This window comes from Pleurodeles waltl, chromosome 12 (genome assembly GCF_031143425.1).
Source record: "Pleurodeles waltl isolate 20211129_DDA chromosome 12, aPleWal1.hap1.20221129, whole genome shotgun sequence".
Lineage (NCBI taxonomy): Eukaryota > Metazoa > Chordata > Amphibia > Caudata > Salamandridae > Pleurodeles > Pleurodeles waltl.
The window spans coordinates 223811519-223872466 of NC_090451.1; the positions used below are offsets into that span (position 1 = coordinate 223811519).

The 60948-nt window shown below is 45.0% G+C and overlaps 1 long non-coding RNA gene across 1 annotated transcript; it reads left to right on the plus strand.

Moving 5' to 3' along the window:
* Positions 1 to 7680: 7680 nt before the first annotated feature.
* On the plus strand, positions 7681 to 59224 carry LOC138267697 (uncharacterized). The gene is made up of 3 exons (XR_011199850.1): positions 7681 to 7938; positions 53456 to 53615; positions 58820 to 59224. It is a non-coding gene; the product is annotated as an uncharacterized lncRNA (long non-coding RNA).
* The last annotated feature ends 1724 nt before the right edge of the window (positions 59225 to 60948 follow it).

Genomic DNA, 60948 nt, shown 5'->3' on the forward strand with positions numbered 1-60948 from the left:
TGCCCATGCCAAGTGCAGAGGCCCCCAGCGCTTCCCCACCTCCTCCCCCAAGTCCCCATTGCGCAAGCCTTTCCATGCCAGTTTAAACCGCCATGGACAGGCTGGTGGATGGGGACTCGTAATCCACAAGGCAGCGGTGCTTGCAATGCTGCCCTGTCAGATTACAACTGCCGGGACTGCCAGGCTGCAGGCAGCCTGGCGGTGTCAGCGGTTGGACCGTGGCGGCTCCTCCACTGTCATAATGTCATGGTTGGACTGCCACTTTGGCGGCCGGTCGACCATGACCCTGGTGGTCTGGTGACCGCCAGGGTCATAATGAGGCCCTAAGTGTGTGAAATGCCTTGTGCAGAGCAGATTTGGATAGGAGATGTGATGAGTGCATGTAAAGAGCCCAGGGCATAGTCGATGCTAAGATTGGATATGGAGAGCTCCTAAGAAGAGCTTAACTGAAGATCAGATCTGAAGTGGGGACCAGCAGCTGTTCAGCAGTTTCAAGAGATAAATAGAGAGTGACATTGGAAGCTATAGATGAGCAGAAGTGGAGTGTCAATGGATGTTTAGTGGAAATGGAAAGCTCATATTATGGGAAACAAGTGGATGTAGAGGAGGAATTTAAAGGCTAGAAAGTTCACAAAGAGGGAACTTAAATGGTATTACTAGCAGTTGTAATGGGGCGAGAGAATGAAAAGGGCTGGGAGTCGGTGAGTACAGTATTCAGCAGATAAGGTGGTGCAGAGGTGGATGTATTGCTACCAGGAGAGAGGTGGTGTTTGGGGTGGCTCGTCGAGAACAGATTACAGGGTTCAGAGTGGATATGAAACTTGGAGAGTGGATGCAGAAGGCTTAGCTCAGATGTGTGAGGTGAACAACAGATATAGATGGTGGCTACAGTGGGTGAACAATGTAGATACACTAGAAGTGCAAGTGCTGGGTAGAATACAAGTGTGGATAGTCGAGATCAAACATACAAACAAAAAGGGAATGTGGGGAGCGTAAGTGCAGAGTGTAGCATGCATGTGGAGGAGAGATATGTGGAGATGCCTGATGGAGAGTGGATGAGCAGATGTGAAAGCTGATATACAGTGTGTAGTGAGGGAGTGTGATGTGCAGATATGAACAGTGGCAGTTGAACATGGAAAGACGACCCGGGCTGTAGAGTGCAAATGGATTGCCTTAAAAATGGATGTAAAGTCTGCACAGCTGATATAGAGAGAAGGATGTGACCCATGGACAGTAGATATAGAAGGAAGAGCGTACATGGGCAGAGCAGAGACAACATGAGGAGGGTGACGTGGGAACTATTGGGTGGAGAGAATGTAAATGGTCCAGATAGGAAGTAATTGGTGGAAAGAGAACAAGGAGGGTAGAAAACTTATTTGAAAGGTAAGGAGTATGTACAGGGTGGCGAGCACAATTGGAGGTTGGAGAGAGCATGTGCAGAGTACTATACAAGAGCAAACATAGGGGTTGAATGTGCTGGGTGAAGAGTATATATGGCAGGCAAAGCATTTATGTATGACAAGGGTGGAGAGCCAATGTAGGACAAAGATAAACAGTGTGGTTGTAGGAAGTAGAGGGCCAAGAGCCTGTGTATTGCGCTGAGAGAAGATATGGTGTGCAGAGAGAAGATGAGGAAAATAGATCATGCGCATGGCAAGCCAAAGTACATGACGGACAGCAGAGGCGGGGCTTGGGGAATGAAAAGAGAGGGGTTACAGTAGATGTGTAGAATGTAGAACACATTTACAGTGTGAAAATAGAGAGTTATGATGATGGAGAGCTGATATACAGTGTGGTAAGTGGGTTTGGAAAGTGGAGTTGGACAGAGAGGCAGGACTCGTATTGCAGGTGTATGGGTTGGACAGAGATGGTAAAGCCTACATTGTATGGAAAATGGTTATGGAGAATGCATGTGGAACATAGTAGATGTATAGGATGGAGAGTGAATCTTATAACTGGAGAGCATATGGACAGGATGGAAAGGGCATGTGCAGGTTGTAGAGTGCATGTAGATTGTTTAGAGTGCATGTACGGGGCAGAAAGTGGTTGTACAGAGCAGAGAGCTAAATTTGACAAGAGGGAAAATGTGAACTTGAGGAACATGGTGAACGTATACACAGATCGGCATGCAGATGTTGGAGGGAAGAATACAGAATGTGGAGGGCAGAGAGCAAGTACTGGATGATGAGCATATTTAGAGGGCAGAGGGTACAGCGACAAGAGTATATATGGACGGGGAAACCAATGTAAGAAGCAAATGTATAGGGTGGAGAGTTAATTTGGTGCATGAGGAGAGGAGAGATTGGATGTAAATAGCAGATCTACGTGGAGAGTTGAGGTGGGACTTGGAGAGTGGATGCAGAGGGCTTGAATGGATGTGAAGGGTAAAGATCACACAAGGCAGTGAAGAGAAAGTTCAGAAAGTGGATATTCAGCATACAGAGCATAGGTATAGGGCTGACACCCCAGAGTATAAGGTGAAGCAGACAATGGGAAAAAAAGCAGCTATACTGCGTGATGAGAGAGTTAGGAGACTGGATGTGTAATGTTAAGAGAGGACACGGACCACTGACAGTGGATGTACAGGGTAAAGCCTGCTCTGCATTTGTTGTATGGGGTGTGAAGAACACGAGTGTGGACAATAGAGAGTGGATATACAGAGTGTGCATGGATAGGGTAGAGAGTGCATCTTGTGGATGGAGAGTAGACAAAAGGTGTATAATTCATGTGAAAGTCGTGGAGTTTATGTATATTTGAAGAGTGGATGTGGAGGACGTATGTACAGGGTAGAGAGCGGATACACACAGTGGACAGCTATTGTGAACGGTGTAGTGCATATGTATTGTAGATATGAATAGAGAGGAAATTACTTCATGGACTGTGCACTTGGAGGGAAAATGTGTTGAGTGGTGCACACTTGGAGTGTAATAGTACACTTAGTATACGGAGACTGTATATGGTGGATGAACAGCTTTTCCAGGAAGCAGACATAGAGAGTGGACAAAGGATGTAGAGGAAAAATTGGATGTAGTACACAGACAGGTGGATGTGATGTGCAGACAGTATAGAGAAAATGCAAAAAGTGGATGTGGAAATCAGAGGTATATCGTCTACAGTGCAGGTGAGACTTGGAGGGGAACAATAGATGTACACTGGGAGGAGCATATGGCAAACTCAGATCACACTTGGAAGGTGAATTCAGCACAGGTTGAAGTGGATCATCCATGCTAAAAGCAAGTATACAGGCTGATGACAGGGAATGGAGAGTGGATGTGCAATGGAAACAGAATGCGAGAGACAGTAGAATGTGGAATTGTGGATTACATGGGTGAGAGAGGAGCTACAGCATCCACAGCTGATGTGTTGAGTTGGATTGATGAACTGATATTGATAGCGGTTGAGGACCATGAATATACAGGGTTGCGGGTTCTTGTGCAGGGAGTAGAACCCATTTGGCAAAGGATTGAAGACGTACAGGTTGTAAACCACAAGTGGAGTTTGAAGAATCATATATTTTGGAAGGTGAATGTATGGTATGTATGTGCAGGGTAGACAGCTGATTAGCAGGGTGGAGAGAGAGTGTGCAAGTTCACAATGCATTAGGGCCAGGCAACATTTTGCTTACTCCAGCTTAATCAAGTGTAATTTCAAGCATTTCAAGTTGCTATGCAAATGCCTAAGATTAAGTCATTGCTCATCATTCCATAGTTGAGATTTTGTTTTGGTGAGGGCATTGGAACAACACAAACAGAAAGCGAGAGGATGTTGTTCACTTTGAATGTAATGACCCACTCATTTATTAGCACCAAATGTGTCCCCACATCAAATAAGTATTGGCAAAGCCAATAGGTCTTGCCTACGCAAGAGCTATTGGCTCTGCTTATGTGTTGTGTTTTATCCATGTTGTACAGCAGCCTTGCTGCTGTACAACATGGCTAAAAGGCAGTGGAATAAAGGAGAGTTCTGCAGAGTGGAGGGGCGTGTTGTAGAGAAAAGTGTTGCAGAATGGCAAACACTGTCATGGAATGGCATAGGGTGTTGTGAAGTGGCATAGAGGGAGAAGAGCTGAAGGGTAAAGATTGGAGCACTGTAGAGTATCATAGAGCAGTGTTTTCCAAACTGTGGGTTGCAAGACGATTTTTGGTGGGTTGCCATAGTCTATGCAATAAAAAGGCTATGTTTTCTGTTGCTTATTTTGTAATGCAACGGCTGCTACTTAAAAACTGTTCTCACAGTCAGAGAAAGAAAAATAAAGTAATTATATGACAATCCTCCTGGGCAGTGGTTTAACGAACTGGAGGGGCCCCCTGCAAAGAAATAGAGGGCCCTGTTGTAGCTCACTCAGGAGCTCTCAGGCCAGGGTGCTGGCTGAGGGGGCCCCCTGGAGATTTGGGACAACCCACGCCACAGGGACTGCGGGGGCCTTTGTTACACCTCTGCTCTTGGTGTGCATAAAGTGTGAAAGGGAAGCTGGAGGATGTCCTTTTGACCTAACACAGAACAACATGTAAATATGTGTCAATGAAATGTGAAATGTACACATTCACCAGTTAGGGAAGCAAACTGTAGCGCTTTTTTGGTAATTCTGAAGTGTGATAGAAACAAAGATTTTAGTTGGTTCAGAACAAATTAGGACACTACTAGCTGATGCACAAATAAATATTCCCTGAACTTGATTTCCACACATTATCATTTGTGTGCAATTTAGTGTCATGTGTAAAACTGTATGCTTGTGTACATTTAGAGACCATTTCAATGGAAAATGTGTTGCCTGCAAATAATGTGCTGCCACACGATGCAGTAGTTTCATTAATACAATTTTTTTTAAATCGCCCTTCTCATGTTCATTAAAGTTAGTTTGGTCACGGATGTTTGCTGTATTAAAAAAGTGGGATGTGGTTCTAAAAAGACTGAGAACCAGTGTTGTAGAGTGGAGTGGCATACAGTGGAGTAAAGTGGAGTGGCATAGAGGGAGTTGTGTAGAGCGGAGTACAGTGTTGTGGTGTAGAGTGAAGTAGATTATCAGAGTGGAGTGACAGTATGTCGTGGAGGGGAGTAGAGTGCTGTGGAGTGGCATAGCGTGTCTTAAGAGTGGCGTGGCTTAGAGTGGTGGAGAGGGAGTTGAGTAGAGTGTTGTAGAGTAAAGTTGCATACAGTAGAGTAGATTGTTGTAGAGTGCAGTGGCATAAAGTGGTGTGGCATATAGTGGAGTGGCACAGAGTGGAGTAGTGTGTCAGTAGAGTGGAGTAAAGAGTGGCATAGAGGTAGTTATGTAGTGTCAGAGTGGAGCAGAATGTCATAGAGTGGAGTGGCGTAGAATAGGGTGGAGTGGTATTGAGTGGAGGGCGTAGCGTATAGTGGAGTGAAGTGTCATAGATTGGGGTGTCAGTAGAGGGCTGTAGCGAAGAGGAGAGGAGTGAAGACTGGAGGGGCATGTCATACAGTGTCAGAGTGGAGCAGCATGGACTGGAGTGGCTTGTCATGGAGCAGAAGGGATTGGAGTGGAGAGGAGTGCTATAGAGTGAAGAGGTGTAGAGTAGAGTATATATGGTGTGGTGCACTGGGTTTACAGACAACACATTTTGAATTGAAATAACAATTACATTTGCTCTGGCACACAATTTTAGTGATTAAATGTATACAGTGCACAAACAATAATGTGTGGAAATGTAATCTCCTAGTGTACTGATTTTGTTCTGATCATATTTAAAAAATGTTTCCACCACAATTCAGAATTACAAAAAATGTGCTTCATCTGTGCTTTCGTAATTCTGATATATTCAGAAATATTTGCACAGTTCATTTACAGACAGTAAGGATATTCAAGGATACGGTGATATGAAAGGATGTGGTGTGCAGACATAGGATAGAACAAGGAGATTCAGAAAGCAGATTTGCATGGCAGAAAGTGAATGTGGGACTTGTAGAGTGGATGCAAAGGGCTTAGAAAAGGTGTGTGAGGTGGAGAACAGATGAAGATTGAGGATACAGAGGTTGGAACAATGGGAGTGGAGAGTGGATACTGCACATGGATAGTGGCACATGTTCCATATGCCCCAATGCATACAAAGGCTGCTTGGCCTCTCTTTAGTTAGTGGAATTCAACCATATTCAGAGGGCATAGGTACCATCAGGCCCTGCTACCACTGCAACTGCTGCACTAGTAAAAGTTATTGCCTTTTACAAAGTGCACTAGATATGGATCACAAGTGTGAGTGGCAGGGGCATGTATTAATGGTAGAAAGGAATGGTGGACTGTAGCAGATGGTGGAAAAAGGTATGTGGAGGGAAAGACGTTAAGCTCAGGCAATGGACAAATTAGGTTGAAAGAGAAAGAACAAGATAGAGAGCCAAAGTACACAATGGGGAAATTGACTGATCGGCTTTAGAGAACAGATTTAGACCATGGAGTTCCAAGGTAAAAAGGGAAGTGCAGATGTTGAGTTTCCACATATATGTGAAGTGGGTGGAGAATGGATGTAGAGTGAGTACGGACCATGGATAGTTGTAGTTTAAAGTTCATTCTCAAAGCGGAGAGAGATTGTGAAGAGTGGGTCCTACTGGGTTAAGAGCCTTCGGTGGGGGGTGGAAAGCATCTGGGAAGTAGAGCACATCTGGATGGAGTGAAGACGTGGAGGATGACCAGCAGATTTAAAGGGTGTTGTTGTGGGTGGAGCGTGGCTACATGCGGTGGACAGCACTTAAGTTATGTGCAAAGGGAAGAGAGCAGACGAAGGGCTGAGAAGAAAATAAAGGGTAAAGAGTGGGAGAAGAGGGTGGCAAGGATTTGTAGAGGGTGAAGGGCACATGTGCAATATAGAGAGGATGCCTGATGTGGAAAGCAATGTACACGGTAGAGATCAGATTTGGAGAGTGGAGGTGGTGGATAAAAGATTAGAAAGTGGATTTACACGGAGTACAGGGCACATAATGCAGGTGGTGAGTAGACAGAGCATGCAGATGGTAGACAGGTGTCCCGAGGATATTCAGTTTGTAGAACGGACGCAGGGTCAAACTGATAAGAAAATAGGCCCCAGCACTAAAATAAAAGTGGGCCCGTCAGTGAATCAGCTAGCTAAGAAACGCCAAAAGTTTCAAATCTGGGCAGTTCTGAACGTGTATAAGCATTTGTATAGGTGCTTCGCAAGGTATGTGACATGCATTTGTTTGTGCTGCCTGCAGGAAATATTTGTGGTACTAACAGGAAAAGCAACAGTAAAAAGTGGCCCACGAAAACAACAAACTTTGTCCACAAACAACCAAACAAGCATTTGCAATGCAACGGGTTTCTCGTTTGCTCGTGTTAGAGCTGATAGCGTTGAAAACTCCTAACCCGACTTTTCACTCATAATGAAACCTATCGGCAAAAGTACATTTAGATATGTAACCGGAAAAAGTGCAATTAACTGTGTAACAGGGTCGATATTATGTAAAGCGCTCGACTTCTGCCAAGCGAGATCGCACTGGGAAAATAGAGAAAAAGTAGTTCACGAGCCGGACGGAAAACAGCGAGCCTCGCATTTTCTGTATGTGGTCGATGCGCTCGAGGAGGGCTATCCACCGGAAAAGGCATGACGTATGTATGCCTTCCACTAATGAAATCAAGCAGATTCTAACAGGCAAGCCCACGAGCCAGTGAAAGACGCTGACGTGACGTGGACAGGGCTCCGAGCTCTTTTTAATTTCTAAAGCGTCTCGCTTAGCGAAACGCATGCGCAAGTGCATGCGACGCAGGCTTGACCCTAAAAAACTGCCCAGCAAACTGATCTATCAGACCAGCTATTGTGGAATGCTGAGGCCAGTCCAACCATGAGCAAACCTGAAAGAAGAGGAAGCATTTAAAGGCTGAAGACTAGCTGGAAAATACAGCAGTGGGTTAGGATGAAGAATGCAGCACGGTCGAGAGTGAATGGTGAACTGCTGAACTTGAGTGCGGAGGTGAGAAACGATGCATAAAAAGAGTATTTACGGCTAGAGTCTGAGATATGCAGAGCAGAAAGAAAAGAGACTGATTATTTATCGGACAGAATGGAAACACATAAACAAAAAGCTCAAGACTGAGAGAGGTATGGTCTTTGACGCACTCGCCTAAGATTAGTAAGATCTCTGCCATATGTTTTTCTTTCACTGTGTGCTTAAGAAAACTCTCCAGTTGCTGACTTCTTTCTGTAGTTCACAGCGGCTCAGGCAATAACAGCTTCCAGCCAGGGTTATTGTAATCCAGTCTGGTGGGTGAGTTGACGAATGCATCCACTCCATGAATTTGTGTTTGGCTTCCTGGTCATAGTTGTGAATCTCAAAGGGTCCAGTTAGCCATTCATCCATCAGTAGTCGATAAAATAAGTACATTGAGGCAGGTTGCAATAAACACCTATTATTTTAGCACCAAGATACCCGCAGGTGAATGCGATCTACAGATACCACGTGTTACAGGCGTCCAACCTATTTAACTTTCGTATGCAACTAATGGAAAATGTCACAAGTCCTGTTGCCTGGCTTTGTGGACCTTAGTAGCAAGTCTTTTATTTCTTGATCTCTGTGTTCCGCTTCCCGAGGTAACGCAGCATTGGGATCATGTGATCAGCATTTTCACATAAGTTGGTCAGAATAACAAAAATGTAGCTGTGCAAAAGTTTATCGACACAAATGAGGTGAGCCTCAAAGGCAAGAGAAACCGAAGACAGACTATGCAACCTTTCCGCGCTGATTGAGAGTCACCAAGTGGATTGGAGATACGAATCATTATTTAAAAAAGCGCTATTAAATAAAACTTACGTTAAAGTTATTTACAAGTATTCGATACAACCCCTGGCAAATCGAAGAGCGTTACTCTGATTGTTAAAACGGATTGGACGTTCCCCGGCTAAAGGTTTTCTGGAATGATTGTCGCTGCACCGCTCTTATACACAAAGTTGCTATTTTCTGCATTTGTAGGTAAATTTCGTTAGCGCTACTGATTTTCAATATAACTCGTACGATTCACCATAGAACATCTAGGAGAGCGAGGAAACTAATGGCCGACTACACTGTCATCTGTAAAAGGAAGACCACACCCGCTGGTGACGCAGGATTAAGAGGAGGCAAACCAGCGGTGTTGTCATGACTCGCGGGCTGGCTTAAGCGCATAAGGACACGACGCGGAAATACCCGTCTTTCTCCTGGATGGCGAGTTCGAGCCCCAGTCTAGGTTGACTCAGCCTTTCATCCTTCCGAGGTCGTTAAAATGAGTACCAATCCTGGGTAATGACTGCTGTGCCTACGGGTGCACTTACAGGCCGAGGTCAGGCGCCAAGTGCTGCGTTGGAAAGGCAAAGTGGCAGTTATTATGCACCCGCGTAGAGTGGGTCTCTTTAGGTTGACTATTTTTACTTTTTCAGCGAGTGTTTGCAAATTTCTCCTAAGATTCGTGTAAGAAGCCCTGTAAGGTCTAACTTGCCCACTTCACTCTTTCTACGTGTGCATTCACTAAAATAACATGCACATACGTGTTTATTCTTCCTAGAATCATTTGTTAAAACACTGATCTCAAAAACACATATGTAAAAAAAGACCTCGTGTAATAGATGAACTCATCTAGCGGACAGTTTCTGCCATAAATTGGCCTGGTGAAAACGGCTTTCCGTGCAATTTAAATATTAGACTCCCGGGCACAATTGGGAGATAGACGCTGACATAGGGAGCACCCCTCTATTTTAGAAAAGGCCCCGAGACTGAGACTGAGACCTGGTGCTATAGCTGCCAAGTTTTCACCTTGCTCACGAGTGACGTCAATGTTTCAGTGTTCTTATGTGTGGCATTTTAATGCTTATGTGTGGCATTTTAGTTCTGCCCTTGCTGCGAGGTACATTACAGAAATGACTCTTCTGTGCTGAGTTATGATCTAAGACAGGGCCGTAGCTGTCACTGGTGCAGCAGGTGCAGTGGTGCTGTACTGGATTACTACTGTACGTTACTACATAAACAGCAGGTGGGGGAGTGACATTTCTTTGCTTGCAACGGGGTCCATTCCGCCCTTGCTACAGCACTGGTCTAGGAGTGTGGAGGGAGTCATAAAGCTTTCTTATTCAGTGTCAGAAACCTACCTGCCTTTACTCAGGTAACTGCTCTGAAACATTAGTGGGGGCACCAGAAGGCAGAATGCAGTACTGGCAACAGCCAGGGGAGTAATGGATCACATAATAACTGAACAGATCTGGAGTTTCACTGCAGATGGAGTGTTGCTTAGCATACCATAGCAGATGAAGCACCACAGTTTAAACCAGAGGGGACTTTGCTTAACAGTACAGAGTGCATTTCTTATCCTCACAACGGACCATATGTTTCATGCGTTTTTGCAGTTTCAAAAGGCCCAATCGGGTCGTTTTCAACTGCAAAAATGCATTTTGGTATGTATTAATTCCAATTTGTGATTCAGTAACATGTTACTGAATCGCAGTTTGGAATTGCATATACATACCAATTCGGTATTAGGAAAGGGCATGTTCAGGGCCTCCCTTCCCAATACCAAATCAAAGCGGTATGTAGGAATGTTTTGTGACTGAAATGAGATTGCGAAACATTCCCATTTTACCACCTACTTTGGGCTACGCACATCAAATGTAAGTAAAAGCCATGTGTACAATTGTGTGCTTTTGCATTACTTGATGCAACGCTTGTTAATGTTTTGACACCTGCCCTCGAGATTCCCCTTATACTGGCTTTTGTCCTGTATGTCCCTAGTAGGTTGAAAGGTATTCGCTATATCTTATTCAACACATGGATCCTTTATTTTTGGAGGGTTGTGATCCCAGTGATAAGGGGATATGTTCTGCTCGTATTTCCAACAGTGTACCTAAACAGTTACATCCAGCTCTAATGAATAATCGCAGCCTTTACCATACGACACATACAATAACTTCACCTTTATACTATATTTCTGTCCAATGATTACATTCTTACTTTTGAGTCTTTGTTCAGTTTAGTTGGCTGTTTTTTTGTTTGTATTCAAAATTTCCCTAGTGGGTTGAAAGGTAGGTATTCACTATATATTGTATTTAACGCATGGATCCTTTGCAATAGGAGGAGTGTGATTCCAGTGATAAGGGGATATGTTCCGCTTGTATTGTCAACAGTGCACCTAAGCAATTACATCCAGTAACTAAGGGATGATTACAGCTTTTACTATACGACACATACATGAACTTCAGCTTTATACCACAATATCTCTGTCCAGCGATTATATCCGTATGTCTGAGTCTATGTTCAGTCTAGTTGTTGATGCCATATGAGATTTACACTTTACGTCTGAGCCTTGTTTTCCTCATCTCTGAGGTTGCCCCTCAGCCTGCAACTTCCCAAGGGGCCCGTTCCTTAATGTAGGAGGGTAAGGCAATGAATTTACTGTTGTTACACATATATAGTTACACATGTGTATTGTGACTGTAGCTTACTCATGGATTTTGTGGGTCTGGTGCATGGCCTAAATGGAATGCCCACTCACATTGTGGACGCATGCCATCAGTGAGTGTTATTGGCACCACAGAGATGTTTTAAATTTTGTTTCATTTGAATATGTCATCACTTTTCTTTCTTTTCCCCTTTTTCCTACCCAGGTCTTCTTTTTGATTAGGGCTTCTTAGCCACCTGATGTAAGTTTTTGACATAATTAGTTAATCACCTAATACTTACTCAAGGTTTCCTCAAAGAAGTCTAGGAGCTTCCCCTGTTTTGGTCCTTATGAAACGCTGACTGATCCATAGGTGACAATTTAGGCGTGAAACATGTCGACCACTAATGAAGGTTAAAGGATGTAATTTTCTTTCCTTCTTTTTTTCTGGTTGAGTGGAGGAACATTACTTCCTTGGCCACTCCCCCTGTTTTTAACCTTGACCTAGACCCTTTGACAATAAACTAAGTGACATTAGGACCCAGAGTCAATTTTAACATACCACCTTCACTTCTCTCTGTAGATCTGAGCCCAATCCTACTGCTGACCACAGCACTTATTAAAAGATCTCAGCAGAGAGCCCCCGAGTGGGGCCCGTTGGGCATTGCAGCACCGGCCCGACAAGGAGTAGGCCCAAGGATAAAGCATGACCCATTGGGTGTGCGAAGGCTCTTGCTTCTACTTCTCGAAGTGCACAGTTTACCTGTGGCTGCCCCCTTGGAACAGTTTACCTAATTATACTGTAGGGGGAAAAGATACATATTTCAATAAGATTGCCAGTGTCTCGGCTCAGACTTACTAAAATGTTTATTCTGCATCCCCTGACAGTTTGACGCAGTCTGTTCCAGTGCTCACACACTCTAAATCTTACATTATTTAAGTCTTCATCCTGGAGCCAACTGTCACTGCTGAGATGTGCGATGCTGCAGAACTACAAACTGCATAACATTGCCGCTCTCTTATCTAGAAGGCTGACTGCCTGCCCCCTCTTTAGTTATGAGTAAAACCTTTTCTGGCTTACATGTCAATCATTTTCAATTCTATGAAGGACACAGAGGCACAGATTATGCTTTCTCTTACTGAAAAAAACTCAGCAGCAAATCACAATAAAGTAAACAAAAAACTTCAGTACCCATGAGTACACAGTATATGATTACATGGCCCGATCAACATACAGAACCCTCATATATAAACCATGACCTTTAACATTTCTTCCTCTTTCTTTGAAAAAGTCTCCTAAGTACTAGAACTTGAGCACAAACAAAACTCCTTACAGTTTGAAAACTGACCCAAAAGGACCAGAAAGTCCATATTTCACTGCCCCAACGATCCATCAGCTCAACAGGAGCTTGAACAGAGGACGATCTTTAGCTTCTGGGGATAAGGACATCAAGAACCACAGGATCCATCCTCCCACAATATAGCCAGTTGATCGATAAACTGCACTCAAGTTGTCTTCTGTTCGGACTGAGGTACCAATACCAGCTTCTCTCAACAACCTTCTTATCCATGTGGCTAAAGTAGCCACAGACCCAGATCTGAAAGGTTCCTGTAAAGCAATGAACAGTTGACTCCTCGAATCCTGTCTTAGCTCTTCAGTAACAATTTCGTATGCCTTCAAACATTGCACAACACACAATTGCGGATTCTCAGGAAACATCGGGTAAGTTACCGACCTGCAATTAGTTATAGTTCTCTGAGTGATATTAAAGGTGACTCCATCTGGTGAAAAGACTCTTCCTGCTAAAACTAAAGCTCGGAGAACTGACACCCGTTTACAGAAGACGAGACATAATAGCATGGTTAACTTCGCCGGGATTTGTTTTTGAGATAAATAACTGTTAGACGGCCATTTATATCCAAAAATCTCAAAATGATATCCACATCCCAAAGAGAAGAATACCTAGGTCTAGGAGGAATAGACATGTGAATCCGTTTAATCACTTTACAAATTAAGGGATGTTCTCCAACTGGTTTACCATCAACTGGCACATGATCCGCAGAAATGGCAGACCTAAAATTGTTAATCGTTCTGTAAGCTAAACCTGACCCAGCCAACTCAGACAAAAAATTCACTATCATGCAAATGTCCGCCCCCCAGGGATCGATACTCCACACATCACACCAACTGCTCCATCTCCGCCAAGCTGAGGCGTACAGGGTATGGGTGCCTATAGCCCAGGCTTGTCTGAGGAAATAAGCAGCTTGTTGCAAAATGCCTGCGGAATTCCATCTTGTCCTGAAACCATCCAGGCCATCAATCCCAGTTTCCTTGATAGAATCAATGGGTGCTGTAGACACTCTGGATTAACCAGAAGATTCAGAAGAGGAGGAGCGTAAGCTGACAGCAGGGATACCGGGAACCACAGTTGAGCCCTCCAGAAAGGGGTCAAGAGAGCCACCTCCACTTTCTATCATCTGATGTGAGATAAGACCCTGGGGATCATCATGAACGGGTGGAAACGCATATCCCCGAAACTGAGTCCAGTCCTGGAGAACAGTATCTGTCGTCAGAGCCAGAGGGTCTGGGCGCCAGCTGAATAACTTCAGTAACTGAAAACTGAGGCGTGACGCAAATAAATCCACCCTGCATGGGCCCCTCTCCCAAAGTATCAGATGAAACAGCATCAGATCCAGTTTCCAATCGCTGGAATGCCTCATAAACCCAGAGTTCTAATCCACTGTGGCATTCTGGGAGCCAGGAAGATACTCCACCATAGTCACAAGGCAGTGACAGAGGCGATAATGCGAAAACTCCTTGGCTATCTCTGCAAGAATCTTGGATTTCATTCCCCCTAATGTGTTCACATAACCCACTGCTGAAATGTTGCCCATCCTCAATAGAATGAATAAATCTGTCTTCTGAGGGGACAAGCTTTTCATCGCAAAGGAACCCACCAAAAGTTCCAGACAGTTTATGTAGAGACCCAGTTCCGCCTCCAACCAACACCCCCGTGGAAAGAGAGACGCAACTCTCTCTCCAGCCCCATTGGCTGGCATCCGATTCAATCACTATCTCTGGGGAAGACCCGAAGATGGCTCCACCATTCCAAGCTTCCATGTGTTCCCGTCACCAAAGAATGTCCATCTTGACCTCGTCGGAGAGAGGAATCTGCTCCGAATAAGTCAGGCTTTTCTGTAGGTGCTGAATTTTCAACCTCTGAAGGGCACAATAGTGAACAGGGGCTGGGAAGATGGCGTGTATGGAAGAGGTTAGAAGGCCCACTATCCAGGCATTCGACCTCAAGGACACAGTCTGGCTGACTAATGCAGACCTCAATTCCCTCTTGATATTGCGAATCTTCTGAGAAGGAAGTATCAACTGGGCAAGAACACAATCTATCCGAAAACCTAGAAAATCTATCAACTGTGAAGGATTTAATATTGACTTCTGCACATTGATGATGAATCCCACCTCCTGCAATAGCTGAATAGTCCATGATAAATGACTCCGGAGAGACTATAGTTCCAGTGCCATCGGCAGCAGCAGGTCGTCCAGGTAAATTATCAACCAGACACCCTGGGACCAGAGGAACTCCACAACAGGTATCATCAATATTGTGAAGCACCATGGTGATGAGGACAGCCCGAACGGGAGAGCTGTGAACTCTAGACAAATTTCCTTCCATTGGATTTGTAAAAATCTTCTGTGAGGAGGAAAAACGGGGACTGTTAGCTAGGCGTCCTTGAGGTCCAGACAGACCATCCAGTCTCCTTCCAACAAAATATCTCTCAACATGTCACTCCCCCTCCATCTTGAAATGTCTGTACAAGATCCGTTGGTTGAAGTCCTTGTTGTTTAAAACTAGCCGATGACCCCACCTTTTTTGTCCACCAAAAACACTAGACTGCTAAACCCGAGAGGGTGAGGACTAGACAAGCATACAGCTCCTTTGTCTAAACAAGCCTGAACCTCTAAGTCTATAAAAGACTGTTCTGCTTGGGAAAAATACATCTGGATGGAGGGGATGTGTCTGTTTTCGAGTGTCGAAAAACTCCAGTTTGAAACCTAACACAGTCTCTAGTACTCAAGGGTCGCCAGTAAGTTGTTTCCAATTGTTGAGAAACAATCCCATTCTGACCCCAAGATTACCTCTGAAAAGGGAATCATTCTTACCGGAATATCCAGAATCCTGGATCGCTCCTTGTTGTCCATGGCCGGGGCCTTTGCAAAACCTAGAGCGTCCCTTTCTGGAGTGGGTGGGATAGAAGGTGGAGTTAGCTGACTCTCCATACCAGCCTCCTCTCCGTCGAGGATAATAGGACTGTTGAGAGCCTGCAAATTAACCTTGTCCGTGAGTACACCCTCCGCAACGTCTGGCCTTGACAAAAGGCCTCTTTTAAAGACTTTTTTGAGGGACATCTGGGTTTTGTCAAGTGTCGAGTACTTGGAGCAAAATGTTATAACTCTCCTTACTTCGAGAGCGGCGCGCTCCCAGTTGCCGCCACTCTCCCTTGCCTTCTCCGCTTCCTCTGGTGTTGGCGTCCCGACCCGAGTCGGGACGTGATCGCGTGGCCTGGTCCGCGGTGATATGTACCACCGGCAAGGTAAGGTGCTCACACGGAAAAAGGAGCACTTCTCGGTTGTCCTTTCTCTCCTCTGCCGCTTGGGCTAGTGCAGCACCGTGACTAGTCTAGCAGCGTCCATGCTGCTTGTCACTAGCCGCCATGTTCCCCGAGCCCCTTTCCATGATTATAACTGAAGTGGATCGTATACAATTTAAATCAGCATCCATTAAGCTATTAAGGTTCCATAAATGAGTGATAGGAATAAACATGTCTCACACGAGCACACAGAGGACTGTTCTATCTATAGCATAGGAAAATATAGTTTACAGTGTAGCTCGTCTCTTCTTTTGCAGTGAGAGGCCCATGTAAAGAACAGTATTCCACAGTGGGAGTGACTGATGAGAACACTTTCAATAACTAATAGTTTTCATAGCATGGAATAATCTATACTGCTTCAGTGATGGTTATTGTTCCACACAACACTCTCATGCTCTCATTCATACTGCACTGTCGATATGTCACTAAGCGATGGCCGTAGGACCTACATCTGTGCAAATAAAATCCACTCTTGCATCTCCCTCTGTGTGCCCCGGCCCCTATTTCTATTATCGTTGGCAGCTTGAGACTACTCCTGTGCCGATCTTTGCCTGCCACTGTGCACCAGTGGATTGACCTGTCCAGAGGGCACAGAGGCCTTCTGTGATGGCAGTGCTAGCAACATATGTATACAAAAACACACAGAACAGGCAGTACAAGCTTCACAGGCACAGAAGAGCAGTTAGAGAGGCAGTGGCAGAGTAAGCTACATTCCCATACAGTACAGCAGAATTGCAAATGGCAGGGAAATGTTCACTTGCAGACAATGTTAGAAATGTGTTTCCTGACTGGCTAGGATATGCACCTCAGCCAGGCAAGGACCACCACTCTAGCTAGGGCGAGGGAGTTACACAGGCAAGATAACCCCTGCTTACCCCATTAGTAGCTTGGCACGAGCAGTCAGGTTTATCCCAGAGGAAACGCATAAAGCATTTGCAAAACACATTTGACACAGTAAATACACCACAAAGGAAAAACAACAACAACAAGTTATATAAAAATAAACTATATTGTGCAGAACATGATTAGACCAAAATTACATGTATCAGTAATACCCTGCTACAGAAACAGTTGTCAGAACATCACACAGGTTACTAGTACTCTGCGACAATAAGCAGTAGTCAGGTAAAGTTAAAGGTTACTGGTATTCTGCAACACAAGCAGTAGTCAGGTTGTCATTATCACAGAAAATGCACAAGTCAAAAAAACATATTATCAGGAGGGCCAAGACATTATCACAAATGTACATACAATTAAACATTCTCATCTGGCACATGTCTGGGACCAAGACAGTATATTTAAGAATTACCCCTTGGGAAGAGGCAGCAGATTCAGAGGCCCCCACCCGTTGGACTAGAACCAGCACATGAATCATAGTGCCTAACTCCTATCGCCGGGGTGACGGTAATTAGAAATGCAGGCGTGAGAGCTCATCTGTAGAGTACAGGCTGGTGTGAGCTCCTTGTTGGAAATTGACAGTAATGGAAGATCTCATGGCCAGGCTTAGTGAAGTACAAAAACACTGGCACTCCTATTGAGGTTATTGTAGTAATGTGTCTGGGGAGGCGGCTGGTTCCTGGGAGTAATTCCATAGTGGGGGCCTCTGATGAGGTCCCAGTCTGCAAAATCCATCTCTGTGCACCTGGGTCCGGTCCCCCCAAGTATGGCCCAGCAGAGAGGGGGAGGGTCCCCCACTGTGGACGGAGGTGGAGAGACCTCCTTTGGGACCCATTGCGCTGGCTGCAAGGGTGCAGGCAACTGCGCGGGAGGCTTCACGCCCGTTCCGCCGCAAGTGGAGTGAGTGCTGGGAGGAGAATGGGATGTCGCACCAGGACCCCCGAGGTCCGAGCTCCAACTCTCTGCTTTCTCCCAGCGGATCGGACAATGTGGCATCTTGCCCTGTCTGAAGAGGGCGGCGCTTGAGGAATTCCAGGGCGTATGGAGGACTTGTGCTGTTCCCACCATAAGGGGCATGCACCAGTCTCCAGGCCCCAGTCACAAAGGCCAGTGCGCACTCTCTCTTGGTAACTTCTCATAAGGGGCACGCAGCAGACCCCTAGCACCGGTCACAGTGCCCAGTCTCTCTCTGTAACTTCTCTCATAAGGAGCATGCACCAGTCCCCAAATATGGTGCAGCTCCAGATGCTATAATTGCAGGAACAGGGGCGGTCAATGCACAACAGTACTCCCACAATGGCCCCTGGGGGAACTCTAAGGGGGAAATGCCAGGCAGTAACAAGGAGGCCAGCACATCAGAGCACTGAATAGCGGTTCCTCTTGGCAATCTTTGGGCACCCCTGAATTAAGGAACAGGGTGGCAGTAAGGCAACAAGCAGAAAAGCAATCCCAATGAGTCATTTATGTAGTCCAGCAGTCCTGCCAGCCAGGGTTCAGTGCCCAAAGTGCTCTCTCCTTGTGGGGGACAGCCGCCTGTACTTATACTCATTTTGTGCATCATCCACCAAATGGGGAGTAGAGGTTCCAACCAGCCCTAACCGGTTCCAGGAATGTCCCCTCTCTCCTCCAGCCTGGCTCCAGACATCAGTAAGGGGTAATCAAGCCCTTTTTGTTAGGCCAGGAGACAGCCTTTACAGATGCACGTGTGCCCCGCCTCCACCTCTCCCAGCCTTTACACATGCACTCTTGTGACACCTCCACCCTTCCGGTGTACAGGCTGTCTGAAAAGTATGCACAAAGCCCAGCTGTCAATCTGCCCCAGATGTGGATTGGAGTCAAGCTGCAAAACACCAGTGTCATTAGCACAGAGAAATGCTCACTTTCTAAAAGTGGCTTTTCTATAATGGCAATAACAAATCCACCTATACCAGTAAGCAGCATTTCTCACTACCATTCCAACCATACCAAATATGCATCTACCACCCCTCATAGATCAGTCAATACCACTAAGACATATGTTAGGGCATTTTTAATGCAATCCTATGAGAGAGTCAGGACTCACAGTAGTGAGAAACTAAATAGGCTGTTTGTCATTACCAGGACATGTAGTACATAAAGACATATGTCCTACCTTTTACATACAGAGCACCCTGCCCATAGGGCTCCCTGGAGCCTACCTTAGGGGTGACTTATATGTAGTAAAAAGGGAGTTCTAAGTCTGGCAAGTAAAATTAGATGCCAGGTCCCTTTGGCAGTAAACTATGCATGCAGGCTCTGAGGAAGCAGGCCTGAGACAGGTTTGAAAGGCTACGTCTGTGGGTGGAGCAAGCTGCACTGCAGGCCACGAGTAGCATTTAATTAACTGGCCCTGGGCGTAAGGGACACCACTGTACAAGAGACTTACAGGTAAATTAAAGGTAGAAATCAAGTCTAAGCCAATTATACCAAGTTTAGAAGGGAGAGAATATGCACTTTAGCACTGATCAGCAGTGATACCGTACCCAGAGTCCTAAAGTCAACAAAAAGGGTCAGAAAAAATAGGTGGAGGAAGGCAAAATGTTTAGGAATGACCCTGTAGAAAGGGCCAGGTCCAAGAGACAAGCCCTGGCATAGGGAATAGCAGTGCAAGTTTCATTTTCATATAGAAGAGCTATTGAAAAGCCATTGGCATTGCAGGTGTCTGAAGAACACACAGAAATTGTACGTCATAAAAAGGGCTAATATTGTCGCGCCGCGTGGCACGGCGCGAGCCGAACATTCGGCTCGCGCCGCACAGCGCGTTCTCAGGACGCGGCGCGCCCCGAGCCTTCTCTGCACAGCGCGAGGCCCCAGATTTTACTTGGGGCCTCGCTCTGCCTTCTGTTGCTTCCCCGTTTTCCCCTGACCCCTCCTTACCTGTTTCTTTTTCTTCTTTTCCTTCTTCTTTTTCCTCTATATTTTCTGGGGCATTTTCTGTCCTTTCTTTATGTCCTTCCCCCTTCCCAGGTTTCCTCATTCTTCCCAGAATTCATTGTTCCCTATTTTCTATGGTTTCTGTTCTATTCTATGTACTTCTTCCCTATCTAAGATGGTGTCTTTTTACTTCCTGTTGGTCACTTCCTGTTTCTTGGTATATAAGGGCTCTGTTTTCTCCCTTTCCTTGCGCTGCAACACTATCTGCTCTGATTGTGTCTTCGCTCCTGATTCTTGGCCTTTGGTTCTGAATCTTTTCCATTTTTGCATTTACCTGCATTTTTGTTTCTTTTGATTCCTGGTTTTGTTCTTGTTTCAGGAATCCACTGTTTGGAGGTTTTTTCCCCTTGTTGGGTTTTTTTCCCTCTGGCACTATTTCTAAAGGGCACGGTCTGTTCTTGGCAGTTCCATCGCCGACAGCACCGTGGCTACTAGAAAGAGTCGCCCCTTTCTGGGCCAAAGCCGAACCTTCAAGACCCACGCCACTAGATCTGCGGTTTCCTGGCGCAAGCAGCACATAAGTCGTGACAGATTGCAGCGCCTAACCATTCCGACATCTTCGGACACTATGGAAGATACAGTGGCGGCGGCTGCAGATCCTGATCCATCTCTTTTGACTACCATTCAACAACAAGCTCAGGAATTGCAACAATTGCGCAATGAGAATGCGGTGTTACGACAGGCTCTGGCCCTCCGCAGTGGCGATGTTCCGACTATCTCCGCCTCTACTCCTCGTTTCTCTGGTGAACCAACTAAACTACATGAATTCCTGGATGCACTAACGGTGTACTTCGCCTTCAGACCTACCCAATTCTCTCATGACAGAACAAAGGTGGGATATCTTATTAGTGCATTATCCGGTCCTGCCTTGGCCTGGGCAACCCCGATGGTGTCGTCCAATGATCCGGTATTGTCGGACTATTCTGCCTTCGTGACCCGCTTCAAACAGATGTTTAATCGTCCAGGATTGGAAGCCTCGGCAGAAGAAGCATTATGTGATATCCAGCAGGGTTCCCAAGATGTCCTTCAATATATTACACGTTTCCGTCAGTTAGCGGCAGAGACCACTTGGGTGGAGCGTACCCTGGTAACTCTGTTCCGCAGAGGACTTAAGGAAGAAATAAAGGATGAATTAGTACATTCCACTAGAGTTGAAGATCTTCGTGGCTTGATGGATCAAGCACTTTCCATCGAGTATCGTCTTCAAGAACGACGAATGGAGAAGAGAAGGAGTAGAGGATCCTCTCAGCCAAACTCTTCACGGATGTATCTACCTCGTCCTGAGGAATCTCGTCCCCCTGCTAGAGACACAGAAGGGGAACCCATGCAAGTGGATACTACTCGAGGGCCGCTCTCCGCTAGTGAGAAGGAAGACAGACGGAAGAAAGGATTATGCCTATACTGTGGTTCTGCTGGTCACATGCTTCGTACCTGTCCTGTACGTCCACCTAAAACCTCGGGAAACGCCACTTCCCGTCCTCTGTAAGAAGGGAGGGGACGGGATCATCGGCTATACCTTCTATCAGTTCATTTAATGACAATACTACATACTTGTTCGTGTTACCTGTCATATTGCAACTACCTGATGGCCGCCAAGAAAGAACAATGGCATTGTTGGATTGTGGTGCTAGTGGTATATACATGGACAAGACTTGGGCCACTAAGCAACAGATTCCTACACAACCCAAAGACATTCCTGAACAAGTGCACACAGTGGATGGATCCTTGATATCCTCAGGTCCAGTCGATACTACGACCCTGATGTTGAATTTACAGTTTGGTAATCATCAAGAGCACATCACCTTTGATCTCATTTCGTCTCCCAACCATACCATTATTCTCGGAATTCCATGGTTTACAAGACATAATCCATATGTGAACTGGGTAACCCGGACAATTTCATTATCCTCACAGTTTTGTCAAGAAAACTGCTTTGCTTCCGATAAATATTGGTCACCAAACAGATTAACACCTATTAAGAGTACTACGGAGTATTCCATCAATACTGTCCAAGGAGTCCCTGAACATTATTTAGAGTTCCAAGACGTGTTTCTAAAACCATCCAGACCTGTATTACCTCCACATCGAGAGTACGATTGTGCTATTCCTTTGGAACCTGGAACAGTCGTTCCCTTTGGGAGGATGTATTCTCTCACGGAACCTGAAAAGGAAGTTCTTAAGGAGTATCTCGAGGAAAACGTACAGAGTGGACTCATTGTTCCATCGTCTTCTCCGGCAGGGGCTCCTCTCTTTTTTGTACCTAAGAAGACCAAAGACCTTCGTCCTTGCCTAGATTTTCGAGGCCTAAACAAAATAACTATCAAGGATCGTTATCCTTTGCCCCTCATCAAGGATATTTTAGAGGCAGTCAGAGGGGCTCAACGTTTTACCAAGTTGGATCTTCGGGGAGCTTACCACCTTTTACGTATAAAAGAAGGAGATGAGTGGAGAACAGCATTCAGGACACCGTTTGGTCATTTTGAGTATAGAGCCATGCCTTTTGGTCTTACGAACGCCCCTGCAATATTTCAAAGATTTATGGACTCAATATTTTCCGATCTCTTGAACCAGACAGTCGTAATTTACTTAGACGACATCCTTATTTTCTCCAGACATTCCGCACTCCATTCTTCTCATGTGAAACAAGTCCTTCAAAGACTCCGAGCACATCAACTATCCTGTAAACCCGAGAAATGTGAGTTCGATAAGACGGAAGTCAAATATCTGGGTTATCATTTAAGTCCCACCGGCATAGCTATGGACCAAGAAAAGGTACAAGCAATTCTCGATTGGCCTTCTCCCTCGTCTATTAAAGAAACACAATGTTTCCTAGGATTAGCAAACTTTTACCGGCAGTTCATTCAAGACTTTGCTAAACAGACCAGCCATATAACCCATACTCTAAAGAAGGAAAATCTTAAACAGGGGTTTGTCTGGACTAAGGCGGCTGAAACAGCTTTTCAAGATTTAAAAAAGGCATTCACTCAAGCTCCCATCTTAAGACACCCAGATACCAATAAACAGTTTATTGTAGTTACTGATGCTTCCGAAAGAGCTATTGGAGCTGTCTTACTTCAACTTCAAGAGGATGATGGTCTTGAACATCCTGTTTTCTATCTGTCCCATATTCTCTCTTCAGCAGAACAACATTACTCAGTGCTAGAAAGAGAGTTGCTAGCTCTGAAAACAGCCTGCATCGAATGGAGACAGTTTCTGATGGGTTCCAAGGAGCCATTCGAGGTGCGAACAGATCATCGTAATCTGCAATGTCTTCGTAATTTTGTATGCCAAAATAGTCGCCAGGCCCGTTGGGCCTTTTTCTTCAGCCAGTATGACTTTTACATCACCTATATACCTGGATCTCAAAACATTCTGGCTGATGCTCTGTCTCGCCGTTATCCAGATTGTACTCCTTCCCAGTCTCAATTTCTACTGGAGCCTAGTAAAATCATTGGAGTTGCTCAATCTTTTCTGAAGGAGGTACAACTGGAGTACTCCAGCCTGTCTAATAGCGAAATAGAGAAATTACGAACCTTTTTATGCAAGAAGGAAGGATACTATTATCATCAAAATCTGTTATTCCTCCCTACTAACAGAGTTCGAGACAAGGCATTACAGATGTGCCATGATTCACCGATTGCTGGTCATAGAGGTATTAAGGCCACACAAGAACTTCTTTCGCGATCTTTCTGGTGGCCTACCTGGAAATCAGATGTCGAAAGATACGTTCAGGCTTGCCCTGTATGTGCTCAAGTCAAGATTCCCCATAGCAGACCTGCAGGATTACTACAGCCTTTGCCAGTTCCACCAACTCCATGGCATACTATTTCCACTGATTTCATGTGTTCACTTCCATCATCAGCTGGAAACCAGGTTATCATGGTCACTGTTGATTCTTTCACTAAGATGGCTCACTTCACTGCCCTAAAGAAGTTACCTACATCCCAAGAATTGAGCCAGATATTTATTGACCATATTTTCCGTCTCCATGGACTTCCACATACCATTGTGTCTGACAGGGGACCTCAGTATATTTCTCGGTTTTGGAAATATTTTTGCAAGACACTGAATATCAATATAGCTCTGTCATCCGGTTTCCATCCTCAGACCAATGGACAGACCGAACGATTGAACCAAGGATTAGAACAATACCTTCGCTGTTTTTGTAATTCCACCCAAAGCAACTGGAACACATATCTTCCTATTGCTGAATATTCCTACAACAATACTGTCCATAGTGCCTCCAAGGTCACTCCTTTTTTCTGTTCCTATGGCTATCATCCTACCTCTTTTCCTACTTCTCCTCAAACTACCTCTCCTCTGCCTGCAATTACATCTTTTTCCAAACGTCTCCTGCAAATCCATAAACTAATTAGATCTAATTTATTGAACACCAAGAGATATATGAAGAAGATCGCTGATAAGAAACGTGGACCCACTCCAGATTATCACCCTCATGATAAAGTCTGGCTTTCTTCTAAATTCTTGCCCTCTCGCCTTTCTCTCAATAAGTTCACGCCTCGCTATTATGGACCTTTTTCGTATTCTTCAGTTGATCAATCCTGTCACTGTTCGTCTTCGCTTGCCTCATACTTGGAAAATTCATCCGGTCTTTCATGTATCCCAGCTCAAACCTTATGTCCCTGATCCTTTCTCTCGTCAGTTTCCTTGTCCTCCTCCTGTGTTGGTGAATGATGTCCCTGAATATGAGGTTCAGGAGATTTGTGACTCTCGCCTTTTTCACCGACGTCTTCAGTATTTGATTCACTGGAAGGGTTATCCTCTTAGTGAATGCTCATGGGAAGATGCATCTTCTGTCCACGCCCCTCTTTTGATTTCTCGTTTTCATTGTTTGTTTCCCTTCAAACCTGGACCTTCGGGGGGGGGACCTACTGTCGCGCCGCGTGGCACGGCGCGAGCCGAACATTCGGCTCACGCCGCACAGCGCGTTCTCAGGACGCGGCGCGCCCCGAGCCTTCTCTGCACAGCGCGAGGCCCCAGATTTTACTTGGGGCCTCGCTCTGCCTTCTGTTGCTTCCCCGTTTTCCCCTGACCCCTCCTTACCTGTTTCTTTTTCTTCTTTTCCTTCTTCTTTTCCCTCTATATTTTCTGGGGCATTTTCTGTCCTTTCTTTATGTCCTTCCCCCTTCCCAGGTTTCCTCATTCTTCCCAGAAATCATTGTTCCCTATTTTCTATGGTTTCTGTTCTATTCTATTCTATGTACTTCTTCCCTATCTAAGATGGTGTCTTTTTACTTCCTGTTGGTCACTTCCTGTTTCTTGGTATATAAGGGCTCTGTTTTCTCCCTTTCCTTGCGCTGCAACACTATCTGCTCTGATTGTGTCTTCGCTCCTGATTCTTGGCCTTTGGTTCTGAATCTTTTCCATTTTTGCATTTACCTGCATTTTTGTTTCTTTTGATTCCTGGTTTTGTTCTTGTTTCAGGAATCCACTGTTTGGGGTTTTTTTCCCCTTGTTGGGGTTTTTTCCCTCTGGCACTATTTCTAAAGGGCACGGTCTGTTCTTGGCAGTTCCATCGCCGACAGCACTGTGGCTACTAGAAAGAGTCGCCCCTTTCTGGGCCAAAGCCGAACCTTCAAGACCCACGCCACTAGATCTGCGGTTTCCTGGCGCAAGCAGCACATAAGTCGTGACAAATATGGCTTTGTTCACCTGGTAACATCAAGCCTCGGAGAACCCCCAAACAGTTGCTGTTAGGTCGTCGTATCCAGAACACCTTTGCTGTGGTATTCTGATGTTTTTGGTTTCACGTCGCATAGCCAAACCCAGTGTGCCACACTCAACTTCCCTTACAAGTCCACACTCTTCACTGCTGGGGCAGCAGTAAATCTTAGGATGCCAGGACAGGCCTACAGCACATACACGTGCATACTGGTAGTGACCAACCAGTGTCATGGGGAGGTAGTCCGATCAGCCTGCGCTACTCCAATAAATAAAACGCTGTCAATGAGGGTGAGACAGACAGCCTCATCATAACTTATGAGAACAGTTATTAGCTGCTGAGTACCACCTGGCCCACCTGTGTACCAGTAACCTCACGAACAATACCAAGGCTGACACTATAGAGCTCAAAAAGAGGTAATACACTGAACGTTTTTAATAAGCTGATGTGCTTGACAATATTTTACTTGTGGTAATGCAGTACATTGACTTGAAATGCGTTAGTACAAAGCTAGAAGTGTGACATATGTCAGGGCTGAACGCTAGATGATTATAGCCTGGCCCAAGGATGTTGTAAACCTCAGTTCCACTAGTAGTATCTCCTTCTTTGTTAGAATCACCCAGGAGAGGTCATCTTTCAGTGCGTCCTATATCCTCGTCCCAGTCATTATTACTGAGGTGATCCCCACCTCATGACAGGTAAAAAAACAAAAATCAGGAAGTAGGCATTTTCAGGCATAGTACCCATCCACCCCTATAGACATCAATAATAGGTTTGACTACCCACAGTTCTTCCTGTTGTTTTTCCTGTCTCATGTCTGAGACCAGGACGTAGGATTGGGACCCCGCGGGGCTTAGATTTCCAATAGCTTTCTGTACTGGGATCCTGTTGTGCGGAGCACAGCAGGATCGTACAAGTGCAATGTTTCATTGAGCCCCTGAGGGAAGGCTGTTGGATCTCGGCGGGCTCAGGTTAAAGAACCTGCCAACTCTGGTGGTCGCAAGTCAGCATGTGACATGGTTGCGTATCTTACCTATGCTACTTATGGTAATGGTCTCTCCGATTCTTAGTAGTGTCCTCTTCAAGCCTGGGCGCGGAGGTAAGCCCTGGTGCTTCTAGATTTAATTAGCATGTGTGAGAGAGACTAGTGTTGGCTCTCGGTGCATGTGCAGTATTTAGAACCTCGCTGAATCAGGTAAGGTGTTTTCCTTTGCTCCTTACCAGATATTGATAAAAATGGGAAAGCACTTGAGGACATCGAAGCACAACATTTCTTCCTCTGATATTTCCTCTGAGTGTTACTCTAGATTCCCCCCTCTCCTCCTCTTCCCAGGAAGAAGGCCAGGAGGCACTCTAGGAGACAATATTATGGTGATTATGAGGATCAAGTTAGGAGAATCTTATGGCAAAAGGTTTCCTCAGCAAGAGCTACAGAAAAGACCATGGGGGAAGACTGATTTATCTGACATTTAGTATTACTTACAGGCAGTGCTTAATTTGTAAATAAAAACGTGCCGGTGCCCAAAGCCCTCCTCTTAAACACGCGTGGCTGCTGCATTTAAATGTGGGAACACGGAATACTGAGACAGCGTAATCCCGAAGCCATCTCGGGCCACTTCAATCCATATAAAGCCACTCCCTGCCCCTTCAGCTCACTCTAGCAGCTTCCTGCTTTCTCCCATTGTGACGCTTTTTCGTTTTTCCCTTCCCCCGTCTGTCCCATATCTGTCTTTTGCTCGCAGCAAATGCTTGAGGCAGAAGAATAAGCTACGGCCCGCATAAATAAGTGCTGGTGCTCAGCACCGGAAACAACAAGCACAAATTAAGCACTGCTTACAGGATGATGAATCTTTATCCCTGGCCAAACAGAGGGGCACGTACATTCATAAGGAAGGAGGTACTGCCAGAGATATTATCCAGAATTTGGTATGATATGGAGTTTCCAGGTGAAACAAATCCCTCATCTTCTAGAGGGCCACTTTGGCACCAATATTTTGAAACAAATGCCCATTTTTTGCCATTTATCAACATTTATTAGAGGTCATCATTTTCCAAAAGGAAGGATCCAGATAAAATTGTTGCACCTGGTTTTATGTCAAAGCTGTACCCATTTGAGGAGATCGAAAAGAAAATACCAGAGTCAGTCGCTGTTGATTCTTTTGTGGCCTGCCTGGTAGAAACACACTCTATCGCAGAGGAAAATATGTTGAATGATTCTACCAGTAAGAGTGTAGATGGGAAAGAAAATATCAGAGTCAGTCGCTGTTGATTCTTTGTGGCAGGCCTAGTAGGAAGAACCTCTATCACAGAGGAAAATATATTAAAGGATTCTATTGATAAGATGGTAGACTCTGCCTTGAAAAATCGCTTTTGCTGGATCTAATCTTGCAATGAGAGCAGGAATATACAGAGCCTGTACTAGCCAGAGCCTTACTTCTTACTTCAAGGAACGTTTTAAAGCCATCCATAAGAGTTCTGAATGTACAGAACGTCTAGAAAGTCTGGAAAATCAAAGGATTTCTTTCAGACAACACCTCTGATGATGTTCAAGCAGCTGCTCTTTCAGAGGGCGAAGTCAAGTAACTTTAACAATCTACTCGCCATAATTGTATTATATTTGACCCATAAACTGGTCTCAAATTTTATGATCACTGGCAAAGATATTATATTACAGAGTCACCTTTTTCTTCATTCACACGAGTGCACCTTCAAATATGTGAGTTCAGCATTTCTGCTGTACAAATAAATTCTTGTTTGATTAAATAGACCAAATATTTGCTTCATGGGTAATACGAATGTAGCCCACATATATGGTGAACACAATCCTTGACTTGCCTCTCAGTTTACTAATATCATTGCCATCATTTGGGAGTGTTTCTCAGTTCATGTTTAAACACTGACTATTAATTTATATATTACTAAAGCATGATCTGGTAGCACGCTGTCATTTACAGACAGTAAATGTCCAAGAAATGGCCACAAACCTCCCCACTATATTGCATCTTTCCTGATAAAACTATATAGTGTAGTAACACTAATCTGTGAAAATTGGCTCTCAGTAAACATATGTATCATCTCCACATCACCAAGTAAAGTGTTCTGGTTTGTTTTTCATCCTGTGAAAATATTTCTTCATTACACAAAAGTACAAAATTGGGCTTTCACAGCTACTGAAATATATTGTGAAACGTTTGTACAATTGACTTATTAGCTATTTAAATGTATGTTAGGAAAAACCTGAGGACTCTTACTTTAAAGATAAGACTGCGTGGTTTTAGGGCGGCAGGACCACTGAATGTAGGTGACTGAGTCGGCCCCAAACTGTCTGGAAGCTGTCGGCCTGACTTTGTCGCCTACCTGTCAGTGCCTCACCCGAACCTAGAAAGTAAAGGTGATTTGTGGCAGTCTAAAAACATGATACCCTGACTACTCAGGGGAGTCATGATGAAGAGAACATACCTTTTCTCTCAGTTACACAAAGTCTCACACATGCCAAGGCAAACGCGGAGCTGCAAAGTAGATTTCAATATATAATTGCGTATGATTACAAAAATGTGGGCTGCGATGATTGGTTAGATTAAACATAATAGTGTGACCATTTTTACCATTAAAGTGAAGGAAATAAACAATCCCACCATCCTGGTATGATCCTAAAAACCTAATGATTCCTACCTACTCCCTACTGTCTAGGATCTGAGAGCATAGTGATGTTAGCTCTCCTGGCTATCCTGGTCTATGGAATGACCCCCGTACCTGCAAGACGGCAAGGAGCTGCCTATTGTCAGCTGGCAATCCTCCCGGTTGGCTGAAGAGTCAGTGCCAGGATCGGTAAGGCTGTCAATTAAATGATGTATGTCTCGGGACAGCCATGACTAGAATGTCCTCCCCAGGCCTACATGGTGTTTATACAATAAACAGAACCGTGTTCTAAGAACAGGCCTGGTGTGTTGACACGTCTAAGGTTGAATGTTGTCTCCGTAACTCCTCGACCAGCAATCATTGTTAGAATATCATGTACCGATCATTTCAGCCTTGAGCAGGGCGCAAAGTTAAATGCGTGCAAAGGTGCTGATAAAATGTGCAATGCGAGCAAATATGCCTTCTCAGAACAGGCAGCTGATTGAAATATATATTTTTTTAAAAGCTGAAAGCTACTGTGCTAAATATATTAAAAGGAATAAAATGTGTGTCTTTAATGTACAGGCTACAGGTCTAAAGCTTAAATAAGGCTGTCCATCCTAGGTACTAATGGGAACCCAAAATACCCATAGTCTTTCATTTCACACTTCATACAGCTGGTCAGGCAGTTTACTTTACAAAATGATGGAATTCTGCAGTCAGAGAAGGAAATGTAAATGTAAACTGACTACTCGCCTCAGTCTCTGAACACAGAGCAAATGTGACAAGATAAAAACAAGATTTAAAGGCATTTTTATTGCTCTTTCATTTTCTGACTAACAGAGAACACCTTTTCTTTGTCAACTCGCCAGAACCGGCAAGTAGGCCCTAAACGGACCTTATAAAATCTGCCTCGCCATAGAGAGTGGACGAGTAGATTTCTTGAGGCCTGATCATCCTCAGAGATTGGCATACTAACTGCACAAAAGAAAGCAGCTTTATTTCTTCCATTTAAAGTTAACAAACTATTTAAGGCAGAACTTGAAGAGAGACTTAATAAGATATTTAAGGAGAAAAAACACTCCTCTTTAAGAAAGTCTCAGTCTACTACTTAATTTTATTTCTACTGGTGTACAACATGGCTAAAACACAATTGCATAGGTAAGACCTATTGGCTTTGCCAATGCTTGTTTGTACATGGTATCTGTTTATCGTGATCTGGCTTTGAAAGTCTCCTCTGAAAAGTGAAATGTGTGATTCATAGAGGATCATGTTTAAACATTACATATTTGGTTACAGATATGAAAGGCTGCTACTTTTTAAACCTGAAAATAAGAGTGAGATGAGAAGAAATTAGCCATTTATACGATTTTTTAACAAATAAGCACTGCAATGAATTTAACAAAAAGTAAAATACTATACTACTTTTGTTGACGCAGTGAAATCTTATATATTTTCATAAATTCAATATGAACACACGCAAGTAATATATAGCGTGCAGTTGCTGAGGCATCTTAGTTCTAGCGTTCGCTAAGAAGTGGGCAAATCAACTAATTACTGGGTTTAGAAAAGAGACATGTTTTAAACAATTTTCTAAAAGATGATCAAATATTGAGATCTGAGAGCAGGACGCATGGTGTTCCAGAGTTTGCATGTTAAGAAAGAAAGACCCTTCCCTCCCCATCTGACTCTCTTTATTTTAGGGACAACCACCAATCTGGCGGTGCTTGACCTTAGTTTACGAGAAGGAACATGCCAGATGAAGATTTTTTAGAAGTATAATGGGCCTTCCCCATGGAAAGTCTTGTGGGCCATAAAGAGGGCCTTACGTTTCTCTTGTTCACTGACTGGCAACCAATGAAGGTCCTGCAAACCTTTAGATATTGGAATAATATTTAGGTACTTTGAGCAGCAAACAAGCAGCGGCATTTTGAAGAGATGAAAGTTTTAATTGACCTTGTTTCTGGATAATGCTAAAGCTACAATTACCTTTTTTTGCATTTTCAAGGAGATAAACTGGAACACTTTCCTTATACTAGAAGCAGATGGAAAGAGGAAGATGTAATCTGGTTTATTTGACTGGAAAAGCAAAGCTGACCATCAAACATCACTACTAGGTTTTTAACTTTCTGCAGTGGACGACAAAGAGGTCCTTCCTCAGTCGCATAAGGAGAGGACGCGGATGAGCAGCCCTACCTCCTGAGTCCACCTGCCTGCGAATCTCTTCAGTCGCCACTAATAATGTGGATTCTGTAGTGTAGAGGCCTGCAACTGTGCTGATAGGGATCAAGAATATTATGAGTGTCTAAAAGTGATATAAGATCCTCATTGAGTGCTTTCTCCAACATTTTAGCAGGTAAAGATATTCTAGCAATCGGGCGGTAGCTTTCAGTATCCTCCGGATCCAAAGAGGGATTTTTTAGTAATGGGCAAATAGATGCCCTCTGCCATTCTAATGGGTAGTGACCTGTGGACCGTATCCTATTCAATAGTGCAGAAAGTTGCCTAGTGACTGTCTTAGAGACCATATGAAAGAACAAGCATTTGCAATGCAACGGGTCTCGCGTTTGCTCGTGTTAGAGCTGATAGCGTTGTAAACTCCTAACCCGACTTTTCACCTATCGGCAAAAGTGCATTTATGTACGTAACTCAAAAAAAGTGCAATTAACTGTGTAAAGCGCTCGACTTCTGCTAAGCGAGATCGCTCTGGGAAAATAGAGAAAAAGTAGTCCACGAGCCGGACAGAAAACAGCGAGCCTCGCATGTTTTCTGTACTTGGTTGATGTGCTCGAGGAGGGCTATCCACCGTAAAAGGCATGACATGTTCATGCCTTCCACTAATGAAATCAAGCAGATTCTTACAGGCAAGCCCACAAGCCAATGACAGACACTGACGTGACGTGGACAGGGCTCCAAGCCCTTTTTAATTACTAAAGCATCTCGCTTAGCGAAACGCATGCGCAAGCGCATGCGACGCAGGCTCGACCCTAAAAAAGGTGGACAGGAGTCAGCTGATGAGCCTGATTTAGTTGACTCCAGAAACCTGATTGTCCTCTCTTCTGCGAAGGGGGTAAAACTATCAATCACAATCTGGCTGCCTCCCACCTCCTTCCGTAGTTTCTTAGGTGTTTGCAAGAGGGGAAAGATATTACCGAGTCTATTCGTCGCACAGAATGAGTAGAATTCTACATCAACCTTATTTACCTTTTTTTGAAAGAACTCAGCCAGCTTATTACCGAATATTTGGGTAGGAACAGACATTTGCGTGTTATCACGGTTGGCCAGAAAGGTGATTGTAAAATGTTTCTTTGTAAAATCTTTTGCTGCACAGATTTTTTCTGTGAAATATCTTGATTTCTCCAAAATCAGCTATGCTTTATATTGTTCAAAGTCTAATTTATATTTACTTTTGTAAACATTGCAATAGGCTATTTTCCACCTCCGTTCTTGGGCTCTATATTTCTGCTTAAGTGATTTTAATTCCGGCGTATACCATGGTCACGATATAACTAGAAATGAAATCAAGGCCCTAGTATCCCTTTCATAGCCCTATCATGTGGCGTCCCTCATAGCTCCTCTTTGAGCCCAACTTTGTTTAATTTATTCACCATCTCTTTGGCTTGCATGGTACCGTTTTGCAGATGCTCTTGGTGTAGGGAGATGAAAGTCATATCATTCTAAGACTGGATAGTAAACTTCAATCGGTACAGATGTTCGCCGAATTTTATGTCTGCAGCGACCGGCGGGGTGAGTAAATATTGGTCAGACCAATGCAGCTAAGACTAGGTTTTACTTTGAGTGTATCTACTACTCGATCATGTGACTGGCGGCCATGTGATCTACGTTCCCCTCCAACTCCTGTAACCACTGTTAGCAACTAGGGTTTATATATCTAATTGGTCTTTGACGCACTCGCCTAAGATTAATAAGATCTCTGCCATATGTTTTTCTTTCACTGTATGCTTAAGAAAACTCTCCGGTTGCGGACTTCTTTCTGTAGTTCACAGCGGCTCAGGCAATAACAGCTTCCAGCCAAGGTTATTTAATCCAGTCTGATGGGTGAGTTGACGAATGCATCCACTCCATGAATTTGTGTTTGGCTTCCTGGTCATAGTTGTGAATCCCAAAGGGTCTATTTAGCCATTCATCCTTCAGGGGTCGATAAAATGAGTACATTGCGATGAGTTACAATAAACGTGCTTATGTTAGCACCAAGGGGCCCAAAGGTGAATTCGATCTGCAGATACCATGTGTTAAATTATGCCACAGCCTTCTACCCTATTAACTTTCGTTTGCAACTATTGGAAAATGCTGGAGTCTAACACGTTGCAAGTCCTGTTGCCTGGCTTTGCGGACCTTAGTAGTTGTTCTTTTACTTGACTTGATTTCTGTGTTCCGCTTCCCCAGCTAGTACAACATTGGGATCGTGCGATCAGCTTTTTCGCTTGAGTTGGTCAGAGAAACAAGAACTTTGCCATGTAAACCATTATCGACACAAACGGGGTGAGCCTCAAAGGCAAGAGAAACCGAAGACAGACTACGCAACCCTCCCGCGTTGATTGAGTCAAGTGGAATAGGGATGTTAATCATTATTTTAAAAAATAGCACTAATTATTAAATCCTATGTTGAAGTTATTTACAGGTATTAAATACAACCCCTGGCAAATCGAAGAGCGTCACTTTCATTGTTAAAGCGGATTGGACGTTCCCCGGCTAAAGGTTTTCTGGAATGATTGTCCCTGCACCGCTCTTATACACAAAGTTGCTATTTTCTGCATTTGTAGGTAAAGTTCGTTAGCACTACCGATTTTCATTATAACTCGTACGATTCACCATAGAACATCCAGGAGAGCGAGGAAACGAAACGCAGACTACACTGTCATCTGTAAAGGAAAGACTACACCCGCTGGTGACGCAGGATTAAGGGGAGGTGCACGACGGTTATATTCAAGACAGCCGGGCTGGCTTAGTCGCGTAAGCAGAACGCGCATGAGTCCGTGCTCTCCTTGATGGCGAGTTCGAGCCCAGGGTCTAGGCTGACTCAGCCTTTCATCCTTCCGAGGTCGATTAAATGAGTACCAGTATTGTTGGGTAGTAACTGCTGTGGCGTCCACGGGAGCACATAAAGGCCGATGACCGGATAACAAGTGCTGCGTTCAAAAGGAAGTGCCACTGGTAGTTATTATGCACTGTTTTAAAATCACACACTACGCTGGGTAAAAGAAAGCTAACTCATTTTTTTTGAGTGTTCACTATTATCACCTTTTCAGCGCCCAAAGTGGCCAATCGATAATCTTTCTTCGCAAATTTAGAAAATATTCAGGTCTCTCAAGACTCGTGTGCCTAGAAGTACTGTAAGGTCTAATTTACTTCACTTCGTTTTACATGTACGTTCACTAAAATAACAGACACCGTTTTATACGCAACATCCATCGCGAATCATTTGCCATTTAGCATCCTAATTTAAATCTGCCATGGTAATTTCAATAGAATACCACTTTCACCACCCCACCATGAAGTTGCTGGCTTGCTAACACAATGCTATGTCAGGACCAGCGGTTTCGGATTATGGTTTCTCTCTCTTTTTACTGCAAAACTCAGCAGCCAATGAAATTCAACAAAACAAAGAACTACATTTCCCATAAAACTCAGTAGTTCGTGTCCACCAATCATAGGTGACCTGTCCATATAACTGACTCTCTCAGCATAGTCCTTCCTCTTTCTTTGCTGCTGCAGCCAAGAGATGTGTATTTCCTAATCATTGTACTTTATTCATTTGTACTGATTATTTGTGTAATTGTCTGCACAGCGGGGAGCGGGCTCTACACGCGCTGCAGTACATTCCCTGCGCGGCGCGCCCTTATTTTAAATCATTTTTCTTGCCCTTTTGATGAGACAAAGGGCAAGGCATTTGCCGGTGGGCGTGTTCGTGTTTTAGCTTAGGAGTTGTTCCGACTCCTAGACCGCAGCACGCGCTAAGAGGACAAGTCCTCTTTTTATGCTTATGCGCGCGCATGCGCCCTCCTCGTTCCTTCTTTCACGAAGAGAACGAGGTGTGTGCTGCGCATCGGGAGGCTCGAGAAAAGCTATTTTTAGCTCGTCTCTCCTCTCAAAAGCATTCTCGAGCCCTGGAACGCCCGACAGGGCGATTTTAACATTTAAGGCTTTGCCGAGGGGAAAAGCAGGAGCTCCCTCCACATTTAAACATTTGCTGTGACAATATTACAAGCATTTATACATAATTGCAAATTGACCAAATTCCTGCTGGGAAATACTATCCCCCGTGATCTCCTCCATATCCTCTGTTCCTATGGCATACTACGCTGGAGAGGATGATTTCTATCAGGACCAACCTGATTTTACGGATGACCATATGGAGGAAAGACTAGTGGAAGCTCTGGGCTACCATGTCCTGGACTCCGTGAATCAGGCTCTTATCAACATGCTAAAACCTTTCGCTCAGCCCTTGAGACGCTACGGGCAGCGTGAATTGAGGGGTCACCCTCTAATGGATGCTGGTTCGCAGTCCGACCAGCTACCTGATCTGGCTATGTCCGAGGGAGCCTTAAAAAGACCATTGTCGTCAGCCGATATCCTAGCAAATATGGCAGCATCGGTGATGCAAGATCAAGGCTATGACGTTTATTCATCTCTAGACACGTCAGAAGGTAGCAGAGAAACCTCTGCTAGGCCAGACGGCCTTTCTTCCTCTGCTCAGTCCTCCGGCTCAGACCAAGATCAGGAAGATCCCAAATCAACGGGGAAGCGTAAACACAAATCCCATAATACGCAGGATCGTGGCTCTTCCTACTGCAACCTTTCCTTTGATCCTGAAAGTATAATGTAGATTTTCCTAGTAATTTATGACGGAAAGTCTTAATTTTATTAAAGACACGGAGGCGAGTATTATGCTTCTCGATCTTGCTTTATTTTGGACAGCAGCAGTCAAGAAAACTACATTTCCCATGAGACTAGAGGAACAGAAAGCCAATGGGAAAAGAAAACGTATCGGCATGAACACCATTGGTGAAACAGAACGTACTATAAACACTATACTTGACTGCGACCAGCCCTCTTTCTTGATGCGAGAAGGCTAGTCTGTGTGAGAAAATAAAGGAATAATAGAAACAACAATGGCAGCTGCCAATATTAAGGAACAAAGTTCTTGGCAAAAGTTCATCCATGACTTGAGGAGAGGGAAAATCCAGGGAGATGAGTGCAGCTTGTGTTGATTTTTAGGAAGATAGATGGTCGAACTTGGCGAAGTTGGAAGTATCGTCCGACGATCAGGAAGAGTTCTGAGGTTGAGTGGATGTTGCTGTGGGAGGGAAAAGAATCGACAATGATTAAAGAATCTGTGGTGGGATAATACTTGCCTCCTTGTCTTTAATAAAATTAAGACTTTCCGTCATAAATTAGTAGGAAAATCTACATTTTATGGCAAGACCGGAGGCTCCTATTATGCTTTTTTAAAACATGTTAATTATTACTGAAGTTGCTGTATGAACTGGTTTACAGTAGAAAGTTCTGAAAACATAATCATTAGACCAGTCAGCCGATCTCAGAATGTCCTCAAGTCTGGAACCTACCCAAAAGGCTTTGGAAGCCATGGCTCTTCTGGAAGAGTGAGCACCAAACATTGACGTGTCTATACCTGCTAAAGTCATGACCCAGCGCACCCATCTGGCTAGAGTAGCAGATGTCACAGGTTTATGAGGTTTGCGAAAAGAAATGAGGAGTTGGGACGAGGACGTTCTGAGGTTGGCTGTGCGGTCTTCGTAGACTTTGAGACATTGTCCTACACATAGTTTGGGTTGATTAGGAAAATAAGGGTAAAATACTGAACGTATATTAGTTTTGGTACGTCTGTTGATAGAAAACAAAACACCTGTAGGAGAAATTTGACGGGATGAAATATCTAGCGCTTTGACATCTAATAAACGTTTAATAGAGACAAGACGAATAAGTTACTTACCTTCGGTAACGCTTTTTTTGGTGGATACAGTAACTACCTGTGGATTCCTCGCCTAAAGAATTCTCCCCCTCGCGCCAGCCTCGACGGAAATTTCTTCTAGCTCTGCACGTCGACGATGACGTTACAATCGCCCGACTCCACGCGACGCCGCATGACGTCATCTAGGCATTAAGAAGCCCTCGTCGACGTGCAGACGTCAGTTATCACCATTTTTTACGTGCCATAGAGGCGAACAGGTTGACCCTAAAGAGAACATATTCATCTCAATTGAATGAAAATAGAACATTTATTATAACAAAATAAAGTTAAATAACAGTAATAATTACTTAATACAAGATTAAAACATATAAGTCAAGTCCAAACATGTTTTCCTTGAATTATCTAATTTAGAAAAATAAATGTATATACATATATTACAACCATATACATGAATCAGATATATACATATAAACAAGACCAAGGATGCTCACCCAAGGATTTCTGGGTATGACCAGCCAGGCAACGGGGAGGTGGGTGGGACCGTGAGGAATCCACAAGTAGTTACTGTATCCACCAGAAAAAGAGTTACCAAAGGTATGTAACTTATTCTTCTGATGGATACACCTACCTGTGGATTCCTCACCTAAAGAATAGAGTCCCAAAGCAGTACTACCTCCGGAGGTGGGTGCCCGAATGGTCAAACCAAGAAATCCTGCAGCACCGAGCGAGCAAAATGGCCATCCCTCCTAACCTCAGAATCCAAACAGTAATGTTTGACAAAAGTATGAGGGGATGCCAAGGTCGCTGCCCTGCAGATGTCAGCTACAGGAACACCTCTAGCCAAAGCCGATGAAGCTGCTTTAGCCCTGGTGGAATGGGCACGAAGCCCTACAGGGGGTTCTTTCTTCGTCAAAGAATAACAAATCTTAATACATAGAATGACCCACCTGGATAGCGTTCTCTTGTGGACCACTCTACCTTTCCTCTTCCCCACGTATCCAACGAAGAGCTGATCATCTTTTCTGAACTCCCTCGTCCTGTCGACGTAGAAGCTCAGTGCTCTTCGTGGATCCAGCCGGTGGAGCCTCTCTTCCTCCTTGGATGGGTGAGGTGGAGGGTAAAAGGAAGAGAGAGTAATTGACTGCCCCAGGTGAAAGGGTGTAACAACCTTCGGAAGGAAAGCCGCCTTGGTCCTTAACACCACTTTGTCCTTAAAGAAAGAAAGGTATGGGGCTCTACACTAAGAGCCTGAAGCTCACTGACCCTTCTGGCAGATGTTATGGCCACCAGGAAAACAGTCTTGAAAACTAGCATCCGTAAAGAGCAAGAATGCATTGGTTCAAAAGGGGACCCCATTAAAAACGCTAAAACTAAATTAAGGTCCCACTGAGGCATAACAAATGGTGTTGGTGGAAATTTGTTAGTGAGTCCCTTTAGAAACCTTAAAACAATAGGAGATTTAACGAAGGAAGGCTGATCAGGAAGGCACAGAAAAGCGGATAGCGCAGATAAATAGCCTTTGACTGTGGCAATCGCACAACCCTTCTGTGCCAGACAAAGAGCAAATGACAATATGTCAGATAAATGAGCTTTTAAGGGATCGATTCTGTACTCTCCACACCAGCACGCAAATTTAGCCCAACGACTTGCATAGATTGATTTGGTGGAGTGTCGCCTGGCTGATAAAATAACATCCACCACTTCTGGTGGGAGAGAAAAAGCACTCAGATTGCCCCGTTCAATCTCCAGGCATGAAGGTGCAGGCTCTGGAGGTGGGGGTGTAGAATCTGCCCCTGCGACTGCGAGAGGAGGTCCACCCTGTAAGGGAGACGGAGTGGCGGGCACTGAGAGAGTTGGAGAAGGTCTGAATACCACACCCTTCTTGTCCAATCTGGAGCTATTAAGATGACTTGGGCTCGGTCTTGACGGATCTTCCTCAGAACTCGAGGAATCAAGGGTATGGGGGAAACGCGTAAAGCAACTGACCCTTCCAGGACATCTGAAACGCGGCCCCCAGAGCTCCTTGCACCGGATATTGGAGGCTGCAAAACAGCGGGCACTGCGCATTCTCTTGAGTTGCAAACAGATCTATTTGTGGATATCCCCACATCTGGAAGATATACAGAACCAGATCTGGATGAAGACGCCACTCGTGGTCGACCGAGCTGCGTTGACTGAGAACATCCGCACGAAAGTGCAGAGCTCCGGCCAAATGATGTGCTACCAAGCAAATCCTGTGGTCCTGAAGCCAGGACCAGAGTCGAAGAGCTTCTCTGCAAAGAAGATACAACCCCACTCCTCCCTGCTTGTTTATATACCACATCGCGGTAGTGTTGTCCGTCAGAATCTGGACTGACTGATGGCGAATGGAAGGGAAAAAGGCCTTGAGAGCCAGACGTACTGCCCGCAATTCCAACAGATTGATGTGTAATCTCTGTTTTACCGGAGACCAAAGGCCTTTGATCTCCAGGTCCCCCAGATGAGCTCCCCACCATAGAGTGGAAGCAACCGTTACCACTGTGGCCACTGGTGATGGCAGCGAGAACGGCCTTCCTTGTGACAGGTTGTCGACCGCTGCCCACCATTGAAGATCCACTGCAGTGTCTCTTGAGATCCTTATCGACTCCTCGAGATCCCCTTTGTGCTGAAACCACTGCCTGCAGACGCACCACTGAAGAGCCCTCATGTGCCAGCGTGCATGAGTGACCAACAGTATGCAAGAAGCGAACAGACCGAGCAGACGAAGGACCTTGAGGACTGGAACTACCGCTCCATTTCGAAACATTGGAATCAACGCCTGAATGTCATGGACCCGCTGGGGCTGAGGAAAGGCCTGATTCAATGTCGTGTCCAATACTGCCCCTATGAACAGGAGGAGTTGAGAGGGCTCCAGGTGAGATTTGGGTACATTGACTGAAAAACCCAGGTCGTACAACAACTGAGTTGTCGACTGGAGATGGCGCCGCACGAGCTCCAGAGACTTGGCTTTGATTAACCAATCGTCCAGATAGGGAAATACCGCTATCCCCCTTCTTCTGAGCTCTGCCGCTACCAAGGCCATCACCTTTGTGAAGACTCGAGGTGCTGAAGTAAGACCAAACGGGAGGACCGCAAACTGATAATGTTGCGATCCCACCACAAACCGGAGATACTTCCTGTGCGATTTGAGGATCGGAATATGAAAATATGCGTCCTGCAAGTCGACAGACACCATCCAGTCTCCTTCGTTCAACGCCAAAAGAACCTGCGAAAGGGTCAGCATTTTGAACTTTTCCTGAACCAATTCAAAGCCCTCAAGTCCAAAATCGGTCTCAACCGCCCGGGACATCTTGTTTGGGGTCAAGGGCAACAAGTTTTTATGCTTACTTTGTCCTTGGGACAAGTAGGCCCAACCCTCTGCAGCACAAACCCTTTGGCTGCCTGTTTACAGAGAGTGGAACTCTCTGCAGTTGAGGTAATGTGTTTCCAAAAGATAATGCTGTTCGAACTTGTATTTATGGTTCATTATTTGAAAACCTTCATTATTAGCGTGAGTGCTGTAAATAAATGTTTTAAGGTCACACTTCACTACTGACGTTGGTTCCAGTACAAAAAAAAAACGTGTATGCACATGTTTGAAAAGTTTAGGCTATGAGGCTAAGTATAATGCTCCCAGAATGCTCTCTGATTAGATGCAAATGAAGTGTCATTTAGTAAAATGTTTTGATGCATGCTAGTATTTCCCAAAAATATTTCTAATGGAAAATCAGTGTAACCATTTTCAACACGATTATGGGAAGCTTGAAAATAAACAAACACTAACAAAGCCAACTGATCTGACATATTTTTATAAGTCTTTTAGTTTCATCAATGCGTGTCTTGTTTTGAAATGGCTTTTGTAACACTTTATTGTTGTGGGAGCTACCAGGCCCTCAACATTGTAACAAACACTGGCAAAAAAAAACCAAAACGTTTTTGAACTCTAAAACCACACGTTGCCACCAGTGGCATAACAAAGGCCCCACAGCCGCCCTCCAGGGGGCCCCTTCAGCACAGCACCTGCCCTGAGTGAGTCTGGAGAGGGGGCTCCTCCATGTTCTTTGCAAAGGGGCACCCTCCAGTTTCGTTACGTCACTGATTGCCACTTTAGTTCCTGACACTGAACAAAACTACTTTGTGTGCCAATATGCTCCTTGTGGAAGAGAAGAATGCGATCACTCACAGTAAAGCCAGCCGAAAGAGAGAGAAATAGAAGTTTAATAAAAACAAAATGTCTTTGTTAACACCAGACCTAATTAGGGACCAAGACCCACATGTAGGTAGCTTTTTGCATGTCGCAAACAGCGACTTTCGGTGTTTGCGACTTGCAAAAAGCACATTGCGATGCACAAACCCAGTTTTGCGATTCGGTAACCTGGTTACCGAATCGCAAAACGGGTTTGTGACTCGCAGTTAGGAAGGGGTGTTCCCTTCCTAATTGCGACTCGCAGTGCAATGTAGGATTGTTTTGCGAACGCGGGCGCAAACCAATCGCAGTTTGCACCCATTTCAAATGGGTGCTAACACTTTCACAAAAGGGACCCCTTCCCTATTGTGAATGTCACTGTAAACATTTTTTTAGAGCAGGCAGTGGTCCTGCGTTTCATTTTTCGTTTTTGTAATGTATCATTTAAGGAAATCGGGCTGCATTACAAAAAAAAAAAAAAAAAGAAAATGCTTTTTTGAAAAGCAGTCACAGACATGGTGGTCTGCTGTCTCCAGCAGGCCACCATCCCTGTGAGGCCGCCATTCGCAAGGGGGTCGCAAATTGCGACCCACCTCATGATTATTCATGAGGTGTGCATTTGCGAAGCCCTTGCGAATCACAGATGGTGTCAGGGACACCATCCTACATTCGGATTTGCGACTTGCAATTTGCGGGTCGCAAATCTGAACCTACCTACATGTGGCACCAAATTCTTAAAGAAAGTCACAAAAGTGCACCCATGGTATATGTCGTACCCCTATAAAATATTTGTGAACTGTATTTTAGCATGGGTAAATACGCATGTATAGATTTGCTCATGTGAAAATCTATTGAGCATTTGCAAGTTCATTTTCCCTCCAGCCACTTTCTTCCCAACCCTGGAAGAAGTTCTAATTCTGCCATTGTCAGGAGTAAATGTCCAACCTTTCTTATTATGGGAAAATATTAGAGAGAAGCTGGTGAAAATCTTTAAAACATGCAGGTTAGTAGGTTTGCAGACTCAAAGGCATTCCAGCCCTGGAACTATTGCTTACTGCTTCCTCCAGCCCCAGTATGCAGATCTGCAGAAAGGTGGAAAAATAAGGAAATTGCTACAGTAGGGATTGAAACTGCAAGTATTTAAGCCCTACTATGGTAGTAGCCCTGGCATAATCAGAGAGGCTATTATCAGAGCTCTTACATAATGAGATTGCTGCCATAATTTGGCGCCACACTACATGGCACCGAAGGGACAAGTAGATCTTTTTACAGGACAAGTAGATTTGAGAAGCAACCTGTCCCGTGGACAAGTAGATGTTTCAATAAATTCCACACCCCTGGATCAGGAAGTATCTTGAGTAACAGCCCTGACCCCTCTCCTGCTCGGGAACCAACTCTATCGGGCCCTTTGCCAATAGGGAGAATACTTCCTGTTGTAATAGGAGAAGATGGTCTTCCGAACAGAAGGATGGGCAAGGAGGGAAGGGAGGAGGGAATTCCCGAAAGGGAAGAGCGTACCCCTTCTTCACAATGTCGATGACCCAGGATTCCGATGTTATAACCTCCCACATCGGAAGAAAATGGGCAAGTCTCCCCCCTACCGGAGACAAGTGGACAGGGAGTGGAGGAGGACTATGGCTGCTTTCCTTGCTGCACCCCTCCCGAGGAAGAGGAAGAGGCCGAGTGCTGCTGGGTGGCTCCTCTTGTCCGGACTCTGCCCTGCCCCTGAAAGAGCTGTATGGCAGGGTGGATGCAGTTTGTTGTGGTCCTTGAAATCTGCCACGAAAGGAGGAGCCACGTCCAAATCCCCTAAACCTCCTATAAGCTCTAAAGGAGGATGAGGCAGAAGACTGAAGCCCCAGTGATCTCGCAGTGGCTCTGCTCTCCTTAAATCGTTCCAGAGCAGAATCCGCCTTTGTCCCAAAGAGCTTCTCGCCATCTAAGGGTAGATCGAGAAGAGTCGCCTGTATGTCAGACGAGAAGCCAGATGAATGTAGCCAAGATTGTCTCCTAGAAACTATGGTCGTGCCCATAGCTCTAGCCACCGAGTCTGAAGTGTCCAATCCCGACTGGATCACCTGGGTCGCTGCCGCCTGAGCGTCCGCCAGTAACTGCAACATTTCCTGGGACAAGTTCGGGTGGCCTTTTGCTTCCTCCATAAGGGCATGGATATAACGTTCCAATATGCAGGTCGCGTTGGATGACTTTAAGGCCATGCTACAAGAAGAAAAGGCCTTTTTAGCAGTATGGTCCATTTTCTTCGATTCCCTGTCCGCAGGTGTTCTGGGAAACGAGCCAGGAGAGGACCTGGACGAGCAGGAGGCTTGAACCACTAAACTCTCCGGTGTCGGGTGTTTGGAGAGAAATACAGGATCACCTGGTGCCGCCCGATAGCGACGAGCCACCGCCCTGTTGACAGCAGCGGTAGACACAGGTTTCCTCCAGATGTCCTTAATAGGATCCAGGAGTGCCTCATTAAAGGGCAAGAGAGGCTCTGCAGTTACAGATGTTGGGTGCAAAACCTCCGTCAACAGGTTTCTCTTAACCTCCGCAGCTGGAAGGGGAAGGTCTAAAAAGTCTGCAGCCTTCCGAATAACAGCGTGGAAAGATGCAGCTTCTTCAGTGAACTCTCCAGGGGAAGCTAGATCCCACTCCGGGGAGGTATCTATGCCACTCGCCGTATCAAGACCCTGGAAGTCACCAGAAGGCTCCAAAACCTCACCCTCTTCCAGGTGCTGCCTGCTATATTCTTCCTCCTCCAACAGGCACAAAGCCAGATGTCTAGAACGAAGCCTTGACTCCAGACCCGGCGTCGATAAGGCGTTGGCTGACGCCGAAGATCTCCGTCGGCGCCGAACCTCGGATCCATCCGACGCTGGACCCTCCTGCTCCACAGGAACCTTGACTGTGGATTGGATCCGAGGCGAATCCAACGGCGCCGTAGCAGGTGTAGCAGGTCTCCTCAGCGACGTCAAGGGCATCGGGGCCGCTTCAGGTGCAGCAGGCAAAAATGGAGTGAAAGGCGTCGACTTGTAAGACGCCGGAACGCCCAAATTAAAGGCCAAAGGGCCAGACGGACCTGCTTGACCTCCACCCATCGCCATAGAAGTAAAACTGTTAAACATGGCGTTCAAGAATGCCGCAGGATCCGTTCCCGGAGTCAGGAAAGCCGGGTATTGTAGCTGCACCGGCGCCGGCATAGATGCCGAAGAGGGACCAGGTAACTCCTGGCTAGGAGAGCCCTCTGGCCTCTGGGGAGGTTCGACCTCAAAAACCGACCCGGGTGACGTCGGGGTCGTAGGAGGTGGAGGGGTGACGGTCGGGCTAATCTCCCACATCGGACGGCGCCGAGCTGACAGAGATGCCGATCTTGATCTGGACCGTCCCTTACTCGATCGGCGCCGGGAACCATAACGGCGCTGAGAGTCACCATGGTGATGACGAGATCTCGAAGATCTTGAAGAGGACTCCCTCCGATGACGCCTCTCCTTCTTTTTCTTGGAACGAGCCAAGAACAATTTTGCCTCCCTTTCTTTGAGTGCCTTAGGGTTCATGCGCTGGCAGGAGCCGCATGACTCAACCTCATAGTCGGAGCTAAGGCACCAGAGGCAATTTTCATGGGGATCGGTAACCGACATCCGACCCCCGCACTGGTTACATGGTTTAAAGCCGGATTTCCTTGGCTGCGACATTGTAACCGTCGTTCGAAACTGTAGCTCCCTGTGAGCATCGAAGAAAAACCGTTACTCGGGCACGGAAAAAAGGGAACTGACGTCTTCACGTTGACGAGGGCTTCTTATTGCCTAGATGACGTCATGCGGCATCGCGTGGAGTCGGGCAATTGTGACGTCATCGTCGACGTGCAGAGCTAGAAGAAATTTCCGTCGAGGCTGACGCGAGGGGGAGAATTCTTTAGGTGAGGAATCCACAGGTAGGTGTATCCATCAGAAATAGCAACATTGTGAGTTTGGCTGAAAGCTTTTTTAGTGATAAATCTGCATTGTCCTGCCAGGAAATAAATAAGTTTAAGACAACATTAACATCCCATAGCTTAGAATATTTGGGTAAAGGAGGGAATGAAAACTTTACTCCCTTAAGTAGGCGACAGATCAAAGGGTGTTCCCCGATCGGTTTTCCATTGATGTGGACGTGTTGTAGAGAAATAGCTGACCTATAAAGGTTGACTGTCCTGTAAGACTTACCTGCACCAGCCTGGGCAGTGAGGAAATTTATAATGTAATTTATATCGGCTGAAAAGGGATCGATATCCCTTCCCATACACAAGCTTGACCAAAGCGACCATGCGGAAAAGTCTGAAGCTTCTGTCGAAATCGGGATGGGAGGTTGGGAATACCTGAAACCTTCCAGGCCGATAGAGTGAGGGTATTGTTGAGAATGAGAGGATGGAGAGAGCCCATAGGGTTCCAAAGAAGTGAAGGGAAAATCGGAAGCAGAACTAGAGAGTCGATAGTCAATTCGAGGAGGGGGGGAACCACACTTGGGATTGCCAAAAGGGAACTACCAGAATTAAAGAAGCTTTTTGGCGCCTGACTTGGGCGAGAACTCTGGTAATCATTAGGAATGGTGGAACGGCGTAATTGAGCGAGGATGACCAGCCTTGAAGGAAAGCGTCGGAAGCCAGAGCCGAAGGATCCGGGCGCCAACTGAAAAACAGAGGGAGTTGGATATTTAGACAAGACGCAAATAGGTCTATTCTGAAGGGACCCCATTTGTGAAAGAGAGCTTGGAAAACTGAGGGGAGAAGCTTCCAATCGCTGGAATCTCTGAGATAACGAGAATGCCAGTCTGCGACGTCATTGAGGGAACCGGGAAGATACTCTGCCGACAGGGAAATTTCGTTGCAAAGGCAATACTCCCAAAGGCTTTTTGCCAGATCTGCTAGAGGTTTTGATCTGGTGCCCCCTAAATGGTTTATGTAGCGGACAGCTGACACATTGTCCATGCGGAGGAGGATGGTACACTGAACCCTGTTTTTTGCGAGGCTTTTGATTGCAGAGGAGCCCGCAAGCATCTCTAAATAATTGATATGCAATTTGGACTCCTCTGAAGACCAGAAACCTCCAGTCGAGATTGCGCCACATCGGGCGCCCCAGCCCGTCAGACTTGCATCTGATTCTAACACAAGATCTGGGGCTGACGGAAAGATAGTCCTGCCGTTCCAGGCATCTAAATGGTCTATCCACCATTGGAGTTCTGAGTGAGACTCTTGGTCCAGATTGATGGTTTCTGAATAAGAAAGTCCTCTTCTGAGGTGGCGGATTTTTAATCTTTGAAGGGCCCGATAATGAAGGGGACCGGGAAAAATGGCTTGAATTGAAGAGACGAGGAGACCTACTACTCTGGCTAGGGATTTGAGGGAGATTTGAGAGCTCTGAAGAAGTTTCAGAATCTCTGATTTCGTGGATCTTACCTTTTGTTGTGGAAGCTGAAGAATAGCGGCTGAAGAATCGATTATGAATCCCAAAAATTCTATCCTTTTTGAAGGAGTAGTGATAGATTTTTGTTTGTTGATAAGAAAACCCAGTTAGGATAGGAGAGAGCAGGTGATTTGGAGGTGTCATTGAAGGGAGAGACAGTCCTGATGCATTAGGAGAATATCATCTAGGTAAATCAGCAACCTGATTCCAATGGACCTGAGGTGAGCCGTAACCGGTTTCATTATCTTTGTGAAGCACCAGGGTGCTGAAGAAAGGCCGAACGGAAGGGAAGAAAATAGGTATGTTTGCCCTTGCCATTGGAATTGGAGGAATTTTCTGTGAGATACGTGGATAGGTACGGATAAGTATGCGTCCTGAAGGTCCAATCGAACCATGTAATCGTGAGGGAGAAGAATGTCTCTTAAATGGACGATAGTTTCCATTTTGAAATGTCTGTATACGACAAAGCGATTGAAATTTCTCAAGTTGATGACTGGTCTTAATTTTTTGTTCTTCTTTTGGACTAGGAAGAGGGTAATGAGAAAACCGGAAGGATCCAGATGAGATATCTGTAAGGCTTGTTTGGAAAGGAGTGACTGAATTTCTTCTGAGATGAGGGACGTCATTTCTAAAGAGAAGAAGAGGGGGGGAGGAAGGGACTGTTGATGAGGAACTGAATAGAGTTCTATTGTGTAATCCTGAATTGTGTTGAGTACCCATGGATCCAGAGTAATACTTTTCAATTTTTCTATGAATAAACAAAGTCGGCCCCCAACAGGAGGAAGGCCAGAATTGGGGCTTACCTTGTTGATAATTGAATCTGGAACCACGTTGTCCACGACCACAGGCGCCTCTGCCACGTTGGGGGTAGAACTGAGGCTTGTAGAATTGTGACTCGTAATTGGAATTAAAGGAGCCTCTAGATCCTTGTGATCGGAGAGATCGGCAGGTAACGCGGCTCCTGCCAGTACCGGCCTTTCCAAAACCCGTAGGTGGAACACTTTTTTAATTGATTGTTGCGCCTTATCTATGGAGGCGAAAGTGGAGACAAATTTCCCTAAGTCTTTTATGAACGAATCCCCGAACAGAAGTCCGTCTGCCTTAATGCCAGGATCGATGAAAGTGAGGTTGGCCAATTTAGGGTCTAATTTAAGTAAGAGACTTTTCCGTCTCTCGTGTATGATGGCTGAATTGGCATTGCCAAGGATGCAAAAGGCTCTTTGGATCCACAAAGACAGTTCTGAAGGATCAATGTCTGTATTTTCAGTTCTGGCTGATTCTGCCATATCAAAGATTCTGGCCAACGGACCCACCAGATCTAAAAGTTTGTCCTGGCAGTTGCACCAGGCTTTATCGACGCCCTTGCGGGGGTCCTTACCGAATTTGGAGAAAAAAGTAAGAAGGGATTGGTCGATAGAGGGGGTAGAGGTAATATTAGAAGAAAGGGAAGGTCTGGGACATTCAGATCTTAATTTGGCCCTTGTGGGTTTGTCTAAAGGGAGTCTTAATCTGGAGGAAATATAGTCAGCTACGAGAGAAGAAGGTAACCATTCAGTAGAATTAGGATGGTGAAGGAAGGAAGGGTTAAACATAGGATTGCCATCGGGATCTAGAATTTGTTTAGCTGTGAACGGGTTAGTAGGCAAATCAAGCTTTGTTTTCTTGAGGGGAGGGGAGGATTGAGATTGGGAGCCCCACATATCTGTGTCGTCATCCAGATCATCTAAGTCACCCATGTCATCGTCTGTGTCGGAGATGTGAGAAACAATAATCTTTTGTGGCGCAGCCATAACGTGCTTTGTCTTTTCAGAACATTTAAGCTTCGGTTTCCCCTCCTTAGAAGGAGGCCTTGGAGGAGACTTGTCCTCAATCTGGGGTGAAGAGGCTTCACCGGTCAAGTTAACGCCATTGGGGTGACTGTATTGTGGGCTTTTTGGGCAGATCAATCCTTAACTTTTCTTTTTCTTCATTCCCCAGCAGAATGGGCCAATAAGGATTTGGAAACCATATCCTTTATAGAGGACTCAAGGTTTTTTGTAATTTTGCCCATTGAATTGGAAATGGCTTTTGTCACTGATTCATTAATAAAATTATCAAGGTCTTGGTTAAAGACATCCTCATCGTTATTTAGTTGTTCAGGCATGCTGTTTTTGGACATATTCTGGAAAAGGAAGGGTTAAAAGAGGGAAACAGAGAAAGAAACGGAAAGAACACACCTCCGGGGGGGGGTTACCGGTGTGGAAGGAAGCGGGATAAGTTTGGAAGAGGACGGAGAGATGAGGCAGCTGCTTTGAAACAACGCGTTCGTTGTAAAATGCTGCCGACTTTGAAGGGCGAGTCCGCCTGAGGTAAGGGACGGAGAAAAGAAGAAGCAGCGTGAGAAAAAACAGCTGTTAGAACCCACGCGCGTTCCTCAGAAGGCCGGGGTTGACGGAATAAATGAGGAAAAAGGGGGGGGGGGGCGCTACACAGGCGTTTAAAAAAGCGGCCGCGAGGGAGAGAAGCGGCGCGCAAAGCATGCAATGTGCAAGCGATATACCCACTAATTAAATTAGTAAACGCGCATACATTTTAAAAAAGAGAAATAATGGAACACTTATCTTGACTGCGAGCAGCAAGAAAGAGGGCTGGTCGCAGTCAAGTATAGTGTTTATAGTACGTTCTGTGTCACCATTGGTGTTCATGCCGATACGTTTTCTTTTCCCATTGGCTTTCTGTTCCTCTAGCCTCATGGGAAATGTAGTTTTCTTGACTGCTGCTGTTCAAAATAAAGCAAGATCGAGAAGCATAATAGGAGCCTCCGGTCTTGCCATAAAATTCACCCCAGATCCACAGAATGGCTCCCATGTGAAGAGGTAGCTCAGTATGTCCAAAATCATATTCACAAAGGGTTTGACCGTGAAGTTAGGAACACCCTGCGTTTAGAATGTCCCCGTCCTTCGCTGCAGGGCAAGGTACAGAGACTCCGGGTCTTACCCAAATATGGCTACTTACATGCAAAATTTTTCCAAGGATCCTAAAAAAGGTCTGGATCGCTCCTGGAAGAACTGTCAAGACAGACTTCTTGATATCTCTGGTCCCCTCACGAAGATCCTTGAGTTAGCCGTCCAAGCTAAGGAGTCTTCATTGGACCCTCAGACAATTTTAGAGTGGGCTCAACGAGCAATCTGTCTTCTGGGAAATGCGAACTGTGCCATGTCTATGGAACGCAGACGCTCATTCCTCATGAGAATTGATCCTAAATTGGTAGATTTAGCCCCCAACGACGCAGGCCCTGCAGCTAATGGCTTACTTTTTGGTGACAAATTTGTGAAGGATTTGGGGAAGTATGTTGCCTCTTTTTCTGCCTTGGATAAGGCTCAGTCCTCTATGACGAAGATGTTTAATAGAGGCCTTTTTGCCAGGGCCGTCTCTTTAGAGGCCGAGCGCCGGGCCGTGGCTTCAATCAGGCCTCAGGCAATTACAACCAGCAAGGACAAGGATACAATTCCAGGTCTGGATTCTACTCCTCTTGAGCCCGCAGAGGTAGAGGCTGCGGTTACCGCAATAGAGGCGGCGCCAACTCCGCCGAAGGGCCCTCCACAGGTGAGAATTATTCCTTTTTCAGAGGTTTTTCTGGGAGGGAGATTGAACGATCAGTTAAGCGCATGGGAACGGATATCTCAAGATCCGTGGATCCTTCAGACTGTCCAAGGTTACAGGATAGAGTTTTATGCCCCTCCTCATCAAACAAACTTTCCTCGTCCTCTCACTTTTTCCCAAACAGACGGTTATTTCATAGACGACGAGACAGCCCGATTACTCCAAAAACACGCCATTTGCGGTTCCGATCCACATCCAAAAGGGTTTGTAAGTTCGATCTTTCTAGTTCAGAAAAATGGAGGTGGCTCCCGGTTAGTTCTCAATCTGAAGGAATTCAATTCCTGGGTGGTCTACCGTCATTTCAGGATGGAAGGCATCCATCTTTTAAGAGACCTTCTGTTAGAGAGAGATTTTCTAGTACGGTTGGACCTAAAGGATGCTTACCTTTCGGTTCCCATCTTCGAGCCTCATCGACGGTTACTCCAATTCTGTTGGCGGGAGACTTGGTACGAATTCTCCGTCCTTCCTTTCGGTCTTTCGTCCGCTCCTTGGTGTTTTACCAAACTATTAAGACCAGTATTTCAACTACTCAGAGAAAGGGGCGTTCGTCTCATTATTTATTTAGACGACATTCTGATCATGGCTCAATCGGAGGAGTCAGTCCTCCTGCACCTTTCATGGACGGTTCAACTCCTGCAGGACCTAGGATTCCTGATCAACTTAGACAAGTCAGTGCTAACCCCGTCCAAGGTTGTAGAATTCTTAGGGTTTCAGGTAGACTCCATCAAAGCGCAATTATTTTTACCTCTAGCAAAGAGGAAATCCATCAAGAAAGAATTGAGGAGAGCCCTTGCCTCTCAGACTATATAATTGAAGACCCTAGCACGTCTGGTGGGTCTATTGGCTTCTTCAATTCAGACAATTTTTCCAGGGCCTCTTCACTATCGAGCATTACAGCGCTTGAAGATTCTTCACCTCCGCAAGGGCCTTTCGTACGTGGAACAGATTGTTCCGTCGGACGAAGCCAAGTCGGAAATCAATTGGTGGTTAGCGCACATGGATGCCTGGAACGGCAGGGCCATCTTTGCCTCGAGTCCGGAGATAATTATAGAGCCGGATGCCAGCCGGTGGGACTGGGGAGCCCGTTGCGGCTCAGTTCAGACAGGGGGTCATTGGTCCCAGGACGAATTATCCCTTCACATCAATTGTCTGGAACTGTGAGCGGGAGCATTTGTTATTCGATCCCTATCCTCTGCAGCAGGGGAAATGTTGTATTCTTCTTCGGATGGACAACATTTCAGCAGTTCAATACATCAACCGTCTGGGCAGGACCAGGTCCTTGATACTAGTGGAGATTGCGAAAGAGTTTTGGCAATTTTGCCTTCTTCATCACATATCAGTGACGGCGGAATATATTCCGGGCCGAGTCAATCTCATTGCAGACTGGAATTCTCGATTCTTCAGGGAAGGCAGCGACTGGAGGCTGGATCCTCTGATATTCAACAAGTTGAACTCTCTTTGGGGTCCTTGTGGGGTAGATCTGTTTGCCTCCAGACTCAACACTCAACTGACATGTTTCTTCAGTTGGAGACCAGACCCTTTGGCGGCTGGGATGGATGCGTTTCTTCAGTCTTGGGAGTCGGGGATACTTTATGCGTTTCCCCCATTCATCATGATTCAGAGAGTACTCTCTCAGGTGAGGAGACAGAGGGCAGAATTGATTTTAGTGACGCCCATCTGGAAGGCTCAACCTTGGTTCCTTTTTGCAGTGTTGATGTCATGCGCCGCCCCTGTGGCGATTCCGCAAGATCCTCGACTATGGTTAGATCCAGTGGGATCTCCCCATCCACTGATATGGAGGGATCAGTTAGCCCTCATGGCATGGAGAATTTCCGGAGACGCTGGCAGGTGCCGGGAGTTTCAGACAACGCAATGTTCTTCTTGTCCCAATCTTGGGCTCCTTCCACTCACAAACAATATCAATCTGCCTGGAAGAGATGGTTGTGTTGGTGCAATCAATGAGATATTGATCCCGTGGAGTCCTCCATTGTTATGATCGTCAATTTTCTGTCAGAGCTAGCTTTGCAGGGCCTAGCCTATAGAACCATTAATAACTTCAGGTCAGCGATTTCAGCGGGTCATCCCCATACAGAAGGTAAACCAACTGGGGAACACCCGTTAGTGTGTAAGTTACTTCGAGAAATCCGCATGTTGGCCCCTCCTCAACCTAAATATTCCTCCCTGTGGGATGTAGATATTGTTTTAAAGTATTTGAAATCATGGCCATGCAATGAGGATTTTTCTCGGAAGCAGCTTTCAGCGAAGTTGACCATTCTGTTATGTTTATTATCATGTCGCAGAGTGTCGGATGTGCGAGCTCTGGATTTGGCAGGTAGAGTATTTACTCCTTCGGGAGTTTCATTTACTATTTCCAATTGTACTAAGACTTGTTCTAGAAGTGTTTCATATCCAGCTTTTCCTCATCACCAAAAGTTATGTATTGTAAGATGTTTAAAAGCTTATGAGGAACGTACTAGAGAAGTACGCCAAAATTATCAGGGCCAGTTGTTGATTTCCTTACAAAAGACTTTTGGTCCAGTTTTAGCAGTGACGTTAGCACGCTGGGTCTGCTGGATCCTTCAAGAAGCTGGCATAGATGTTTCTCAATTTGGGGCACATTCTGTCAGGGGAGCAATGGCATCTAAGTCATTCTCAAATGGTTCTCATTTAGAGGACATTATGAGAGCGGCAGATTGGTCATCAGACTCTACATTTAAGGTCTTTTATAATAAGCCGATTGTTGATGTGGTGTCGAATGTTGTAAATCTGCTTTGAACTAGCATAATTCGAAGCCTCTGTTCCTGACATAGAATAAAAATATTTCTAGCTATCGCGTTAAGAATTTTAAATTCTATTTAGGACACGGAGGCGAGGATTATCCCTCCCATGGATAAAATATCTGTTATATTGTCTTGTCTGGTGAATAAAAAGTTTACTGTAATACTTTGATTTTACAGCTTTGAAATACCCACCCTAATGATATAAGTGATTTATTCAATTCCGTGAATATTATTATGGCTTACTCTTTTTTTCCTAGGTTCGGAAATCAAGGGCGTTTGATCATGTTTGGATCTTTCAGTTTCGGTTCAGTTGAATCTGTGTAATGCTGATATGGCGGTGTTCTATCGTCGAAAGGCTGTTCTATTCCAGGAGAGACATTTGGATGAAGGTTCCGGAGTGTCCAGTTTCTGTTTCAAGTAATCTTATGGTTCATTGCAAAGAAAGAGGAAGGACTATGCTGAGAGAGTCAGTTATATGGACAGGTCACCTATGATTGGTGGACACGAACTACTGAGATTTGAGGGAAATGTAGTTCTTTGTTTTGTTGAATTTCATTGGCTGCTGAGTTTTGCAGTAAAAGAGAGAGAAAGCATAATCCTCGCCTCTGTGTCTTTAATAGAATTGAAAATTCTTGACGCGATAGCTAGAAATCTTGTATTTTATGGCAAGACCGGAGGCTCATATTATGCATTTTCTTTTCTTGTTTATTGAATAGCAGCAGTCAAGAAAACAACTCCCATAAGGCCAAAAGAAAACTGACCAATGGGAGACAAACAGTAGTTCTAAGCGTCCACCAATGACACGGCACCAATCCCCTAAATACGTATCTTGACTGTGAACAGCCCTCTCTTTTCTTGATGCTCGCAGTCAAGATAAGTATTTCACTTTTCTGCTCATATTGCTCTATGTTTACTTTTGTCATTTATATTCTGTTTCAGTATATTTGGTGTATTTCACAAATGCACAGCTTTGGTTTCCCTGCTTTCTTATCCCCAGCCGGCTTGTAGCCGCATATTTCTATTCCAGCGAGTCTCCTCTCGCGCGCGAGTTAGGTGCTTTCACCAGCATTCTAAACTGCTGTTTCTGTCAGCGCGTCTTCATCCGTGTCGACACGTGACAGAAACAGCAGTTTCCTGCATATCTCCATGTTTGTGGGACATTCCTCACATACCTGCTTCACAGAAACTGCAGTTTCCTGAATTTCATTGTGTTTGTAGGACTATCCTCCAAGACCTACTTCCTCACGTTTCCTTCTTCAGCCGGGTCCTGCCTTTTTTACCCGCCCATAGGCGGAGCCAAGTTAGTTCCTGCTATACTCTAAAAGACTTTAAGCCTTGCTGGTTTCTCCTCATATTATTACCTGTTTAATTCATTTTCCACTGGAAATGGAGGGCTGTTTGGGAAAAAATGGCTTGGAGAAGGATAAACAAATAAATGAACATCTAAGTGAGTTCATTCAATGTTCTGTGGAACAAGCTGTGTCAACTTCTATTAATAAGTTATCCAAAAATGTGAAAAATTCTATTTTAAGCTTGGGTTCAAAGACGATTTTGGCCTAGTCTGCAGGGGGAAAGCAGAAAACACCCTATTTCAAAAAGTGTTTAAAAAAAGGCATTGGTGAGTGAGGTTTCCTCACAAAAACGCGGAGGACTCGGTTCCTCACAGGGCTCCTTCCGAGGAGGGTTCTACTATGTTGCATTCTAAATCGTCTCTTAAGTGTGCTAAGAAATCCAAGCATCTTACTGTGCCTATTGTGATTTCCAGTATTTTAGATACTGGTGATGATGGTACAGATTCCACTTCTCATGGGAACAATTCAGAGGATAACGGCTCTGTGTTTCCTCCTCCTCCAAAGAAGGCGAAGATTACGGCGCAAGAGGCTGGCCAACCTCTAATCATATCAGATGCAGAAGGGGTTCCTATGTTCAACCCAAACGATATTCATCACCCTAATTCAACAGAATGGTTCCCGACAGATCATGTGGGTGATTATGTGGCTTCTAGATTACGTACATCTCTAGATAAACAAACCAGAGCCAAACTCCGTTCAGAATGTCCTCGTCGTTCTCTATCATCCAAGATCACGGCCACCCCAGCTATTGACCCTTACCTTATTACCTTTTTTACCAAATTCGGTAAGGATCCACGGAAAGGCGTGGACAAAGCTTTTGGATGTTGTGGGTCCTCTCACCCACATTTTTGATTTGGCTGAAGCTGCCCGTCTGGACAATTGTCCCATTGATCCAGTGGACTTATCTCTATGGGTTCAGAGATCCTTTTGCCTCCTAGGCAATGCCAACACTGCAATTATCTATGAAAGAAGGAAAGGCCTCCTTCTTAAGTTGGATCCAAAGTTAGTCACTCTAGCTGTTTCAGACCCAGGCATCAAGGCGGAAAGGCTCCTTTTTGGGGATTCCTTTATCAAGGAACTGAGTAAATATGTTTCTACCTTTGCCTCTGTGGACAAGGCCCAACAGACCCTCAAAAAGATGTTTCATAGTCAGGTTTTTGCCAGGGCCGGCAGAGGCAGGAACCGCTTTGCCGGCCGCTCGTACAACAACCGGGTTCCCGTGGTGCCTTCAATGCCTCCTACCAGGATTACAAGCCACATTTGTATCCACAGAGAGGACGCGGTTTCCGCAACAGGCAGCCGAGCTTCCGGACTCGCAGCCCAAACGGTAAGTCTGTCTTGAGGCCATCCTATTATAGTGGGTCGCCTTTTGTTGTTTCTTCCAAAATGGCAGTTGATCACATCAGATCCTTGGGTTCTAAACACTGTTCAAGGTTACAATATCGAACTCTACTCGGAACCTATTCAGACTCGTTTTCCTCACCCTCCCAAGTTTTCACAGGAGATGACGTTGGCAATATCAGCGGACATCCAAGCCTTACTTCAGAAACACGCTATCGTCCCCTGTCAGCTAGGTCCCTCAGGCTTCATCAGTTCTATATTCCTAGTCCTGAAAAAGAACAAAAAGATGCGCCCAGTCATCACCCTAAAACATTTCAATCAATTTGTGGTTTACCATAATTTCAAAATGGAGACTATTCTCCATCTCAGAGACTTCCTTCTTCAGGGCGATTGGATGGTTCGTTTGGATCTACAGGACATCTACCTGTCAGTTCCTATGCATCCAGATTCCAGGAAATTCCTTCAGTTCGAATGGACAAATCCATTTTATCATTTTTCTTCCCTACCTTTCGGTCTCTCTTTAGCCCCCTGGTGTTTCACAAAACTCATGAGGCCGGTCGTGGCTTTCCTCAGGGCACAGGGTATCAGGCTGATCATATATCTAGACGATATCCTCATTATGAACCAAAATCGTACTTCCTTTCAATCTCATCGTCTCTTGACCTCCAATCTTCTCACCAATCTAGGTTTCCTCATAAACAACGAAAAGTATTCTCTGGTTCCAGTTCAGCGTATAGAGTTTTTAGGGTTCCTCGTAGATTCGGTATCAGCTACTCTTCATCTTCCCCCCGCAAAAGTAAAGTCTATCAAGTCCGAAATTATTCAGACTCTAAGCAAATCCCTTATATCCATCAGATCTTTGGCAAGGATTGTAGGCCTTCTTTCCTCTTCCATCCAGGCAATATTTCCGGGTCCTCTTCACTACAGAGCCCTTCAAAGACTCAAAATACGCCATCTTCAGAGGGCTCTCGCTTATACAGACAACGTGGTTTTAGATCTCGATTCACGCACAGAGCTCCAATGGTGGATAGACCATTTAGGTGCCTGGAACGGCAGGACCATATTTGCGTCAGCCCCAGATCTAGTATTAGAATCCGATGCAAGCCTCTCCGGTTGGGGAGCCCGGTGTGGTACAATCTCGACTGGGGCCACATGGTCTCTTCAGGAGTCACGGTTGCACATCAACTGTTTAGAAATGCTTGCCGGCTCCTTTGCCCTCAAAAGCCTGGTAAAAGATTGAGTTTGTTGTTCAGTTCTTCTCAGAATGGACAACATTTCAGCTGTCAGGTATATCAATCATCTGGGAGGTACAAGATCCAAACCTATAGCGGAATTAGCGAAAGGGTTTTGAGAGTTTTGTCTTCAAAGAAAAATTTCAGTCCTAACGGAATTCATTCCAGGCAATCTCAATACCGTAGCGGAGTGGCTTCTCGTTTTCTCTAGGATTCCAGCGACTGGAAACTTCATCCCGAAATTTTCAGGGCTATTTCTCGCAAATGGGGTCCATTTCAAATAGACCTTTTTGCGTCACGTCTCAACAATCAGTTACCTCAATTCTTCAGTTGGCGCCCAGATCCATTAGCTCTAACCTTTGATGCTTTTTCTCAGGATTGGTCTACATCTCTGAATTACGCCTTTCCCCCTTTCATTATGAAATACAGGCTCTTGGCTCACATCAGACATCAACAAGCAGTTGTAGTACTCGTAGCCCCTTTTTGGCAATCCCAAGTATGGTTCCCGTCTCTTCGAAAACTAACAATAGATTCCCCTTTTCTCGGTCTTTCTCACAATTTGATTATAGACAACCTTCTCTCCCTTTCAGCTTGGAAATTGTCGGGGATTCGCAACCAATCCCTGCGATTTCGGCAGAAGCGTCAAGCCTCATTGAACAGTCCTGGACATCAGGCACAAAAATGGCCTATAGCTCAGCTTTATCCTTATGGCATAGCTGGTGCATGGGAAAAGGTATCAATTCCCTTTCAGCAGATGTAACTTTCATAGTTAATTTCTTGGCAGCTGAAGCTAGCAAAGGTAAGTCATACCACACTATTAATCTGTACAGATCGGCGATTTCTTCCCATCACCCATACATCAACGGTAAGCCTTCTGGGGAACATCCTCTAGTTTGTCGACTATTAAAGGGAGTAAAGTTTTCTAATCCTCCTTTACCCAAATACGGTTCATTATGGGACGTCAATGTTGTGTTTAATCTGTTTTTATCCTGGCCTGACAACGATATGCTTTCATTGAAAAAATTGTCTGCATAGTTAGCTATGTTACTATGCTTGGTTTCATTTAAGCGTCTTTTGAATGTTAGAGCTCTAGATATCACTGCTCGTCATTTTACCCCTTCTGGAGTTTTATTTATTATTCACAGACGCACAAAGACTAATTTGTCATCAGTTTTTTATCCTTATTTTCCTGACCATCCTAAACGCTGTGTAGGTCAATGTTTAAAAACATATGATCAACAAACAGCGGTTTTGAGATCTTCTTCTGCTTTCCAACTCCTTATTTCCTTCAAAAAAACTTTCAAACCTGTCTCCTCTCCAACTCTAGCCCATTGGGTTAAATGGATTATGTCCTTAGCTGGTACTGACACTTCCGCTTTTGGCGCCCATTCCACCAGAGGTGCTATGGCCTCCAAGGCTTTTTGGTCTGGTTCCCGTTTGGAGGATATTCTCAAATCGGCTGATTGGTCTAATGACAATGTGTCTAAAGTGTTTTATTGCAAACTTGTACATCATGCTGCATTAGATGTTATTAATTTGCTTTAAACTTGCATAATATGAGCCTCCGGTCTTGCCATAAAATGTAGATTTACCTAGTAATTTATGACAGAAAGTCTTAATTTTGTGAAAGACACGGAGGCGAGTATTATCCTGCCTCAACAATTAATGGTTTGATTGTTTTTTCCCTCCCTTCCAGCATCAACTACTCCTTCACAACCTTCTTCATAATCGCCATCCTTCAGTGGATCACCATTGTTTACCTCCATTGGTTTCTCTTCCTCATCTACACCGGCTCCATTTGGATGTCATCCTTTCCTCTTCTGAGATCCAGTTATTGAACGTTTGTCAGGACTTTCTGGCTTTTGTTATGGCTTTTTGCATCATTTGTTCTATACTACCTTTGTTTCATACTGTTTGACCCTCGCACAAGAAAAGAGGGCTGTTCACAGTCAAGATACGTATTTAGGGGATTGGTGCCCTGTCATTGGTGGACGCTTAGAACTACTGTTTGTCTCCCATTGGCCAGCTTTCTTTTGGCCTTATGGGAGTAGTTGTTTTCTTGACTGCTGCTATTTAATAAACAAGAAAAGAAAATGCATAATACTCGCCTCCGTGTCTTTAATAAAATTAAGACTTTCCGTCATAAATTACTAGGAAAATCTACATTCCCCCAAAAAAGACACAAGACAGCCACAGAAGAGTAACAAGAGAAATAAACTACAAGGGTCACCCAAATATATCCGTAGTGTTCAAACAGTAATAGTGTAATAAGGATGTTAAGTTTGCCTGAATCATAATTGCAATACGGAAGGATTAATAAAACATATACAATTATTATATAAACCCAATAAAACCCCTTATCAGAAATAAACATTTGACATCAGACTGTAATGCTCAGAACAGCCCCCAGAGGACACCACAATAAAAATAGAATTTATAAGAAACATGGTCATGTAACCCATATAGTTAGCCACTAGAGGACATAACAACATGAAAAGAAAATTACCAAAAGTAATGTAGTGTAACCAAATGTGCTATTGCAGAGAATGGGGTGGCAAGCATTTGCAATGCAACGGGTCTCACATTTGCTCAAGTTAGGGCTATTAGCGTTGTAAACCTCTAACCGGACTTTTCTTGCCACATAAATTGAAAATGAAAAGTAGTAGAGTTTCACATAAGAGAGCCGATTCAGAGTGCCACGCCATGAGTGTGAAGGAGACACACAAAAGTAAAAAGAAATTCGCTCGCAGTCAAACATATCGCAAAAGTGCGATTAGCCAAGTAACAGGGTCGATGCCCAAGACGGTAACCAAATCGCCCCAAGGAGGGACAAACGTAAAGTATTTACCAATGATAACAAAGGATTTTTGAAGGGCAAGCCCATTAATGAGCGATAGTGATTGTCGTGGTTAAAAGCCCAAATAGATTATAATAAATTGGGAAAGCAGCGCTTGTGCGCTGCTATCCTCAACCTAAAAAACTAACCTGTACATTACATAATAAGCAGCAGTGCAAGCTTGCAATAGAGAGATAGAACAGGCAAATGTACTACTTACTGGCTGAAGATCCCCTCACATGCAGACATGCTCTCTCCCCTTGATAAGTAACTCTAGGGTATGGTTCCCTTGCTGGTCTCGATGTGAACTAGGACAGATCTAGCCCTCGCAGCAGTAGTATGTGCTTCTCGGGGAGAAGGAGAACAACACGAATAGAGACGGGGCAAGCTTCGCTCACAACCTTAACAGAAGCATCAGTGCAAGGCGATCACAAACACACACAGATTGCAGGTGTAACAATGGCAGCAGTAGTAAAAGCTTGCTTCGCAGGCAAAATGACAGAGCATAGACAGCAAAGTCAGCAGCAACTCACAGACTGATGCTTGGCCCCAGCTTTGCCCCCAGTTCTCACTCCAGAAATGAAAGGCTTACAGTCTCCCAAACACTAACAAGGCTTGTAACTTTGCTCTCCCCAGACTGCTTATAGGCATGATTTTTCTGTTAACAGCACTAAACATTGCATACTTCTCTCCGGGCTGCTCACAGGCCACATATTTTAATCAAAAACAACAAGTGATGGACGGAATGCTGAACATTGTCAAACATTCACCCCCAGTACAGTGATCTGGGCCTAAATCCATCGTTTTTTTGCTGCGCATGCCATTCCAGTTTGGACCCAGCCATATGCAAATCAGTCTTGACTCTGTTCTCCATGGGAACAGTCCAGGCCGAACTTTAGGCCAGGTCTTCCCTGGACTGGAAACAAGCATCCTGGGACCGGTTTCGGGGTTTCACCCCTCATCAGCCAAGCTAGCTTGAATCCAGTGGC